General features: G+C 36.5%; 2 protein-coding genes and 1 non-coding gene across 3 annotated transcripts; 1 reads left to right on the top strand and 2 right to left on the bottom strand.

Moving 5' to 3' along the window:
• Positions 1 to 3,284: 3,284 nt before the first annotated feature.
• On the bottom strand, positions 3,285 to 13,310 carry LOC127878680 (uncharacterized). The gene is made up of 11 exons (XM_052425208.1): positions 13,227 to 13,310; positions 12,382 to 12,497; positions 11,822 to 11,968; positions 11,393 to 11,559; positions 10,714 to 10,877; positions 8,491 to 8,592; positions 6,386 to 6,499; positions 5,946 to 6,061; positions 5,039 to 5,185; positions 4,063 to 4,229; positions 3,285 to 3,678 (listed from the first exon to the last, which is right to left on the bottom strand). Exons 1-11 carry the CDS (start codon positions 13,232 to 13,234, stop codon positions 3,478 to 3,480), a joined length of 1,449 nt encoding a protein of 482 aa, XP_052281168.1. The 5' UTR covers positions 13,235 to 13,310; the 3' UTR covers positions 3,285 to 3,477.
• A 1,617-nt stretch (positions 13,311 to 14,927) lies between these two features.
• Positions 14,928 to 22,895, bottom strand: LOC127878678 (uncharacterized). Its single transcript, XM_052425207.1, has 5 exons — positions 22,711 to 22,895; positions 19,752 to 19,867; positions 19,162 to 19,308; positions 18,264 to 18,430; positions 14,928 to 17,719 (listed from the first exon to the last, which is right to left on the bottom strand). The coding sequence occupies exons 1-5, from the start codon at positions 22,893 to 22,895 to the stop codon at positions 17,537 to 17,539; spliced, it is 798 nt and encodes a 265-aa protein (XP_052281167.1). The 3' UTR covers positions 14,928 to 17,536.
• On the top strand, positions 16,335 to 16,406 carry Trnat-ugu (transfer RNA threonine (anticodon UGU)). The gene has a single exon. It is a non-coding gene; the product is annotated as a tRNA-Thr (tRNA).
• Positions 22,896 to 60,948: the final 38,053 nt, after the last annotated feature.

The raw sequence follows: 60,948 nt of genomic DNA, 5'->3' as shown, positions 1-60,948 counted from the left end.
CAGTTGGTCTCTGATTTTATGAAGACATGACTGTCCAAAGGATAGAGGGTTCAGTGAAGTGAAAACAGATTGAAATTTATGGTTAAGAATGTTTGCTTTTTTAATGTCACTATATTTCAGTGTGCCACTGGATTTGTCAAGAAGAGGTGCAATACCTTGATTGTCCTGTCGAGCATTCTTAATTAGTGAAAATAATTTTTTTGTTGAAAAAGATCTTAGATCCGGGTTGGCGTAATCAATGCCTAAGATGCTCTCCAAATAATTTGTATGGATATTTTGATTTCTTGCCTTATTAAATGTTTTAAGACTATGTGTTTTTTTAGCCAAATGATGTATTGCAGCGTGTTCGACAGTCTGAATAATTTGTCTCTTTTTCTAATGAGACTTTTTATGTTTATGGTTATCCATGGCAAAGATCTTTTCTCTCTTATAATGTTTGTTGGAATGAAATAAGAGATACCTTCTTCAATGAGATTTTTAAGACTGATCCAAATGTCCTCAACACTCTTAGTTTCATATCCATTTAGTAATCTATTACTCTCCTGTTCAACATAACTTTTAAAGTTTGGTCAATCTGCTTGTTTTGTATAGGTGTATTTGTCTTGGTTTTTGTTTATTTATTTTAGCTTTTGCATCAGAATTTATTTCTACAATGTCATGGTCTGCGATTCCAGTAAGAGAACGAATAATATTTGTGAGTGTATGATTTGATGTTAAGAATAAGTCAAGTGTGTTATCTAGTCTAGTGTTGTCTGTGTCTATTTGAACCAGATTAAAATCATCAAAAAGATTTATAAAGTCTTCATATACAGCCAGGTTTGATATTTGGGGTATGATCTTCATCCCAAAAAAGATGTGGGTAATTAAAATCGCCTAGCATCCAGATGTTACCTTTTAATAATCTAGTCTTTTCTAAGGACAATCTAAACTGTTCTTCTCCATAAACATCAGACTCCCTCGGACGATAAAAAGCAGCAATGTAAACTGGTCTACTGTGGGACATTTCTAATTTAACCCTTAGTAATTCACAATCCGTGAAAGGTCAGGCTGTTCCGTAGCAGTTAATGTTTGCTTGACTAAAATAAAGACACTCCCACATTTAGACCCGGATCTATCCCTTCTAAAAGGTGTGTAGCCCATGGACTGGAGAAAGATTACAGCAGTTGAGTGTTCCTGAGTCAACCATGACTCTGTACCCACGATAACGTCTGGTTTGTGTTCATCAATCAGAGCATATAAGTTTTTATTGACAATTGATTGACAATTAATGTTAAAAAAAAGACTGACTGCCAGATATTGTAGCATGTTTTATTCTTTTTTGGTGAGGAACCTCCAGAGATGACTAGTGATCTTATCTCTGTTCATATCCTCGAGGACAGAGAAACTGTTTTCAGATACAAGTGAATCTATGTTATTTGCAAATGAGGAATAATTTTGTTCGTCACAATTAGTACAAGACCAGGAGAAAGACATGTCACACTCCACAAGGTTATTGTATGCAGTAGGACTCATATTTTGACAATTTATATGGTACCAACATGAACAACCATAACATTATATTGCCTCGTCAGTATCCAAGACCTCCTCGCCACAATAGCCGCAGGGGTATTGAGGTCCTGGATTTGTCTCTACATCATGAGATAACGACAACAGTTATATGCACAGATATGCTAATGCGGATACTCTGCAATTTCGGATGGGCACTCTAAGTTTCATTGTTTTCATGAGACAAGCACAAGATATTATACGGCTACGTTCGTACCTGTTTGGCTGATTTTGGGGTCTGGGTATCTGTTTTTGTTAGTTGGGAATGTATGTCGGGTATGTTAAACAACATAACACTAGTTAAAACTAACAATAATGCCAAGAAAATACCTGTAAACATGGTCAACAACTTGTTATACAAGTACTTTCGTTTCAAAAGTTAAGAAGAAGGTCAACAGCAGGAATTTTTTTCGGTAAAAAATCACAAAATGCTCGAATAAAATTTATAAAGCAAAATGTGGCTTAAATTGATAACCCAAAATACCAATATGCCAGTTTTGCCATGTCAAGCTGTCAAGATCCAGAAAGTCCTTCATTCACATCGAATATATCCTTCGAATTCCATCCATTTTTGTAATTAGCGGAGATTTAGTGAATAAATAACTCATATATCCTAAATGACTGTTTCTAAATAGCCAAACAAGCCGATGTATGCTGTAATAAAGTTTTGACACTAGTGTCTACATTTTCTCATGGGCGCGGCCATGTTGGTAACACGTGGGCGGACTACTTCCAACCCGTACTTTCCCCGATTCGATTATTGATAATCTGCGAGGGGTACCGAATGAGTTTGGCGCGTGTACTGAAGCACGTGCATTCCACTCGTGCTGTAAGCAGGGTGTCACGTGGTACACAGCCAGGAATTACAATCAGGAATGTAATTCTCAATTAAGTTATTGGGGTACTGGTTATATTTATGTGATATTGATTATATATATTTTAATTAATATGGTTCATGTTTAATTAATATATGACCAGTTAAAACAGATCGTTTACATGAACATTGATTATGTTTTAACGTTTCTGATAAAATATTCCAATTAAAAACCCCTATTATACTACAAATATTTAAGTGAGTATGTGAGTCTGACAAACGAAAATGTAATGTCAAGTGTTAAGTGGTTTGAGCACAACATGACAATTCAAGGATAAAATCATAAATTTAACAGCCTAAACTTACACGGGAGTAAAGTCGTAAATCACAGTTGAACGAATTGAATTGCAGACTGGTTTAAGTATGACGTCGACAATATCTTATAAGTATGAACGCACATGGTACAATCTAAAGTGATAGATGAACGAGAACGGGAACAAGAAGTAAGTTTAAGTTGGTTACATTAGCTAAGAGGTTATAAATAAATAAAATAAAAAGTTCTTTGCTAATTTATGCCTTTTGTGAAGTTTCACAGGGTCATTAAATCGCTTTTCTTTCTTTGAGGCTAATTACAGTCACTCGGTTATTGTAAAGCCTTTAGTTTTACAAGATATTATACGGAATAACATAACACTATAAATATCTAAACAAAACACACATAATGATACTCGATGACATACATGTCCTGTCAGTTTCGTCCATATGATAAATGTCTCATTTCCTCATTTTTTGACAATTATAAATGGTAGTTGTTCATTAAAAACTACATTTAAATGGTAATTAAATTGAAAAGCACATGTGTGGACTGTGGTCAATTCGAATCTTGACATATTAATACAATATCTTTATAAAACAACAATATTAGTTCAATGCAAATCTAATTTGGACAATAACTTTATTTATAGCATAACACATATAAGTGCTGTGGCGTATTAAGAACTTGACATTCAATATTTAAATGACACAAAGCCATATATGTAAAACGAGTTTCAATAATTGCATACAATAGAAGAAAACATGAACAGTTTAAACATGCCTTATGCATTATGGTATTCAATTTAAAATCCACCCATCTTCCTGTGTTTGTCGTAGGGCAGATACTGGAACACGGGTGCTCCCTTTGGTCCCTGTGTTTCAATCACGGGCCTCGCTTCGTCCCTGTAATCCGCAGCCTGAATCCCGGCTCCAGTCACGCCTCCCGCTGACATCGACTTCCGGTCTTCTTGCTCCACCTCAATGTTGTCGTAGTATCCACCACCCTGTAAACCAAATTACACAAATCTCACTTTTTACAACAACGATTTAACAGCTAAACTGTAAGCAAACTTGTATAAGAAATAAATGATAGTGATAACATATGTTACAAACAATAACCGAATAACCTATTATTGAAACCGGTTATTAGCCGGTTTACTGAAAACATATAAATGTTTAAGTATAATTGAAAAAAATCATATTGCATAAGCGACCATATCAGTTTCTAGATGCAAAATTTATTTGAATAGATTTGTTAATGTATGTTTGATATTGTATATACGTATCCTGCGTAATAAATAAAATAATGGTATTACCGAGACGTTTTTGTTGCACATGCGCATTTTACTACATACACAGAAAACTACTACCCGGTACATAAATTCTACCTCCAGCAAATCTTTGTAGTCGTATTGCCGGACATCGGGGATAAGTATGGCGGCAACAGTGAAGTTGAGAGTTATGGCGAAAACGGTGAGACCGAACGACCAGCCCGGGTAGTGGTGGGTGGGGCTTTGGACGACCCACACTGCCTTACTGGCCACGCCCACAAGTGCTGAATGGTAACAGAATTGAACTATGAATAGCGCCTCACTTTTTTTTTTTGGGGGGGGGGGGAATAGTTGCGACCAGTGCGTTTGTTATTTAAAGTACATGAAACTTTATGAACACAACATATGCTTGTATGAAACATGTATGTGTGTAGAAAACGTAAATGATTTAATAAATGTAAACGATGTGAAGGAATTGATAAACGATTGTCAGCATTTCGAGAACTAATATTCTACATACTTTACATTCTATTAATATTATATCCATGGCTATTCTATGGAGTTCAAGCATGAAATAAAGATTACGAGGGACTTATTTACAGATGTTTGCTTTTCTTGAAGAATATCATTGCATTTTTTAATAATTTAACTATACTATTTGTAGTATTACAATTACTAAATCTAGACAAAGGTGAATACAATTCTTCTAACAGGGAATCGAACCCGGGACCATAAGGAAAACAAAATAACGCGCTTCAAAAGCACCACTCAGACTTTTCAAATCAACAGTAATTTTTTCACGCTGTATTCATAACACACGTGTTTTCCCTCTTAACATGAAGAGCGCTTCTCATTCGTTATAATTTACCGCGTTCGATTGATGATTTTCGATATACGAATGGATATGTTAAAAATTATTCAAACTTATAAGTGTTATTTTGCATTTTGAATAATATTCATACAAACATTTGGGAATCTAGGGCATTTCCTATTTTTAAATTGTCATTTAACCAAACAATGAACAAGTCCATTTAATTAAAAGTATTGTAAGTATATAATTTATATTACTACTAATGGTAACATGGGCGTTTACCTGCGAGAACGAATATTGTCATGACCGCAGTGACCATCCCTCTGGTACGAGATTTCCGTCGGGCTACGAAGAGTGCGAGACAGATAGCGCACGCAATTATAAGCGCCAAAACGACGGTCTCCATGACACGCACTGCAGTCACCTTCGCTAAAATTCAAGTGCAATCCTTATTTATAAACACATAAGCCTCGTTCTGGGGAAACTGTGCTTAACGCGTTTGCGAAAAGTATCGTCCTCGATTAAAGTGTACAGTCCTCACATGCTTATCAGGGACGACAAGTTCCGCCTTCACTGGAATTTCGCTTAGAAGAGACTTTTCATAAAATCGTAAACATATTTCTTATGTATTATATAATGTAATACATTAATATTGCGAACTGTACAGCCTACTTTGGGTCGGCACTTTACGAACATGTATTAAGTTCCATTTTCCCAGAACGAGGCGCACATATGTACACTAATACATGTGCAAGCATGATGCATGATTTAAAGCAGGCCTGTGACAGGCATATTTAGAGAGAACCAGTAGATAACTATTATTGAATTCATGCTCATTAAATTAAATTGAAAATTTTAACGAACAATGAAATTGTTAAATAACAAAATATGTCATTTAAACGTTACAAATTCAAGTATTAAAAAAACGTGCATTTATATGAGCCTTGTTCTGAAAAAAAACTGGGCTTAATTCATGTGCAATCCGCCCAGGCTAATCAGGGACGACACTTTCCGCTTAAACTTGATTTTCGGTAAGGAGGGACTTCCTTGAAACTAAAAATACCATAAAAAGGGGAAAGTGTCGTCCATGATTAGCCTGTGCGGACAGCACATGCTAATCTGGGACAACACCTATGCACATGCATTATGCTCAGTTTTCTCAGAACGCGGCTCATATAATAATTCATACTGTTTAAATAATTTGCTGGGAGCCCCGACTGTGCACACGTGGTGGTGTTATATCCAGAACAGTTGGACATTCTCCATAAGCCGAACCCAACGTCCAAGTCTTCACGAGCAGTATATCTGAAACGTACGAACATGTACTTGTCAAGTTACGATTTGATATACCAGATAAAGAAATCTTGCCCTTTTGCCTTTCAGCTGCATAAAGTATAAGCTAACTGAAAAGAAGTTTTAGGGGTTGTGCCCTCATTAGTTTGATTAGACAAACCAAACTAAAATGTTCTATTATGATCATACAAGCGCAACATCATGTAAACAATTCATTATACGTTTGTGCAACTACATAATTGTATGCCTGTATTAAATTATATCTAGACACACCGGATTACAGTTATTTATAAAATATTAAGCCCAACGGTGAAGTAATAAATACAAACACATTACCGGATCATCCAGTAGTTAGTTGCATAGCCAGAGGTGTGTAAAATCAGAATGACGAAGGACAACACCATCGCAACTTTTGACAATGTTGACGCCGGTCCGCAAAACGGCATTTCACTAGATGGAAACAAAAACACGGCTCTGTCTTTGTAAATTTTATTTATAATTAAATACTCTTGAAAACTAATCCTTTACGTATACCATTCTGTAATAAATTCAGTCCAGTATGTCTAAGAAACCTTATACTACAGGGAGTTACTCATGCAATAATGAATGCTAATTGTCTTCGGTTTATGTTTAAGATAGTTGTTATGTTGATAGCATTGTGTGAACATTTCAATAGTATATTTCACTTTTTTAAAATTCACTCTTCATGACTATAAAAATTGCAATTTGTGTTGAGCAGACACCATGTACAATGCTAGTATACCGATCCTATTAAGACTTAACACTATGAAGGTACACTTTTAGAAATGTACATTGATATTTTATTTGATAATGGTTAACAATTAAGCATTATGCGTACATGAAATGGTATATCTAGCCATGACGCGATGTTGAAGGTAGTTTACATAGCGTGATGCTTACATGTAACGGTATATCTAGCCATGACGCGATGTTGAAGGTAGTGTCCATGACTTGATTTTGAAGGTAGTGTGCAAAGCGTGATGCGTACATGTACCGGTATATCTAGCCATGACGTAATTTTGAAGGTTGTGTATTTAGCGTGATGCGTACATGTACCGGTATATCTAGCCATGACGTTATGTTGAAGGTAGTGTACATAGCGTGATGCGTACATGTACCGGTATATCTAGCCATGACTTGTGTTTGAAGGTAGTGTACATAGCGTGATGCGTACATGTACCGGTATATCTAGCCATGACGCGATGTTGAAGGTAGTGTACATAGCGTGATGCGTACATGTACCGGTATATCTAGCCATGACGCGATGTTGAAAGTAGTGAACATAGTGTTATTCGTACAAGTACCGGTATATCTAGCCATAACGTGATGTTGAAGATAGTGTACATAGCGTGATGCGTACATGTACCGGTATATCTAGCCATGCCGCGATGTTGAAGGTAGTGTACATAGCGTGATTCGTACATGTACCGGTATATCTAGCCATGACGTAACTTTGAAGGTTGTGTATTTAGCGTGATGCGTGCATGTACCTGTATATCTAGCCATGACGCGATGCTGAAGGTAGTGTACATAGCGTGATGCGTACATGTACCGGTATATCTTGCCATGACTTGTGTTTGAAGGTAGTGTACATAGCGTGATGCGTACATGTACCGGTATATCTAGCCATGACGTGAGTTTGAAGGTAGTGTACATAGCGTGATGCTGACATGTACCGGTATATCTAGCCATGACGTAATGTTGAAGGTAGTGAACATTGTGATGCGTACATGTACCTGTATATCTAGCCATGAAGTGATGTTGAAGGTAGTGTACATAACATGATGCGTACATGTACATGTATATCTAGCCATGAGGCGATGTTGCAGGTAGTGAACATAGCGTGATGCGTACATGTACCGGTATATCTTGCCATTACGTGATGTTGAAGGTAGTGTACATAGCGTGATGCGTACATGTACCGGTTTATCTAGCCATGACTCGATGTTGAAGGTAGTGTACATAGCGTGATGCGTACATGTACCGGTATATCTAGCCATGACGTGATGTTGAAGGTAGTGAACATAGCGTGATGCGTATATGTACCGATACATCTAACCATGACGCGATGTCGATGGTGGTATACATATCAAGTGAAAACATATGCTTCGAAAGTCAAACATCACCACACACACACATGTTCGCCAACGAAGAAATACTAGATACCATCGCCTACATATTCTACAACAAATCCATGTTACCCGTGCATGTGTTTTCATCTACCGTGTCAGATGCATTTATTTTGCTGAAAATGTTGTGTTTACATCCATTAATACTCTTGTGCTAGACATCACATTAAAAGCTTGTCATTCTGTGAACATTTAAATGTAATTGTAGTTTTGTTGAAAAACGCAACTCAACAACGCACTCCCTAAAAATAAAATACAATAAATAAATGAAATGATATTTATGTTACTCACCATGTTAGATCAGAAAAATTAATGCGCATGTAAACGAATACCTCACATACAAAATATATGAGCCTCGTTTGGAAAAACGGGGCTAAATGCATGTGCGTTAAGTGTCGTTAGAAATTAACCTTAGTAGTCATCACATGCTAATTAGGAACGACCCTTTCCGCCTAGAAAGGATTTTCGCTTAGAAGAGACGTTTTAAACGCAATTACCATAAAAAATTGTAAAGTGTCGTGCCTAATTTGCCTGTTCGGACTGCACAGGCTAATTGGGAACGACACTTTACGCACATGTATTAAGCCCCATCTTCCAAGAGCGATTCTCATATAAATAGAACAGTAAATGTAAATATTTGGCAAACAAGAGCTGTGACTTTGCCATCTGTTCAAGGGATCACACAAATTCATGCATGCAACTATAAATATCGCATAATTTACCGGTATGGTAAACAGCATTGGGCATCGTTATCATATTTTGAACGCATGATTTAATTATTTTAAAAGCTGTCGTGTTTCTTGAAAATCATAGGAATCACAGTGTTTTATTATCGTTAGCTATGTGCTTACTATTTTTTAATAGCCATGAACATTTTTACTATTATGATAAATACATTGTGCTATTGAAATGAACATGTTTTGTTCTGAATTAATGTTTGACACATACATTGTCTTTCTGTCAAAGAGGATTTCTTATAACACATAAGGTTTCGTCTCAGCGACAGACATTTCAATGTCATTGAAATAAGCTATGGATACGGTGGCACAGAGGAGACAACATTCACTCCTCTTTTTTAATATTTAAAAATTGCACTCATTTTTTCTAGGGAACGACTTACTAATTAGTGGGAACGAGTTAGCTATGTCGTGTAAACGACTTACTTAAGACGATATATAAAAAAGGTGCAAAACGAAATAAAAGAGCGTTTAAGTAAATTATTTTGTTTTCTCAAGCTTTAAAAAATCTCGACTTTCATATTTTGTTTGCTCGACTTTTATTATTTATTTTCTTGACTTATCTCGACACTATTTTGTTTTCTCCTCTTTTAAAATTCAAATGAACGGATAATGCAAATATTAAAATATTTGAAGGGAAAAACTTAAAATATCAACGGTTGCGTAAAAGTGACATTCGCTCCTCTTTTTTAATTTTTTAAATTGCACTCCTTTTTTATACCTCGTTCCCACGATGATCTAACTCGAGAGAAAGACTTACTTACTCGTGGGAACGAGTAATCTATGTCGTGTGAACGACATACTAAGTCGAGGGAACGAGATAAAAAAGAGGAGTGCAAAACTAAATAAAGAGGAGTGCAATGAAGAAAAGAGTGGTGCAATAAATAAAGTAGGGGTACATTAAAAAAAAAGATTATTTTAGCTAACTCGAGGGAATGACTTACTAATTCGTGTAAACAAGATTGAAAAAGATGATGAGTGCATAACTAAATACTAGTAAAAGATAGTTGCAGTAAACTATTTTGTTTTCTCGACACCTATATACTGTTTACTCGACTTTTATATTTCATTTTCTCGACTTTTATAATTGGTTTTGTCCTCTTTTATAATCCAAATGAACGAACAATTCAAATATTCAAATATTTGGAGCGAAAACATTCAAATCTCATTGGGTAACCGATCAGAATCTTGTAAGTTTAGCACTCATCTTTTTGTCCATCTCATTCCCTTGACACTCAGTAAGTCGTTCCCCTAGAAGTGAATGTCACCTCTATGCCACCGAACATTGACCTTACTGGTGCTTCTGATACTGAACTTGTATCATAGTAACACAATCACACAACACCGTTTGATCATGTTTTCCATTTATTGAAATGGTCGTGAATGGTTTTATCTCATTTATATCCGCAACCTACATTTTGGGCGATTTTTACATTAAACAATGTACACGTATATCAATTTATATATACTTGAATTCATTTCAAATACAGCCTATCATATTGCAACCGTTTGAAAATCTGTCCTTGAATAAGGTACTAAGTAGTATTGACAATCGTGCAATGTTTAATCGTGCATTCGTTTGTGTAAAAGCATATCATGATATAAATCATGCTGATTAATATAGCAAAACAAAAACAAAAAAACCTAGTCAGTAACATAAAAGTATGAAAAAAGCGATAACGCGAAAAATAATAACACAATAACAACACCAATTACAAGGAAGGATCTGCAAATCATAGTATAGGCAGATAAGACTTTTGTTTAAAATCCATCTTGCTTCTTTCGTTTATCATAGTTCAGATACTGAAACATGGGTGCTCCCTTTGGCCCCTGTGATTCAATAATCGGCTTTACGTCGTCGCGGAAATCCCCGGCTCCACCCGCCGTCATTGGTTTGCCTTCCTCTGACGTCACAGCCAGGTTGTCATAGTGACCACCAACCTGCAGACGACATGAATACATATAAAGCATTCCGCGTCTGGGAAAACCGGCCTTAGTGCATGGTCGTAAAGTGTCGCCTCAGATTAGCTTGTGCAGTGCGCACAGGCTAATCATGTACGACACTTTGCGTTTTTATGGTATTATTCCTGTAAAGAAAATCTAGTTCACGCGTAAACTGTCGTCCGAGAATAGCCTTGCGTACTACCAAGGATTATCTTGGGCGACACTTCCAGTTTAACCAAAATGAGGTTATTTTTTTCTACAAGATGTTCTAGGCATATACTAAATCAGAAATTAGTTGTAAAATACGTGTCACCGAATATGATTCAACCTGGAGGTGGGTTATAGCGGTCAAGGAATGGGTGATCAATTATTTATCATGCGGGTGTCTTTAATAACCATTGCTCTTCAGTTGTAATGAACGTATAATACAAATCTATCTATGGTCTGAATAGTACCGTCCCTTTAAGGGACCGTAAACATTACACGGGTTTCGAATTATTTACTTAATATACCTTCAACAAGTCTCTGTAGTTGTTTTCTATGATATCTGGAATCAGTGTAACAGCAGCAGTGATGATTAACGTGATGGCAACCACGGTTAGACCGAACGACCAGCTGGGATAGTGAAACTCTGGGATTTGTACTACCCAAACAGCCATACCGGCTATACCTAAGGCAGCTGAAACGCCAAATTGCGTTTTATGAGATGTGAAACGCTAAACAAGAATACATTGTATTTACCAAAGCATGGAACATGCATGTTAAACAAATAGTTCGCGTCAGTGGTGAAAAAAACAAGTCGTAAATTAAGCATATGAGAATCCAGAATAAATAAAATAACACTTCATAAAATGCATTTTTTAACACGCATGCACACAATACATTTTGTCATTTCGTGGAAATGATATGAATTCCATTACTTTAAAAAAAAATAAACCCACCAGTGATGAAAAGCATAATAATCAAGGTCACGGCCATGCCGAAAGTCCGGGAACGGCGGGAGCCAACGTAGAAAATCAGACAAACTGCGCAGATAAATATCAGGGCCAATGTGATGGCCTCTAAGGCTCGAACTATAGTCACCGTATCTACAATGTGTAAATTAAAATGGATGCACGTGCATCTTAGTATAACAATGAAAGCTGGTACCAACGTATACACGAAAACTACGTCTACTTCTGGTAGGCCTCTAATAATATCAATATAATGGTGTATCAATGAATTCAAATGAATTATTTTAATACAGTTCACTCGTATTAACCTTTCCACCTCAGGAGCGTAGTTAAATGGTTATTTGCAACCAGCATAAAACCAGAACAGCCTGTGAGTAACTCGCAGTCTGTTCAGGTTTTAAGCTGTTTGCTGCTCATCGGTATCTTAAGGTTGGAAATGAAGCCTTGAGCACTTGAATCTCTTTAGAAAGGTCTTAAATTCACTTTGACTTTCTAAGGGACAACACACAGGTCAAAATGAGTATTTGCGTTACAATAAATAATCCTACTGTTCAGGTAATTGGTAGGAATATCCGAGTCTGTACACGGAGCGTTATAGGACCCGGAACAGTCAGTCATTTTCCACAACCCTACGCCAATGTTCACCTTGTCGCGCACTGTATATCTAAAAGTATGGAGTCAGTTAAAAATGTTTGTACACTGAAAATGTGGATTTAACAATACATTAAAGAAGTCTGAAAGGTTACCGAAAATACAAGATATAAACCTAACTTACAATAATTACCCCGGAAGATACGACACAACATTATAGAGATATACTGGAGAAAAATATGCAAACGATTACGGTACTTATAACTTGATGTATGTCAGTGCGTTTAACCCATTTATGCCTAGCGTCTAGAAAAAAGGTCTCATCAGGTTCTGCGCTGTTTGCTTAAAGGAATTTCCGTAAGAAATATTCTAAATATAGAAATAAATATACTAGACATCCCTTGTTTTGGAAATAAATTGATCCGATTTAGAAGGATGGGAGAGTTCACTAGGCATAAATGGGTTAAATATACACCCAATCTCGATAATAATATTTGTATTGTTTTCGCTTCAAACGGCCGTCATTTAATACTTCACTTGAAGGTAATTTGTATTTTAAAACATTGTTTCTCGCATTAGCGTTTTTTTTTACTTAATCAAGAAAATGTTTGCATTAGAAACCACATCATACATCACCAGTTAAGAAGTAGGAACCATTAGAACGATGGTAGTTATTTGACAAAGAGTTAAGATAGACGTCAACCAGTTGTTTTTAAGTACTTTTATTAGTAACCACAACATTCATGAACAACCACTAAGTTAAGTTATACTATACAAATGGTTTAAAAAACAAAGAAATTACCTCGCCATCCAGTAATTTGTTCCATAACCGACTGCTTGCAAAGCAAGTGCAGCGATAGACAAAAAAGCCGCTGCCTTCGCCCAAGTGGAAGCAAGTCCAAAAAACGGCATATTGTGTGTTTCACGAACAACCGAAAACACATAAATATAAGAACTGTGATTATTATAAACACAGTGAAGTAATACTTGAAAATAGTTTACCCCTTCACTTAGTCGATGACACCTTATACTTAAGGAAACATGTCATTCGTTTCAATGCTTTCATTGTCTAAATGTTCGACATGCTTAATGAGTACAAGCAAAGTATATTGTACCCATTAAAAGATTGCGCAATCTTTTGCTTATCATAATGAAAAAGAGGCCTTTAATGGTTCTTTATTGCTCATATTAATCAACTTCAATATTTGTATTAACCCTTTCAGTGCGGGAACCGAATTTTAAAGGCCTTTGCAAACAGTTTGGATCCAGATGAGACGCCACAGAACGTGGCGTCTCATCAGGATCCAAACTGTTTGCTATTCTGATAGTATTCTTTGAAAAAATCGATGAAAATGCTAATTTTAGAAATTCAACAGACGACATTTAAGCAGACGACAAATTTCCCAGCATGCAAAGTGTTAAGCTACAGTTTTCTTCATTTGTCAATGGCTGTAAATTGTATTTATTTTTGACAAATTACGCAACGCGTTGGCAACTTTATTTCTTGGTATAATTGTTTTCATTTCAATTTTTCTCTATATTACCAAAGCTTACGAAAGACGAACTGTTTTTCTCACAGTATTGTTTAAAAGCTTGAAAGCATTTCCATCACCTGTTTGAATAAATTTCAAAAAGTATGACTGAAAAATGACCAAAGGCATGCAATAATGTCATAAATGAGAAATTATTGTCATGTGATGAATGGATTTCATGCGTTTTGTACCGTCTTTGTAAATGCAGACCTCTATTTTAGAATCAATTAGACTGCTATATTTTTAGTTTATGTCGTATTCCCGGTGTATGAGTTAAACAAAAAATTTCACGTCTGTTCAAAGATAACGATTTTGGGAAAAGATGCAATAATTGGGCTTGTTAGTCATCAATAACCGACAACACCAACATATGGATCGCGCTCTGTGAAAAGGGGGTTTCGTGCACATGCTTAAAGTGTCATCCCAGATTAGCATGTGCAGTCAGCACATGCTAATCATGGACGACAATATCCGCCGCTTGTATTTTTCGTTTAAAGGTAGACAGTTCTTGATGAAAATCCAGTTTAGGCGGAAAATGTCGTCCCTGATTAGCGTATGCGGACTGCAAAAAAGTGTTAAATAGTTAATGTATATGTTATTATATGAAATATAACAAGAATCAATTCATGAAAATGTATGTAAATCCATGTTAAGTATTTCTATAACACATGCAAGTTAAATATTAAAAGAACATCATAAAGAAAAAAGTGATTGTTCATTTTCAGTAACAAAGTAACAATGCACCTGAATAATTGAATTTCATAATATAAAATGTACAAGATAAGTATTGATGCAAAGCATCAAAGGGCGTCGGGAATTTCAGTGTAATAGGCACTCAATGAAGTTACATGGAACGATTTTTTTCTACTGTAAATATTAATATATTGGCCGATTATTTTAAACAAAATAGAAAAAGATCCTGGTATAACCATTATCTATGATTTTGTGTTATAACCCCCAAATAACCATTATCTATGATGTTGTGTTATAACCCCCAAATAACCATTATCTATGATTTTGTGTTGTAACCCCAAATAGTTCATAGTTCATTTTATTTACATTGGTTTCCTTTTTTTACTGGCATCCGTGTGCAGTTTTCATTAATGGAACAGAACTGTGTAGGTTTTAAAACATCTGCTTCATCTTGTAAGCGTAATTTCATATTTTTCTCAACTTCAAGGAGAGATGATTCTGAACTTATTCTTACGTTGCTCATTTACGATAGGGATTGAGTACTCATTGATATGAAAACAATGTAAAAGTTTTAATGTGTTTACGAATCCCCCACCCTCTCACACATATATTTCATGGGCATAATAAAAAAAAATGGTTACAATAAAACAGCATATTTATTTAAACTAAAATGTCTACATCAAAACAAAAAGTTAACATAGAACACAAATAAAATAATTTGATTCTACCGGGGCTCGAACCTGGGCCTCTCACATGTGAAGCGAGCGTGTAACCACTACACTACGGAACCGCTTGAAAAATCACCTTCTAGCTAAGATATAAATAAGCTATTAATAGTCGGTTTAAATGTAAACCCGGAAGTTTAAACGCTGGATAGTGAGCGGGGTTAAAGGTCCATACCAAAGGGTCCATACCACTGGCAAGATACGGGTCAGGCCTGCGGCCTTCTATTTGTGGTTCTTAAAATAACCCTGTAGGAGGACTTGATAGTAATGAGACTAGGGTGCTGTGATGGTGCTCCTCATTGATAAGCGGCTGCTTCCTTTATCAAGACTCATTATTACAATTAATAATACGTGTCGCGCTTCGCGCTCTATAGCGCCTTTATTAGTGACTAGGGGGTTGCTAGGATAGTGGAACAAAGAAGTTTTGTTTTTATACAAAACCAGAAAGTTTCACCGGTTCGCGTATTTGCCCAGTCCCTGTGATCTTTTATTATTGCCCAGTCCCTGTGATCAGTTATTAATTAAAAGAATTAGCTTTGCATTTTTGGCAATAAATGTTGTAGTAAATGTAATAGGCACAAATGCAGTACTTTTTTACACTAATTTACACAAAATATCACCACTATACAAGATATTCTGACAACAAAAATATATACATTGATCCGTAAAATAACTTCTCCCATAAGCGAAAAAAAACGTATTACATACTAGTCGCCGCACTTCAGTGCGACGCCAATGAGCCAATCGAAATGTAGTGGACACGTGGAAAGGATGTAACAAGAATAGATAAACTGATACCAATACTACGGCATGCTATCACAAAATATCACGAATCACTAAAAAATATATGTTAATAATGTGGACAACGCGCGTGAGTTGCAAAACATATGAGCCTTGCTCTGTGAAAAAGAAGTTTAATGCATGTGTGTACAGTGACATCCCAGATTCGCCTTTACATAAGCCTCCATAGCTCAGTGGCAGAGCACTGGTCTTGTAAACCAGGGGTCGTGAGATCGATCCTCACTGGGGGCAGTGGTAGGAATGATTTTATGTTCGAAAATTACAATTATTTTTACTGAATTATTCCGCACAGGCTAATCAGGGACGACACTTTCCGCCTGAAATTGATTTTGGCTAAGAAGAGACTTTCTGAACAGAAAATATCATAAAAGCGGAAAATGTAGTCACTGATTAGCCTGTGCGGACTGCACAGGATTATCTGGGACGACACTTTACGCACATGTATTAAAATCATTGTTCACAGAGCACGGCCCAATTATCTGTAGTGGGACATTCGATAACAATCGTGATAAAGAATTAAGTCGAAAGTACTCAAACTAATGAAATTTCAAGAATCAAGTATTTTTAGTGTTCAAAACCTATTTTACAGTCATGAATAACACTTAGCGATTAAAAACACACAAAGACACATTACCCCAACACATATACTACGAGTACTGTCTACCACTGGGTACCATCTACCAATATAATCACAAACATGCCATATGTCTGCTCTTTTAATTCTTTTGTTTGGTTCAAGTGTTTACCAATAGTTTCTCACTGCATATTCTGTACAAAAGATCTTCAAATGGCCTTCATAATGATAGTATGGTAAGATTATTTATACAAAATATGATCTTATGGTCAATATATACACTAATTTTAATATGTTATTCAAGGTTTTAGTATGACATAAGGCGGTTGGTAAATTATGATTAAATACATGAAATAAAATTAAAACACAAATATTTTGTCTATGTAACATGCACTCTTCTCTGTTAAGCTTAAGTCAAAACTGAGGTTTATTTTAGCAACCATCCATATCGGTAATAATTAATCAATTGGAAGAAGGTACCATCGAAACAAATAAAATGAATGCTGACCAAGTGTAGTATGCAGCATATATCTGAGCAAAAACATCAGCAAATCTATCAAAATATTTATTTATGCATGAAAAGGGTACATTTAAGCCAATCTGATGTAGTTTCATTGATTTAAAAAAATGTATATTTAAGGACAAAAGCTTTATACACTGGTAGACGGCATTACCAGGCTACTGTGTAAGTTAATTAGTTTAATTCACGTAATGATAAATTTCTGTAGACCAGTTTGGGAATCGTTTTCTCAACATTTGTGTAGTATGTATAGAGATCTCCATTTTTTTAGAATCCATCTCTCTTCTTTCGTTTATCGTAGTTCAAATACTGGAACACGGGTGCGCCCTTCGGTCCCTGCGTTTCAATGATCGGCCTCACGTCGTCTCTATAGTCTGACGGCTGGGCCCCTCCTCCGTCCGACATTGCTTGGCCTTCCTCCTGAGCCAAGTTGTCATAGTGGCCCTCGTGCTGTTGACGAACATACAAGAAGAAATTCGTGATAGATCGACTTTCTCCGGAGTCCTCCGTAAGATTGAATGAGTTTGCTTTTAAATGAGTTTTAATTGGTCGTTGTCGGATCATGTACTACTTAAAAGTACAAAGAGTACTCCTTAGTATTCTACAATCTAACTCATGTGCGGAAAATACGCGTAAAGACACACGGTTATACTCCGGGTGTACTTGTAAGTATATTTTGCGTATCCCCGGGTACTAAGTAGTACATTTGTATACATAATAGTACCCGGTATACATATAAGTAGTTCAAGAGCCGACAATAACCAATCGAGCTTAAATAAGCCGTTTTGTAAATTAGTTACAATTCTTGCATCTTGTCATCTTGCTTTTCAAAATGTTATTGCACTTCTTGAAAAATACGAACATTTATTGAAACGGTCTCCATTTATCAAGCATAAACAAAAGTTAGTAATTAACGTCGGGACTTTTGTTTAATAATATTTTTTGAAAGTAATACCATCAGACATTAAATGGTACTACAAGTAGTATTAAATACCTGCAAAACGGTTTTGTAGTCGTATTCTGCGAGATCGGGAATGAGTAACACACCAGCAGCGATGTTAAATGTAATGGCAACCACCGTGAGTCCGAACGACCAGCCGGGATAGTGAAGTTCTGGAATCTGGTTGACCCAAACAGCCATACCGGCTATACCCATTATAGCTGAAACGTAAAATGAATTGTACAATGTACGAAAAACTAAATACACCTGTTGGTATATATAATACAACTGATTTGATTAAAAACGATTTTTAAGATTAAAATAACGTAGAGGCATATGTAATATTATTAACAGTATTCAGCTTGAAACTAAAAGAATATCAGATAATTTGAGCCTTGTTCTGAGAAAACTGGGCATAATGCATGTGCGTAAAGTGTCATCCCAGATTAGCAAGTGCAGTCCGAAAAGGCTAATCAGGGACGACACTTTCCGCCTTAACTTGATTTTCGGTTAGGATGGACTCCCTTGAAACTAAAAATACCATAAACGCGGAAAGTGTCGTCTCTGATTAGCCTGTGCGGACTGCACAGGCTAATCTGGGACGAAACTTTACGCACATGCATTAAGCCCAGCTTTCTCAGAACGCGGCTCATTTTATTGACTACTTTAATGGTCTTCTCTGGATACAATGCGTTCTGTTACTGGGCTTAATACATGCGCGTAAAGTGTCGTCCCACATTAGCCTGTGCATTACACACAGGTTAATATGTGACGACACTTTCCACCTAATCAAAATTTTCGCTAAGGAAACACTTCCTTTAAACGTAAAATATCATAGAAGTGGCATTGTCGTCCCTGTTTAGTCTAAGCGGACTGCATAGGTTAATCTGGTACGTTACTTTACGCACGTGCATTAAGCACAGTTTTCACAGAACGAGGCTAAACAACTTACCAGCGAGAAAGAGCATCGTCATCGCAAGACAAGCCACGGCGAGACGTCTGCAGGTCCGTGAGCCCACATAGAGGATCAGACAGACGGCGCATAGAAACATGAGGGCCAGGGCGACACACTCTAGAGCTCGCACTGCAGTCACCTTATCTAAAATAAAAGATGAAAAGTATTTTTAGATAAACTCTATGACAACTTGTTCGTTTTGCTCACTAATCGTTTAATGAGTGACTATTCGTCTGGTTTGTGTAGTCCGGTATTCTGTTTATATACACCACCATGTATTTAACAACAAAACACACACCTTTATTCATGTTTATGTAGAAAGTACTCGATATTCTTGTGGATGTCACATACAATATAATTCATTTACATATACAAAGTACTTTATATTATTATATACGAGCCCATATATTTGGAATATTTCACATATAATATTGCCAATAGACATTAATCGCACTCGAGATTGTATATTCACGTATCTTTGCTCCTGACCGTGGGTGTTTCGACAACACAAATTGATACGGTATTATTTTTAAAATACATATGTATAATTATATCACATTACACGGTGCAATAACGGAAACTCCTACCGTTCTGATAACTTGCCGGAACCTCCGATACCGTGCACGGAGCTTTATAATTTCCAGAACAGTTGGTCACCTTCCACAGCCCTACGACAAAGTGTAACTTGTCCCTGAATGTGTATCTGAAAAACAGCAAATCACTCGATGAAAATTATTACATTTCCACATATAAACCATAAGAATTTAATATTCAAGTGACAGGAAGGCATAAAACCCGTTTTGTCTCCGTTGTCTTTGAACACCTAAGAAATCATGTGGATAAATCGCGAAGCGTAAAACTGTTGATACGATAAGTGACATCACATTTTATCAAAACAGCCGTTAACACAGTTTAATTATTGAAAGGTTTCATTACCTCGACATCCAATAGTTGGTTGCAGAGCCGGCTGATTGTAGGGCAAGAGCCACGATGGATAAAAACGCCGAAACTTTCGCCCACGTGGATGCAAGTCCGCAGAAAGGCATCGTTATTCCGTCAGTAATACTGGATTAACGTTGATGTTCAACCGAAACAAAATAATATTACAATACAATACTCTTATGAATAAAGTCCTGTTTTAATTAATATTTACTAAAGGTACTTCGACCCGTTTAAGAAATCTTATACTACAGAAAATCGATCTTCCGTTAACTACTTTGTGATTGTTTTAACAGTAATTGAACAAAGTAGAGTTGTCGTGTTTACGTTTGTATAAACATAATTAAGTCGCGTTCTGAAAAAACGGGACTAAATGCATGTGCGTAAAGTGTCATCCCAGATTAGCAGGTGCAGTCCGCACAGGCTGATCAGGGACAACACATTCCGCCTTAACTGGATTTTCGTTTAAAAGAGACTTCCTTTAAACAAAAATACCATAAAAGCGGAAAGTGTCGTCATTGATTAGCCTGTGCGGTCTGCACAGGCTAATCTGGGACGACACTTTACGCACATGCATAATGCCCAGTTTTCTCAGAACGCGACTCTATTATCTGTTTTGTGATTATGGCATTTGATTTATTCAGACTTAATGTTTGCATGATTTTATTACACAACTTTTGCTCCTGTTAAGGCGACTGTTCAAATTAAGTTTGACCAATCATTAATATAGCATGATCATTATGTCTGATAAGTTCACTTATAGAAACACAGAATAATCAAAGTACTGACAGTACTGGTGTGACGATGCTTTTGAAGAGGATGGATATAAAAGCATCAATTTAAGTTTATCTACATCACCAAAATTGTGTATGTGGGTACGAACATTTTGGGTCGAAAAAAAATAGGTACGAAATAAAAATGGGTACGAAAATTTTGGGTACAAAAATTATGGGTACAAAAATTATGCCAAAAAAATTATGGGTACGACAAATTTTGAGTACGAAAAAATTGTTTAGGGGTACGGGGAAGTAGTACCCGTGGGGATCTTGACCCATTCAGCGAAACTGGGAGGCGGATTACATTCTCGATCAAATATAACAAAAAATATCTTTAAAAAGATATTTGACGTGTATTTTCTGTACCAATTATCTTAAAAAAACGTTCCGTTACAGTAAAACTTTTGTGGGTTATAACATTACTTTACGTAGCAGGTATATTCAAAACTTGACATGCTCTTTAAACAGCAGCAACAACAACAACAACAGCAGCAGTAGTAGTAGTAGTAATAGTAGTACTAATAGTAGTATGTTATGTTATATCAGAGCCTTGCCTGCTTTTACCAGCTATATATATGCGTACGGAATATTTACACATGTTACGCAAAATTTGATTGGCTGACTAACTCGGGATCTCGAGATAGCGAAAATTCTCTCCTCTTTAAGTCTTTTGTTTAATGCACTCTGCCTTTATTTACTGCACCGCTCTTTTTTTAATTGTACGCCGCTTTTATTTAGTTTGCACTCCTCTTTGTTTCTATCTCGTGGCCACGACATAGCTTACTCGTTGCCACAAGATAGAAAAAAGAGGAGAGCAATTTAAAAAAAGAGAAGTGAATCTCATCTCTATGCCATAGTACCTCCATTCTATACATAGATGGTGACGTCACTACGTTATTGTCAGTAAGACCGGTGTGTACACAATGATAGTACCTGTGTGTGTGTGTATCTGAGATTTATTTACAGGTCGTCCAGCGTCTTCGCGACTACAGATGTATCGACCTGCCCCTGTGACCCTTCAGGGGAGAAAATACATACATATTATACATCAGAGCACGATGGCCAATGAGACCTTAATGTGACTAGATGCTGTTTTGTTTTGTTTTTTAATGGATTATGTAGTGGTTTGCCTTTTATCGAAACGGATTTTGCAGTATTCCTATTATCTCTAGATTAGAATTATCCTTATTGGCATTAATGTTTATTCCTTATAGTTAGTGTGTGGTTTTTGTGCCCTCCGCCCCAAGAGGTGTTATTGGGGGTTCGAGTGGGATACAGAGGGCGCCCCGATTCCAGAGGCGCCCCTAGTTCTTTTAAGTGCTCGGTGTACAGCACCGATACACTGCACCCCCGTTTAACGTCCCTCGCGGAGGACTAGTTAGTACATAAACAGAGATTAGGTACAGATAGTACTCTACTGCCCTGTGTCTTGGTGTAAATGCACATGGGCTCTCACTGTTGTGCTATTGGGATATTGTCAGGGGTTTTAATGTGTTTGCAAGGGTCAGGACTAGTTTGAAGGTAATATAGTTAATATAGTAGAAAAAGGGGCTGCGTTTGTGTGGTGTGGACCGAGATGACTGGTTGGTGGGGGTACAGGGAGGACAATTTCAGGGTTCTACACTTTCTTGCTTGGGGAGACCAATTTTCAACGCGAACTTTATATTGGTTTTTTTTTGAGAGAGAGAGAGAGAGAGAAGAGATGAGAGAGAGGAGGAGAGAGATGGAGAGAGAGAGAGAGAGAGAGAGAGAGAGACAGAGAGCGCGAGCTCGCGCTCTATCTCTCGTCTGCTCTGTCTATCTCGCACGACCAGCGAACCCGCATACGCACCTCGCTACTCTCTCCTCTATCGCTGATCTCGTCATTCTACTCCTCTCTGCTCTATCTCTCTCTCGCCTCGTCTCCTTCTGCTCTCTCCTCTCTCTCTCTCTCTCATCTCTCTCGCTGCTCTCTCGCTCGTCTCTCTCTCTCGCTCTCTGTCGCTCTCTCTCTCCCTCTCTCGCGATCTCCTCCATCGAATTACGAGACATACTCAGATATCTACGCGACTAGATCGATCAGCTATCCTAGACGAGCGCAGCATCTCTCTCTGCTCTCTCATCGCTCTCTCTCTATCGCTCTCTCTCTCTCGCTCGCTCTCTCTCTCTCTCTCCTTCTTCCTCCTCATCTCTCCTAGAGAGAGAGAGAGACGAGCGCGCACGTTCTTCTTCCTGTTCATACTGCTAATGGTTACACAGATGGTAATTATATGTATTAGTGCATTTTGGTCAGGAGGGAATAGAGGGTTAATGCTGACCATCCCTCTAATTCGATCTGACCCTCATAGTGACAAGGGTAATACGTGCAGGTTAGCAATACAAAGGTTACAATTCAACGTCTAACGTAACAAGTCACAGGCATGCAAGGAAAAAACTTACACTACACTACAAGAAAACATCACCTACGCTACAGTAGGGGAAACAACAACAACAAATACCGTCACCATTCCCTTTTTTTTTGTCATGTTGGGTATGTCATGTCAACGGAGCCAGAGTGCACGGGAGAGAGATATCTCTTCAGGCGCGCCCTCTAGCCCAGCCGACAAGCTCTACTCAACATGTTTAAGTCTTGTACATATGGGAAAAAATGTTTACTAATCACATTTAATTACAACAATATTTACACCTATAGGGGTTGCACTGTGGGTAAATTTGACCACGTGCGCACTTACTGCGTCTTCCGATCCTGCGTGGAAGTATGTTGTCTGTGTGCTTTCCCCCTACCTTCGTCGTCGTTGCTGATTACAGCTTAAGAGAAGGAAAACGAGGGTCTCGCGGAACCCTGGGTTTTGTTACCTAGAGCGCTATTTGGTTGTAAAAGAAGGATTAGAGCTTATCCATAGTGGTCGAAAGGGGCCAAGTGACATATGTATGTGGGGGGGGGGGGGGAGACGTACCCTTCCGTCGTTTTAGTATTATTAGTCTTTATCTATTTATTTATTGGTGTAATTTTCCTATATATCTTAAAGCGCAGACGAGGAAACCGCGAACGTTCGTTATAGACAGCTCTCTCATCTTTGCCTTGTTTATAGTATTGTTTATTTACTTTTGATGTATTGACGTCAACAAGGTGTTATTGGACACTGCACTGTAATGTACTACCAATCCAAAGTCAATTAGGACCACAAATACAAATATAGGTTCTCGGCGTGCACATTACATGCAGTGTTTCTATATCTATTTATTTGTTGATGCAATTTTCCTCTTGTCATAAGTACATAAGATAGTCATTATTAATTGGAATCTTTAAAATTACATATATCATGAATTGTTTTACGGTACAGTTTTAGAACCAAATTAATTAATATTAGTATATTAATTCGAGCCGGGCCCAGACGAGTGGCCATATGGACAACACCGAAGTGACCATCGTCCGAGACCTGCCCGTCATTAGTACATTAAGTTGCCATTATTAGTTTGAATAAATGAAGCAATATATAACTGACGATATGTGTTGTTATTTCTATCTACCGCTAATAGTCCAACGGAATATTATATTTTATCTAAGTAGCCCGTGTCGCGCAAAAATTTAAACACGTGCAGTCGCACAACAGGAGCGATTCCGCTTCGAGGCATCAACAGTGAGTCGCGATTAATGATAATTGGGTTTTTGTAGGCCGCTATTACCCCTGCACTTAGTTCTAGTCTCTGTTCAGCGTGTTTAGGGCATATAAAGAAAAGATGTTCAAACGTGTTATGAATGTTGCACTGGGGGCAGAGGACAGTTTTGTAATAGTCGCCGTGCAATCTAGTCACCCTTAGGCGCATGCGCAAGTAAGCCCTGTCCTCCCTTTTAATGGGACTATTGATGTTAATCTTATGGCTAGGGTTGGTTAATAGCGGTAAATTATGATTTGCGCAGTACATTGACCATTTGTGATCCTGTTCATTATACGCTTTTTGGTTAATGATTGCAATTAGTTCGCGCGCGCTAGGCTTTAAATCAGAGAGTAGACCTTCATGGGAACCTATTCTGGCAAGTTGGGCAGCGTGTTCGTTACCCGGAATGCCTACGTGACTCGGGATCCATACGAATTGGAGAGTGATATTGTTGTTTGCTAGTTTTGTGATTCCCTTTGATGTTGCACATATTAGGTCGGGACGCGTTTTCGACGATCCTGCATTAAGTGCTTGTAAGGCGCTGAGAGAATCGGTTCATATCGCGTAGTTTGAGCGTTCGTGAGTTTCAAGTTCGTTATGCCACTTTATGGCGCTGTTTATTATATCTTGTTCGCAAGCAAATATAGACAGTTCTTTATTGTATTTTACCTTGCACTGATGTATAATGACATTTTTGGGTTGATACACTACAAAAGCCGCGCCTGCTATTTCAAGGTCCTCATTTTTGCTACCGTCAGTGAAAATCTGGGTGTAATCCCCATATTTATCTGTTACATAGTTTTGAGCTATAGAGCCACTGTTTGGGTCGTTGTCGGATTTTTTGATTAAAGTTGTTAGATGTAAGTCAATATTTGGTTTTGATAGATTTCTTAAGCTAAAGTATGTAGGTTCTTGTGTTTTAATGTCAATAGTCTCATAATATTTGCCTAGCTCGAACACGTTCTGCGCGTACGGGAGACCACTCTTCTTTTTCCTTTTTTGGTAGGCCGGGTCTAAAGTAACACTAAGATTAATTGGGAGGTGTGGTCCCATAGATAGCGTGCGCGCGGTATTTTAGTTGGTTAATTTGCCTTTGTTGACCCAGTTCTATCATTCCACATTCAACGTGCAGCAGAACGGTGCTTGTAGATTTACGTGTACCAGTTATAATTTTAAGTGCCGTATTTTGGATTACTTGTAATTTATTGAGTAATGTTTCACTGGCTGAATTGTACGCAATGCTTCCGTAATTTATTTTTGCCCAGATAGTGGCTTTATAGATACGCATAAGGGCTTTTTTATCCGTACCCCAGTTGTTTCTTTGGATGCATTTTAGAAAGTTGAGGTCCTTTTGGCAGCGTACAACTAGTTTAAGGATGTGGTCTTTCCATGTTAAATATTTGTCAAATGTCATACCCAAAAAAGTAATGTTGTCAAGAAGCGGAAGAGGAGCACCACATAGAGTAAGTTGTGGGGGGTCGGGGGTTTTCTTAGATCGAGTTGCTTTACGTGCATTGGCCGCTACTTTTTGTGCACTGGCAGGGAATAAGATTGCTTGGGTTTTTGTGGGATTTATTTGGAAGCCATACGATGCGCTCCAGTTTACTATTGCAGTTAGGGCTTTTTGGATTTTAGTAATTGTAGCATTCGCTATTTTGACGGCGGGAACCAGGCTCTGCGAGGTGGGAACCAGATGAGACGAGACGGGGATCTTTTCGGGGCCGTTTTGACTGAAAACCGGCTCGATTTTTGGCTCGGCGGAAATACGGGCAGTTGCAGATTGGCTTCAACGAGGTAAAGACGCCATTTGTTTCTAAGAAGCTATTTTCAGAAATATACAGGTTGTAAGTCCCCTAACCAGTGGTAAAAGGTGGCCCAATACCTTACTATTCGACCATAATGGCGCTGCGAGCACTTTCTTTTTAAATTGTTGCGGAATTCTTGGTGGAAAATAGGGGATGTTGCCCCAGGTGGATTGAATTGAATTTCTGCACAAATAAGAAAGGTGGTACTTGCCTGAGCGGTGGGTAGTTGGTGTAATGGTTTAAGTAGGAGGTATATTCTGTGAATACCACTGGTGTATTTCATCAGTTAGGGCGACTTGACAGCTGTTTTAGAGCCAAGGTTGAGTAAATTTGAGGGTGGAAAACTGGAATAGTTTTTCAAGCTGTTTTTACAAACAGAAACAGCAGAAATAACAGCAGCAGTAACATCATCGATAGCAGTAACAACAGCAGTAGCGGAAGTAACAACAGCAGCAGCGGAAGTAACAACAGCAGCAGCACTAACAGAAGCAGCACTAACAGCAGCAGCAGTAATAGCAGCAGCAGTTACAGCATCAGAAGCAATAACAACAACAACAACAGCAGTAATAACAGCAACAGCAGCAGTGATAGCAGCAACAGCCGCAGTAACAGCAGCAACATCAACAGTGGTTAAAAACAACAACAGCAGATGTTCTTTTTCTGAAAATCCAAGTATTTCTTGGAATAAATCCTGCAAAACACATAGAAAGCTGAAAGAACAATCAATGATGGCAAATATTAGAAAAATACAGTGAAACTTTCTCTGTATTTTACACAGATAGGCAAATTACCAGAAATAGAGTGAACTATTTTTTGATGAGTAGAATTTCAAATAAAATTTAGAATTGATTTGTGGCAAAAATAGGCAGTGCTTGCATGCAGTAAGTAAATTGGCAATACATTTAAGTGATTTTCCATCACATTTAAAGAAATTGTTGGGAATATAAATTTTTTGAGTGTGTTTGTTTTGTTTGCAAAAGTAGTAAAGGTGACACTTTGGGGTTACATGGTACCCTATAGTTATTGAAAAAAAAAAGAAAAGGTGTTGTTGTTTCATTAATCATGAGATAAATTGTTTGAAGCCATATTATCAGTGAATGTACATTGTTTGAAATATTTTGTAGTTGTTTTTCATGCACATGGAGTTTAATATGGAAATCGTGCATTGAATTGATACTTTAATGATAAAGTGCTTTATGAATAACAGTGACATTTATTTTAGTGTAACAGAAATTGTGTGATTTGATTTAAATTAAGAGACACTTATTAAGTGCAGTTTGTATATTTTAATAGTTAGAGACTCAATTTAAGTGTTAATACTAGTTTCATAGTGTGACAATTATATAGTGAAGTGTTTTGAATTAAAACAAGATGAGTGATACACCTGAACCAAGATTGACAAATTTTATGATAAAGTTAAAGGGATCACAAACTGATCCGGTTGCGGCTGCAGCAAAGGGAGTATCAGGTGGCACGATGACTACCTATGACAAAGGTAGCAGTATTTCTGCTACCGCAAAAGGTGGTGTCTTGGTTGGCGGCAAACTGAAAGTGAATTTTGTCCCGGTGCAACAACTGAAGGAGATTGTGGGCATAGGAGATAAAATCTCAAAAAGAATGCACATGTTACGTCTGTCTCAAGGAAATTTGAATGCGACAAAGTTGAAGGAGGAATTTGGAAGGAAGATGACAGCGGCCATGCTTAGTCAGATGGATTTTGAAATGAATGATATGTTAATTCCAAAGCTTAAGCCAAAGAAGTTGGAAGATGACTTCAGTTCAGGGTCAGATACTGAAGAGGAGCTTAAAGCTGGTAAAAAGTCTGGAAGTAAAGCCAATATGAAGAAAGTGGAGGAAAAGCCAGAAGACGAAACTGAGGTGTCAGAGTCAGATGAGGGTAGTGCACCTGCAGCTGTAGCTAGAAAAAGGGTTTCGCACAGGAGAAGGAATAAACATCCCACAACAGAAGAGTCAGAAGATGAAATTATAAAGCCAAAGAACAAATCTGGAGGTTAGAAATCCGTGAATAAGGTGAAAAGAAGGTCCAAGAAAGGGTCAGTGCCTGTGGACACTACCGATACATCTGGAACTGAGACTTCGGACTCTTCGGATGAGGATGTGTCTTTGCGGAGGTTTCCGAGAGGCTTTGATAGGCATTTGCGTTTTGCTGGGTCCATGGATGAAAAAGGAGATGATTTTGACTCTTTTAAATTGAAGTTTACAAGTTATGCAAGAGCATTCAAGTGGACTGAAGATGAATGTAGGTTTTGTTTGTGTTGGAGCCTACAAGGAGACGCCGCGAAGTATCATACTTTGATATCTTCCGGAACTGGTCCTCTCACTTACAAGCAGCTCATGAAGAAGTTGGAGAAAAGGTTTGGAGGAAAGGAGTTGGTGGAGGCAGCGCAAACCAGGTTCAACCAACCGTGTCAAGAGCCAAACGAATCCCTTGAGAAGTGGGCCGATAGGGTTCAGATGCTATCTCTAAGAGCATTTAGGAAGATATCTGAAAAATATGCTGCATTGCAGGCAGTCAACCGTTTCTGCCTAGGACTAGAAAACATAGAAGCATCAAAAGACGTTTGTCTTAAACGTTTCAAAACCATGGACGAAGCTAAGGATTACGTACATTACTATTTGCACATCAGTAATACAAATGTACATCCAAAAGGCTCGAGGCGTACTTCCCAGCGAGATGATCCAGAGGAGTTTGTTAATGTTTTTGAAACAAGCATAAACAGGATGCAAGAAATTGATGAGAGATTAAAGCAGATGCAAAGCCTATTTGACAAACACATGGCATACAACAGGAGTGAAGGTGCTGGTGGTAGAGCCAATAGTGGTTATAGGCGTGGTACCAGTGGGTTCATCCAGATGGACAATACGCCAAATAGTGGTGGATATGGTCGTAGTGGAGGCTTTCAACCATGGAATAGTAACCGAAATCAAGCCGGTTATAGCGAAGGTGGTGGTTATAGAGGTCAAGGTGGTCCAGGTCGTCCAACAGAAAGAGGTGAAAGAAATAATGGTTGGGGAGGTCAACAAGAAACTGGTGAGAGACAGCCAGGCATCTATGATTGTTTCTTTTGTGGAGAGACCGGTCATATGAGATCAGATTGCGAGAAGTGGAAAGCGACACAAAAATGCTACGCATGCCTGGAAATGTGGCATCGCAGACCAGAGTGTCCTTATCGACAATCGGTAGGGCGTGCACCAAGAGGTTATAACGAGCGGGAGTCGGGCAAAGGGGCCACTCCCGACTCATAGATGATGGCCCACAAACTATCAGAAAAGAGGGGGGAAGTATTTCTTCCTCCAGGTGTGAGGATTCAAAGATAGGGTATGAGGAGAATGTCGATAGTTATGGAAAAGAGAGGCATACTTTGTCTTTGAAAACTGTGGATAGAGGTGGAGGGCGAAATATATCTGTAGGACAGACGGGATCAGGATCTCGTGGGAGTAGATCGGTTTGGCCGGTGCAATCGGGAGGAAGAGACGTGCGTTTCGTGAATGCGGCAACACAAACAGATGACAGGTCATCAGAGAGCTTGAGTAAGGCAAAGAGGATTGTTATGTCCCAAGTTGCTGAGTTGGAAGAGAAAAATATTGAAGTTAACCAACTGTCATCGGTATCAAAGTACAAAATGCCAATTGAAATAAATGGTAAACCAGTGGAGACCGTGGTGGACACAGGCGCCGATGTGACAATCATCTCAGAAGAGCCAGGGAGGAGACATGTAAATGCAGATACCGTATCGCGGCCGCCTATGCCGGATGTGGTATGAAGCCATTATGTGATGGGAGCAAAACTTGAAGATTTGCCATGCTTCAAAACAAATTGCCATTATTGTAAGAAAGCCCATGAAAACTGGGCAAGATTCACGGAGGAGGTGGATGAAGCAGTACCGTTGGGAGTTGGTATGCATTGTTCGAGGATCGCAGGAGGAGGTGGTAGCACCAAAATTTATTGGGATAAGGAGGATAACACCAAGGTGGAAACAAATGGGTGCTCGTCTGAGGACGTATCCCTGGTGGAAATAAATAGGTGTTTGTCTGAGGACGTATCCCTGGTGGTATTAAAGGGTGTTCCGGAGGGATCCAAGTGTGGTTCGGAATCATCCAAGGTGAGTTCAACTTCTGATCAAGAAAGGCCTTTCTTGATACGAGATTCACCGGTGCAGATATCTGATGGTGGTGGTTTTTCAGGGTCTGGAGAAAGTGGACCCGTAAATTTAAATATTGGAGTCGCTGCGCGTGACTCCGGGTGGTACAAAATTAACAAAATAAATCCATCAGGCGATCCAGAATTGCAGGAGGTTGCTAAAGATGTACTGTTGGAGGAGGCAATGGAAGCACATATTGAACCAGTAATGGCAGGGGAGTATGAGATGTTAGGCATTGATGCGAATGATACAAGTGGTCCAAGTTGTTGGGGGTTATCAATTGAAGATCAGGTGGTAGCTCAAGACAAAGATCCTGATCTGGAGACACTTGTTAAATGGAGGAGGAGGAGGATGTTGATGTGGAGGAGGTTCAGCCAATGGAAGAGGAGGAGGAGGAGAATGTTGATGCGGAGGAGGTACAGCCAATGGAATAAGAGGAGGAGGAGGATGTTGATGGGGAGGAGGTACAGCCAATGGAAGAGGAGGAGGAAGGGGATGGAACATTGTATGATATGAGAAAGGTCGCAGGAGGTATCCCGGCCACATGTATTTCATGTGTTGATTGAAGAGGCATTGAAGTGGTAATGGTGGACATGATACCGCACGCATGTATTTCGTGACATTGGGTGCCGGTCAATTACATTTACGGAAGGAAGACATGTAATTCATGTTGATGAGATTATCCCGGAGGAGGTCCACCATATTTTGTATTTATGTTTGTTTATTTTTAATCATTTTTTGTTTGAGAGTATGTTACCGCCTTACAAGATAAAGTAGGGGGGAGTGTAGCATTCGCTATTTTGACGGCGGGAACCAGGCTCTGCGAGGTGGGAACCAGATGAGACGGGACGAGGATCTTTTCGGGGCCGTTTTGACTGAAAACCGGCTCGATTTTTGGCTCGGCGGAAATACGGGCAGTTGCAGATTGGCTTCAACAAGGTAAAGACGCCATTTGTTTCTAAGAAGCTATTTTCAGAAATATACAGGTTGTGAGTCCCCTAACCAGTGGTAAAAGGTGGCCCAATACCTTACTATTCGACCATATAATTGCTAGATTCGGCGATTTTGATGTGGTCCATATTGCACCATCGTCTACAAAAAGTGATAAATTGATTAGATCAGTGTTATTTTGTGAATTATGTGCGATATGCGGATTTATTGAATGCATCGTCTGCTGATCCAGAGTGTCCTTTCACAAGCGTCTGCGTGATGTGTCAAAATGATCGTTTTGACAGATGATAATGTAAACGGAGTACGTCAATATATTGTGGAAATTATGCGTTTTCTAGAAACTTACAGTTGGTTAACAGGAGCCTATGTATCGGTAGTATATACATGTAAATTATTTGAGACACGAACGATATACTGGAATAGGAATAAGTTAGAAGTCATATGTTTTCGCGGCAATTACCAACTGAGATAGTTTCTAAAGAATTAAATTATACATTTGATCATGCTCATTTATAATAAACTAGTTATCCGATAATAGATCATAAATAATGACCTTCACCTATTTTTATTAATGATTATCAAAAGTTTTGCAGAAAACATTTACTTGACAATAATTCATTGTTATAATTTATTATTAGTCTTACAATGGCAGAAGCATGTGTATCCTCTTGATAAATACACCTGTACATTTTAAGTAAACAGATTTTAAAATAGACATGGGTTCTTTAGGTGTCAGCCTGTAGTTAAACCCCTATTTTGGACATGCAAACAAAAAAATGTATATGTACATTGGCAATTGTTTACCAAATTACTACCAGCGATTTTGTTTTCCCATTTGGAAAAAGTACCTGTACTAGCCAAATAGAGAAAAATATGCACGAAAACCCCTGAAATTGGGAAAATTTGCATTGTGAAATCTTCATATTGGGAAATCGGTGTATTTAATCGTTTGCTCCCAAATACTTTTAAATTGATAACTAAGTGCTGTCAAATTGTCAATACTATATTTACTTAGGTTCAAATCATAGAGCTGCATAGTGAAACTAACTGAATGTTATTTAAAAAAAATAATATGGAAACCTTCAATTGGGAATTTCCTAATTGGTAAAGTGCCGTTTTCCGGTACTTTATACAGAAGGAAAAAAATCGCTGACTACTGATATTCAAATACACGTATTTTAAGATTTTTCTTACAAAAAAGTGACTTATTACAGATTTGTTAAACCTCCTAATAAACCCTTAGAACACACACAACATTATGTTATTTTTTTTATGAATTATGTGATTTAAATAATCATAACACCTACTTTCCAGTGTAAACTGGAAATAATATGAATGATGATTGTAGCAATCGTTTATAAACAGCGAATAAATGTAAACTTCTTAAAATAAATTAAAAATCCCAGCACTTCTCAATGTTTATTTATAGTAGACCCAATAAACTCAAGGAATGTTGGTAAGATCTGGACCAATGTCAACCACGGAAACCAGTTAAATCTTGAAATTAAATTTTCAGGACTTCTTCTTCAAAGACTATTGGAGTAAAGTTCCACAAGGTTGGCAGCGGTCTTTATGCCTGATACAAACATATAGTTTAGCAGATCTTCTAACTCATAAACAGATAAACTCTAGCAGGTACCTTGATTACTTTATTTATTGTTTTCATACAGTCTCTTCCAGGATTCCACCTTACAAAAGTAGATCGCCCATGCATACTTTGTAGTGGCCCCAACTAGAAGGTCTACTCAAGTCTACTGTACCAAGAAATGATTTTTCACCAAAAATATTGCAAGTATCAAGCTGTTTTAATGTTTTGTTGGGTTTTACACACTATAAATTTTAATAATACCCCAACACACCCACTCAAATTTACAACAGATTGGGCGAGTACAACTGAAATCATATTGTCAGGGAGCAAAATTTTAGTGGCCAATTCTAGGCGGTTCTTGCAAGGATACTGAAATTGTCCAAATAATTAGACGTTATCTACCAATTATATCAACCTCATATTAAAGGAGTAGGTTACTGCACTGATTACATACAGGTTAAGTTGTTTTTCCTTGAATGTTTTACCACAATATTTTTATTCCTATTTAAAGGCATAGTCATGTTAAAAACATAGGTCAAATAGATAATCCATATATGATGGCTCATTTTTTGTCCAAATAATATTTATGCCCCCTTCGAAGAAGAGGGGGTATATTGGTTTGCTCATGTCGGTCGGTCTGTCGGTCGGTCTGTCGGTCTGTCGGTCCGTCCACCAGGTGGTTGTCAGATGATAACTCAAGAACCCTTGGGCCTAGGAGCATGAAACTTCATAGGTACATTGATCATGACTCGTAGATGACCCCTATTGATTTTGAGGTCACTAGGTCAAAGGTCACAGGTGAAGGTCACAGTTACTGGAAATAGGCATTTTAAGGATGCCACCACCACCACCACCACCATCACCACCACCACCACCACCACCACCACCACCACCACCACCACCACCACCACCACCACCACCACCACCACCACCACCACCACCACCACCACCACCACCACCACCACCACCGTTGACAAAAAACGTATTCACACAATGGCTGCTACTACAACTTATAGCCCATATAGGGGGCATGCATGTTTTACAAACAGCCCTTGTTTAAATATTATCTATGATTTTGCTTTAAGTAGTATACAGCATTTTTTTTCACCTGTTTGGGAACAGGTCCTGTCCCCTAGAAATTGGGAATTTTTGAGTCGCGAAATCCTTCAAATTGGGAATTTTCGCGTCGTGAAATCCATCAAATTGGGAAATATCAAAAACCATACAAATACATCAACTGGAATCTATTTTATGAAGTAAACAATGCTTTTATACACTATCAATGGCATTCTGGGATAGGGTAGATCATAAGTCTGTATAACAAATACCAGTTTATTTAAAAAAAAATAAGAACTGGTTTTCAAGATAGAATTAATGGGTATTGCCGCAATATAACTGAAAATTGTTTAAAATGGCATAAAGCCCAATTAAACAATTACTTTGTGTGGCAATTTGAGATAACTTGTCTAAATTAAAAGGACCAGCAGATGACCATTGTTATAATGGAAAACAGAAATTTAGGTGGAAACATTGTGTCAAAGGGTGACGTGCTTATTACAAGCAATTTCACCATTTGTCAGTCTCAATGGTTTCCAATGGTTTCTTGAAAATTCTTGAAGGGTACCATCATCGGACCTCACGGAGAATTTAATTTTTTTTGGTTCAGAACGAAACCCAAAGTCTTCAAGACTTTTATGCTTGGCTGATTTCGTTTTGTTCACTTTCTTCAAGTAGTATATGTGAAGTGTGACTCATTTTCTGGCTATTTATATAAAAACCACGATGCGAGTGTGCAAAATCGTCGGAAGTAGTTGACTATTTAACTTCGCCGCGAGTATTTGAAGAGTAAAACGAGATTTCGTATTTCCATATTTGGGTTTGTTTACTACGTAAAGACGTCGCTACGAATAAAACCAAAACCCGGAAAAATATTTTGTCAAAGTCGGCATTTCGAAATATCTATCATTTTTTCGGATAAGTTTTTTTTTGTATATTGAATCTGTATTTAACGAGAACGTTCAATAAACAACTGTCACGAACATGTGAAACATGTCAACTTGGTAACTAGTTGGCACCACCTATCGGAAGTTGCGTCGGCCTCATTCTAAAAGAACAACAACAACTACAACAACAACCGTTTCCTTTTCATACCTGTTTACTAACTTCTGAAGTCGTTTTGAGACAAAAAAGATTTTATTTGGGATTTTCGAATCGATACGAGGCCGTTTTTATATAAACTATTTGGGATAAGACCGTTTTCTAAATTGGGAAGGGTCCGTCGTCGATTTTGGGACCAAGTCCAGTCCCGATTGGGAACAGGGCCGTTTACCGGACCCGTTCAAAGAAGGAAAAAAAAACGCTGGTATACCACCATTGTCCCTACTGTGTTTTCAAGCCTGTTGCCAAAAGCTCTCCCTGGATAGACACCAAGAAACAGATGTTCAAGATGCCATAGGGAAACATAAAGGTATTTCTATATTGCTGAGTGTTGTGAATACCTCATAAAAGACATTCTTGGTCATGTATTTATAAAGTTGTCAATACAAATTTTCATGGTTGAATTTCCTTCATTTTTTAGATAAATTGATATGTATTTAGTTTGCTATTAATTCATGTGCATTGTAGATGCTGCATGCAGTATCAATCAGGGGATTGAATCAGATGCTGCTACTATGCAACCAACAGGTTTGTAATCTTACAAATACAGAAGAATAACTACAAATCCTGATAATACTCAATAATGAAGTACCACAATCAACTTCTGTTGTACCATCATTTTGCCTTATAAAGGAATAAAATCATTAAATCTTGTTCATAAATAATAACTGTTGTATAAATATTTATGTTCGACTTAATGTAATCAGTATCTTTTTTTTTAATTTGTAGACACTTAACTCCTTTAGTACAGTTATGAGCCCAACTGTAAAGCAATTCCAAAATTATAGAACAATATTAGAAATATGTAAAATATGATTATGTCTATATTGTTTTTTATCACATGCCATACCCTGTTTCCCATGTAATATAACCATTACATATTTTTTTATTACACATGTTTACATGTAATACAACATTTTAAAGCGTTTTCATTGGTTTAGTTTTCGTTTATTGACCAATCGCATTTTGTTATTTTGCTGAAACGACGTTGCAACGTCAAATGACGTCACGAAATGTAAACAATATTCGGGATTTATCATTATGTTTGCGTAAATATTTATTTAACTTGCTCATTCAAAAGCATGTGATAAAAAAGATCTGACACTCGTTGTCATATCATACCATAGTTTATTAAACTCGTCCAGGAAATTCGTTAGTAAGCTCGCCAAAGACTCCCTTACTAACAAAATTCCTGAACTTGTTTAATAAAATATGGTACGATATGACAACTCGTGCCAGATCCTATATATATACAAATAATTGCAGTGGATCTTTAACAACTTTAACAATTGTGATTAAACTTAAATTAAGCAGCGCTCTGAGAAAACTGGGCTTAATGCATGTGCGTAAAGTGTCGTCCCCGATTAGCCTGTGCAGTCCGCACATGCATTAAGCCCAGTTTTCTCAGAACCAGGCTCAATTGTTTTTTGTTGATAACAGTAGTCTTCAATGTTTGATTTTTTCATAAAATAAATATGTTGTGGAACATTTATCAAAAAGTTATATTTGTGTACATGTGTATGCTCTATGTAACATAATGTCTATGGTCACTTTCAGATGTGTCAGGTCAACTCCATGCCTACTTTCGAAAGCATGTGAAACTAAAGAAGCAACATGAGATAACAAATCTTGGCAAGGTGTGTTCTGTATATTCACTATATTGGCATCTTTATGAACCAATCAATCTAAGCATATTAACAACATCCTGAGTAAACAATAGCGATTTTATAGTTTATCTTTTTTTACTGAATAATGATAATGCAATTTTGGTCATGTTGATAATTTACAGAAGATATAAAATAAAGTTGAATATTGTATCAACAGTATTTACTGAAAAACTTTATTGACCGCTTCATAAATATAGAATTTTGACATAATAAAAGACATATGGATGAAACTCAAATTTTTTCGTCACAAGTAATATATTTTTGAAATGCTATCAATGAACTATAAAACATCAAAAACACTTTGGCATATGCTATATCTCATGAATAAACATACCTCAAGAAAAAATATACAAAAGACATCAATATTGTTATGGCAATTTTACTTATTATTCTCGCATTGTAAGTTTTTCTCCGCTAAAAACTACAAGTTTTGCCTCCAATTGTTTATACTACCTGTTTTCTTTTCCCCGGCTTTAAGGTGAATAAGCCATTGACTTGTTAACTACAATAACTTTTTCCAAACACGAATTTGGTGAACATAACCCTTCTATATTTTATTTGAAATGCGCTCACAAAAAATCTTGTATTGGAAATGCAGAAATGACAGCAAATGGCTCACTGATGAGTGATTTGTGATAAATCTTATTGAATTAAGAAATATTTTGTCTAATAGATTGTTAACATCAACAAATGTTTATGGCCTTATTATAATTTAATTTCTCCAAGTAAGTGTTTAGAAAATAAGAGATTAAGAAATTAAATAAGTTTTTTAGTGTTAAATGAGAGGGGCCCAGATAATATTTGAACACAATTAATAATGCAAAACAAGAATTGCAACAGTTCCTTTATTGGAGTAAGTATTCATTTTAAGATCCATGATATGCTGAAATAAGCCATCACCTTTCTGTCTGTGATTCAAGAAAACTGTTAATAATGTTTTGGTCCAGTTTTATCCACTCGTCCTTAAGATACGGGGTTTAAGGATTCTCCATATACAAAAGTCAATTGCAGCAGAATCTGGTAACTTGTTCATCTATTTGTCATGGTCAATAAAGTTCACTTTCTCCTTCTTCAGTAACTGGAGTTTTGTTTAGATGTGTGACTTGAGACACTGTCCTTATGGAATGCCATGGACTTCCAACCTTCTGGATACAGTTTCGTAACGTCATTTCAAAGAAATGGCTTCAATACCTTATTGATATGAAACTTGATATTTATTTTAGTTCGTGTGTTGATCAAGCAAATGTCGTTATTTTACTGTATAAGAGACACAAGCCCATGCAATGAAACCCTTTGCAAAAGTGACCAAGCTTCAGGAAATAAGTTAATCGCTAAGTCTTTCGCCTTTGCTCATGTAACAAACTTTGTGACACCTGTACAAACCACCTTAATAGAACATTGTGTCATCGGAAGTAACAAAGTTTTTCTATCTTTCAAGTTTTAAAGACCATGATCTTGCCCTCCCCTTCTTTATTTTTGCCCATGTTTAGCTGATGAACCTTGCATTTTTTTCTAAGTTAAGCTTCAAATATTTTGGTAATAATGTTATAAAACACATTTCAACAATATCTAAACTTTGGCATAGGAAGGCCAGCATTGATATTTTGGCATTGATGTTGAACATTTTCATGGATGTACTTGATGGAGCCCAAGGATATCAACTTTCCAATTGCTTTCAACTCATTTTGAATACGTCTATATGTATGTTTAATCTTCATCTATCCTTTCCACTTAATCACTATTTTTTGACGCACCATGCTATTAATGACATATAGCGATCTTGAACCCTCAAGAGTATGATTGTACATGATAGAGAAAAAGCAATTAGGGTGGGTTTTCACGCGGTACTATCTTAATGTGTATACAGATTTTGTTCAAATAAGATCTGGCCACCTCTCTTATCGCATAGTAAGAAGGCAGATTCATTAAAAATGTCTTTTTGTGATAGTGGGAAGGAATTTCGGACCGTGCACATATTTGACATACTTTATGGTACCTATTTAACATTGAACACCAATATAAAATGCATCCGATTCCTTCGGGTTTTATGATTTTTTTTAGCTTTTTCACTAAGAATGTTATGGTGACCGATATTTTTAGTATGTAGTATGGCGCAAAATAAAAAAAATATAACAGTTCTTAGCACCTTTTTTTAAAGGGACCATTTCATGCTTTTGGTGAATTCACAAAATTAAAAACAAATTGTTTCAGATTCGCACATTTTCTTTGTAGTTATGATATTTGCTAGGAAACAGTAATACTGAACATTTACCATGCTCTTAAATATGTATTATATGCATCTTTTCATAATTAAAATACCTGAAAACTATGAAGCGTTACAAACGCGAAAAGACTCGATAAATTGGATAGTTCTGTTGTATGTTATAATTGTGACACTACGAGAATTTCTCATATAAACTATAAAATACATCTCTGACTGTATGAGCACAGATGCCTGTTGGTTAAATGCTAGACTTTCACTCCAAGTGTCAGTGGTTTGAGTCCAGTTGAGGATTACTTCTTTTTCTTTCTTTAATAGTATTCTTGTTTTTTTTTCTGGAGCTATTTAGTTCTGATGTTTACATTTATCAATAGAGCATTTAAGACAAACTTCAATACATGCCAACATCTGTAAAAGGTCCCTTTAAATCACCCTCACATAAAACCTTTGCTATAGGAGAATTTGTTTCAAGTGTTGCTGACTGCAGGTGATCTGGCACCTGTCTAAAGCCAGATCGTGTGATAGGGTGGTGGATGTGGGGTCAGGACTGGGTCACCTCACCAGACTGCTGGCATTCGGACATGGCCTTCATGTGACCTCCATAGAAGCCTCTGAATCACATGCTCCCAAGGCCAGTAAATATGACAGGTTGTTAAAATATTGGTCATGAAGATCCATTGATTATTGCATGTAAAACCTATACTGTAAAATTGTGAATGCTGCAGTAATTTTAGTAGTTTTACAGTTCATTCAGCAACATGTATTGCTAACAAGATTTTTAAATATTTTAGTTAAATTTCATCATTTTTAGCTCTTGGAGTGTAGAAAAGGAAGAGCATCATGGTCAGTTAGGGAAAGTGAATTTATATTTTGTTTATTTTTTTGCAGAGAAATTGACAGAGAAATCAAGAAGAAAATGGAGGTATGTTTAAGTGAGTTTCCCCGCTTAGCTATAAAGTAATCAATTTTATTGTTGAGACTGTTGTGGAACGCTCGGTATAGAGTCAGATTGGTTGAGTGTGTGTGTTTGTGGGTATGAACAATCTCATTGATAATGTGATTTAAAAATATTGCACCACAAATGACCACTATGAAGTGTCGCATGTTTCATGCAACACCTGTCTTACCTCAAAGGTCAAGGTCACAAGAATAGGTCAAAAGTCAAATTTGAACACAAAACAGCTTGTCAGAACTATAACTGTGTCATTCATCATTAATATAGATAATGCAACACACATGTCAGTCATGAAAAGAGGATTATTCGCATGTAATCTATGTGTGCCTACATAAAAGGTTAAGGTCGCACTTAAAGATCAAAGTTTACATTTGGCAAAAAAACAATATTTCCGGACTGTAATTTCATCATGGACCATACAATTACATGTACATGTGTATGCAATAATTTATCACAAATGCTCAGCATAAGGAGAGGTTTGATGCATTTGTGGTCTCTTAGAAAATCAAATAAAATTTAAGACCTTTCCCAATAGATTCAAGTTTAAATGACCTCATTTCAGTCTTAAGATACTAATCAGCAGCAAACAGCATAAAACCTTAACAGTTTGCAACTAACTGGTAGGCTGTTTTGTTTTTATGCTGGTTGAATATAGCCATGCATGTTCACCTATCTTTTGACCGGGAATGGTCAAATGTTGTATGAAGAATATTGCACACTCATTGAAGAAGTTGGGGTAATTTAGATTGCTGATGTTTGTTTCTCTGTAGACCATTTTTCCTTTCTGATTTCCTATTAAAATCAAAGTCCTATTGTTCTCACCTGATAATCATCTTTAAAATGTTCCATAATAAGCAAAATTGCCCCATGATTTGTTAAGTAATGGCCCATAAATAATCATACAAAATAATGTTCATTTGGCCTTTCAGCCGTTTCATTTCTTGATGTACTCATTTTCAGTTGTAACCCAATCATCCCGAAACTTAATAAAGATAATTTATTAAGCTTCTCTCTGGGAACATTGGGCCAAATGCATGTGCATAAAATGTCATCCCAGAATAGCCTGTGCAGTCTGCACATACTTATCAGGGACGACACTGCACTGTTTAAAGTCTCTTCTAAATGATAATCTACTTTAGGCGTAAAGTGTCTTTTCTGGTTAGCCTGTGCAGACTGCATGGGCTAATCTGGAATTACATTTTACGCAAAAGAATTAAGCCCTATTTTCCCATGGAAAGGCATATTTATTATTTTCCATTATCAGCATACCTCGTCTGTTAGACGTGGTCTTAGGGGCCGCCGTGTCATTTCCAAGGATTGTCGCATGTCTGGCAAACTGTTTTCTCAAAATATCTACGACTTTTGGCAAGTGTGTGAGCCAATAGCTTTTATTTTTTTTCAATTTTAGTCATGAAATAAATTCCAAATAAATTAATATTCAATGTTAAAACAACAAAACAAAGTTGAATCTTATCAATGTCATCAATAAAATTCCAAAGATTGTACTGTGTAACTTCATTATATATGTGACAAAACGTGTATATGTTACTGTGGCAACTCTTGTATTCCTTGTGAAATTAATTCCAATGTGATTTGGTTCACAAATTTGATAACAACTTGAAATGATGTTAAAAGTAAAAATCAGTGTATTAAATGTTTCAGATCAAGCCCAGATTCATATATGTCCTGATGATGGAAGAAGACCACATAGGTAGGCTCTCTGCTGAAATGTACAGCAATGTACCAATCATACCTTGTTTAAAGTCCTCCTTGTGTTCTCATCTCCTCTTATATTGTAGCTTCAGTTGCAGGAGGACATTTTAAACATCAAAATACATAAATGCGCCATGCTCTGTGAAAAAGGGATTTAATGTATGTGTAAAAGTGCCGTCCCTGATTAGCCTGTGCAGTCCGCACAGGCTAATCAGGGAAAGCACTTTCTGCTTTTATGATATTTTTCGTTTAAAGATGTCTGTTCTTATTAAAAATCCAGTTTAGGCGGAAAGTGTCGTCCCTGATTAGCCTGTGCAGACCCTTTTTCAGAGAACATGATCCAATTGTTTCACGGTAAGACACCTGATATTCTCTGTTACAGATCCTAAAAGCAGCTTTACCTCCAACTCCACGCTTTTCACCACATGTGTGGTACCAGTCTATGCAAAGGGAGTGCTCAGTGCCTTTAACACGGTAACTACATTTGTACTTTGCTATTGTTATGCCTCCAAAGGAGGGCATACATTAACATTATCAATACATTGTGGGTGGGTGTATTGTTTGGTGGACATAATGAATGTTTTAATTACAATTCAATTGAATTTAACAAATGAATTTAAAAACTTACTGTTACTTTAAATGCATTTTTTTTAGATTTGCATTCCCCGTGACCAGACAATATGTTGCAAACTATACATAAACGGTCTATACAAGGCTAAATGATATTGACTTCATTTTCATTCTGTAATTTTCAATGACTCGGCGGATATTTATATCACTTGGATTATTGATACAATGATGACCATTAGACGTGTGATGCACAATACTTACGAATCTAGTTGTTACAATTCAAGGTCAAAGCTCATCAATTTGCATTTCTGCTTTTTATTTTGACTGATTAATCTTTATACCGTTCTTTTTTCATTTATTAATGTTCTGGCCTTATGAAAATTATATAATTTTTAGGTTTGTGTCACATTCACTGGCACTCTTTGTTTCCACACCTTGTTTCCAGTTCAGACAATATATTCAGTATATGTAGTCTAGAATTAGCTTTGGCAACGCATCCTTGAACTGTATCAAAACATTGATCAACTAGACATTTGTTCCTGGAATAGTAATAGTTGTTAAAACGGTTAACTGCTGCGGCATGAATAGAAAGTACTATGGTAACTTGTATCTCGTTTGTTGAGTCTATATTATGTTGGCGTTGTTGTCTTTCCATGAGTTTTTACTGCCGATATACAAGAACAGTAAGTACTTAAATAATTCAACACTGCAGAATTTTCTTGGCCCTTGACAAATTACAATGTTAATCCTTGTTTCGTTCTAGATAAACAATATTTTGTTGGAGTTTTTTTAACTGTTTATCATGCACATTTTCGAAATTTTGTGACAAGTTGAAACCAAATTACTAATTAGTTATTTTTTAGCTCACATAAACACAAAGTGTTCAAGATGAGCTATTGTGATTACCCGTTGTATTGTATTGTGTGGTGCGCATTGTAAGCTTTTAGCTTGTTACTACATTAGAGGCCACATTTTTCATCCAATCTGTATAAAACTTTGATAGAATGTTTATTTGGAAAATACCTAGGTCAAGTGTGAATCTGGGTCAGGTACATGCAAAAACAATGTCACCAGGTCAAATCTTACAAAAACCTTTTTCCTACTCGTGCAGCAACATCTAAGATGCCATTTTTATAAAACTTAGTCATATCTAGGTTTTGAAACTGTGTTAAGTTCCTATAAACACTGAGTCAGCTGGTTAAACTCTTAAACAAAATGTTAGCATGCTAAAGGCCACATTTATGATTTAATCTTGATGAAACTTGGTTAGAATGTTTATCTTGACAAGTTGAAAACTAGATCGGAATGTTCAAAAGTGAGGTCACCAGGTCAAACCTTAAAAAACCTTGTTACCACTCTAGAGAAAACATTTACAGCTTAATCTTGATGAGAATGTTGATCTTTACAATATTTAGGCTGACTTAGAATCTGGGTTGTACTTGTCCAAAAACTAGTTGACCTGGTAAAATCTTAGAAAATCTTGGTGCCACTCTAGAGGCACCATTTATGACTCAATGTTAATAAAACTTGGTCAGAATGTTTATCTTAACAATATCTAGATAAAGTCAGAATCTGGGTCATGTGCATCTAGAAATTAGGTCACCAGGTCAAATCTTAAACAAGGGACAAAATTGTCACAAAAGCAGGTTTTCATTGTTAAAAAAAATCTGATAAAGGGAGACAACTCAAACTGAACTTTTGAAATGAACAAACAAAATTAACTCCCTTTGTAAGTTTGTTTTAAAATAAATCTATTTTTAGTCGTGGCGACCTTGACATTGGAGATATTGACGTGATTCTTTCGTTCGACACACCGTCCCATGATGGTGAACAAATGTGCTAAATGATTTTAAAATCTCATAATGAATGACATAGTTTTAGCCCAGACAAGCTCATTTATGGCTATTTTTTACCTTTGAACTCAAAGTGTGACCTTGACCTTGGAGATATTGACGTAATTTTTTCGCGCGACACACCGTCTAATGATGGTTAACAAATGTGCCAAATGATTTTAAAATCTCACAATGAACGGCAAAGTTATGGCCTGGACAAGCTTGTTCCGCCCGCCCGCCAGCCGCCAGCCAGCCAGCCAGCCAGCCAGCCAGCCAGCCAGCCCGCCCGCATTCGCCAATCTAATAACCAGTTTTTTCCTTCGGAAAACCTGGTTAAAAAAATATAGGGGCCACATCTTAAACAAATTATAGGGGCCACATTTATGAATAATACCTTATTGAACTAAAGTCGGTAGGTTAATCTTGAGAATAGCTATCACAAGTTTGAATTTAGGTTAAATGGGTTTATAAACTAGATCACCAGATAAAGTCTTAAGCAATTGGTGTCTGTCAGTGAGGTGAGCACTAAAGTGCCATTAATTTACTTATTGTTTAAATATGTTTACATTTTGAAGTGAAAATAAAAAACATTTTATGAACAACAACAAAGTGTTTGTTATTTACATTTCAAAAGAAATTGAGTTGGCAAAACAATCAGGTCTGATGGCTGTCTGCCATGATGTTAACAAGATGTTGCAAGTAATTCCCCAGCGGGAAAAATTCAATACAGAAATTATTTCTTCGGTAGTGGTGTATTCTTAAGCTATTGATGTTATTGCTTGTAGAATCACAGTTATTCCTGTATCGGCAAAAGGGTAATTATATTAAAATAATGAAAAAACAAGATATATATATATTCATTTTTTGCACCCAATGTGAGTTTGAAATATGCAATATCACTATTCTTTCCCTTGAGAAAACTTCAAACACTTTTCCTGTTTGTTTGGTATTGATGCTGGCTATAAGGTTTGTTGAAATTTGGTTTGAATAATGGACGAGATAAGCTCAAATGTTTGTTATTTAACTTTATCTTTATTGCAAATGATAATAATTTATGTTGTTTTGTTTCTATTTGTACTGGTTGATAATTATTAGGCTGTTTATAACTTTACTTATTCTAACAAGATCAGGGTAGTGACCATGACATCAAACCTTCTTTGATTCTTGAGAATGATAAAACCTTTAGGTACTATTTTGCTTCATTTAATAAAGGTCATTAATTATGTTTTATGTTAACTGCAAGGTATAGTATATGAATACAATTATCTTTAGTCATTATTTTGGCTGAATGTTTTCATCATCATCATCATCATCATCATCATTCATCGTCATCATCATCGTCATCATCATCATCATCATCATCATCATCATCATCATCATCATCATCATCATCATCATCATCATCATCATCATCATCATCATCATCATCATCATCATCATCATCATCATCATCATCATCCACACCATCAACTTGGCATGATTCTGAGAGTTAGTTAATATGCCAGAAATCGCATTCAAATTACTGGGTGATGAACCATCAAGGGAGGCATGTGCAATTGCTGGAGTCTAGCGAATTCCAGGCATTTGTTTATAGAACAAAGAATCAATTTTAATAGCACTGAATGGAGCAATGAAATAGTTATTGCTTAGTTATGCATTTGATTTCATATACATTCGAAACATAAGACCAGTTGCCAAGGGAGATACAAAATCATTTGTAATATTTCATCTTTCATAGAATCACATCTTTCAGGTTTTAGAGCATTGTGTTCAGTATTCCATCATACTCGTGTGTCATGAAACATCTTGTACAAGTTTTTATTGGATTGTTTAGTGTGAATATATAAAATAGATAAACAATGAGTGTTTTGTCTTTATTTTTATTTCTTATTTAAATAATTTTAAAATAACATATACAACAAACAGATAAGTACAATTATACGAAATACACAGTTCTTCTATTGTTAATTCATAGCTTATTACAGTATATGTATTTGTTGTTTGACACTGTTTGAAATAAGCTATTACAATCAATCAAGTGCCAATTAGTCTGGTCTTCTCTATAGGATGGGAAAACTCTTCAAAACTACCGGTTGATATCCTTAATTGGTAATTGAAAAAAGGAACCAAACTGTACATTTTGTTTAACCACATTTTTTGTTCAAACATTTGTTAGATCTCATCTTTCTTTACTTAAATATTTAAAGCAATCAAATGGGACTGGCAACTTACACTTTTTCTAATGCGTCATTTAAAATATCTGTAATATAAGAAATTTGAACATGATGGACATCAGTGAAAAACGTTTGTAGAATATTTTCCTAAAAGCGTATTCCGATTAACCATGTATGGTTAGCCTAATTTTTTTATTTATTAAAGTGGTCAAAAGGTCACTTGCACTGGAAACTCATTTACTATAAATATGTTTTAAAATAATATGGCTCAAATGTTGTTCATCATAAGACGATGTGTGGCATGTTTCTTGTTTCCTTACCACAAAGGTCAGGGTCACACTGAGAGGTCAGATGTCAAATTTGGGCAGACAACAGCTCTACCAGGCTGAAATGTTTTCATTCATCATTCAATTTAAAGATAACTTGCTACAAATGAGTGCCATGAGGGACTGAGTGTCATGTCATCAAATCAAGGTCACAATCAAGAGGTTAAGTCTCAATTGACCATTAAAAGTGTGTGTTTGACATAAGCGTTTTATTTTACAAAAGTAGAATGCACGGTCATCATGGACACATTTCTTGTTCATTTAGGTCTATCCTAATTTTCTCTGCCTTAGTTCGTACCTTCTATTAGGTCAAGGCTTCAACAATTGATGTCTATCAACTCTTAAGGGCCATCATGGTCTTCTTGTATTAATGCATCTGTTCCGAGTGTTTTGTACAAAAATTCAGATCCACCAGAGAGCTTTTATTATTTGATTGGAAAAATAGTAGCTAAAGAAACTTCAGCGTACAGTTTATACAGTATTGACATACCTGTACGCTGAAGCCAACCCTGTATCGAAAGTCGACCAGAGTCGTAACATATTTATTTCAAGCTATAAATCAAAGAAAGCTCATTTTCTTGGACACATTTCTACATATATCGATGAATGAATATAAATTACTGCATCAGGGAATATTTTAAGGTTCAAATGTTTCAAATGCATGTTACAATAGATGAAAATAACTCTCATCAGTCTGAAATTCACAGTTTTGACGCCATTTCGCTTCGTCACATGACGAGTTTTCATTTGGATACTTTCGGATCGACCTTGACATTTTTTGCTGAAATTGTAAATATTACTTTCGTTTTCTGAAATCTATTATTTGTTATTAACAACTTACGTCTGGTGGATTATAAGACTGATTTCAGTGTGAATCAGGTAGTTTTAAATAATATTTACTTTGAGTTTGTATTTACACTACAATTTGTTTACAAAACAAGCCAGAATAATCTTAAATACCGGGAAATGTCATTCTGAATTTGAAAGCACTTGAGCACATGGTATGTTACTAAAAATATAAATAACGTCATATGACCGTGAAATCTCGGGAGATTCGCATTTCAAGAAAGTCTGTCAAATCGCTGTTTTTCTCGATGTGTAAGAGCAGAATAGATAAATTTTAAATGTTTAAGATAGTATTTTGTGAAAGAATATATCAGTTAAATGTCAAACATGTCAATCTTTCCGATCAAGTGGTTGATTTGGGCGAATAACTACATTTTAAAGCTGTTTGGACCGGTCTTTGTTAACTGTCAACTTTTCGGGAATTTCTGGTTGACTTTTTTAATGGGGTCAGTCCATAACTATAAAGTCGCGCCAGTCAAAAATCATAAAAAGCGACATTTAAAGTTATGATAGCCAGAACTAGAAAAATAGATGTCAGTGGCATATATTTTCACCACACTAAAATGTAAGCCTAAAGAAGTTTAATTGTCAAAGACATACTTCAAAACTTATTGTAATTTTTTATTAAAATCCAGAGTATTGTTCTCTCAAAGCATAAGTTGCACATTATAATGACTCCAACAGGCTTGCAAAGGCTCACATACAAAAACGTCGCACATGCCAAACATTATTTGTTATGATAAAAAAGTATACATGAAAACACATTTAGCCCTCAATGCTTACAAAATAGATAACAAAATATGAAAATATATACCAGTAAATAATCAATATTAATACATCTTAATAATGACTGAACATTAAACATGACATACAGGCAGACTTAAGAACTGAATGAAATTAACAGTATAGATACCGTATTTTACCATGTATAGTGCGCTCCCATGTATAACGCGCATGCGATTTCTTAAAAGCCAAAATGGAGAAAAAAAAAGAATTCAAGACCAAAAACCTGAAAATTGGGCCGAAAATGGCCGCCATTCTTATATTATTCATTTAATCTGAGTTTTTTGGGCGCTTAATTTTTTGTTTTAAAAGTAGGGAGCGTTTATACGATCAGGAGCATGGGTTGCATAGCACTATATTTTCGACAATTTTTAAGGTTATTCTCTTAGGATACCATATATGTCCTTATTGCCGCGCACTGCGCGTTTTTTTTCAAGACCCCTGCGCGTTAAATTCGAACCACTATTACCTATTCCTCACATTTGAACAGTGTAACATTTTCATTACCTGCCGCTTACAACATCGTATGACATAGTCTTCTGCAGACCCGCAACATTGCAATGTCCAATTTTACGCAAATCTTCCGTGGATCCCATTTTATTTTTCATCGACTTAAATATTTCCCTATTAAGAGGCGCTCACCATTAAATCCAGTTTGACCCGGTATTTCGCGCCGTCACTGTGTCTAGTTGATAAGTATTTTTAGTGAGACAAACAAAACACCCGAACGCTCAATACCATACAGTTGGCGTTTTCGGCGTAAAGCCATTAGACAAATATCATTTGTTTGTCTCTATTGAAAGAAAATAAAACATGTCTATATCTCTATTGTTGGTTTGTAACCTACGTAGTATACTCGCACAGTAGCATATTAACGCAGAGATCGGAAAATCATTGATAAATGTATTCCTCGTTTCAATGCCTAGGGCTGAGTAATTTCGGCAAATCGGAACTCAACTTACGTAAAACACTTGCTCAAGTAACTGTTAAACTCAACCTCCGTTCTCTGCAAAAGGTTCGAAGGTGGAGCTTTGCATGTGCTATTATTTAATTGGACAATTCCCATTTAGGAACAAACACACGATTGGTTCGATATGTTGATTGCTAGACAAAGGAAGCCAATATTGTTTGCGAGAAACTTGTCGCTTTATTGCTTCAGACAGGAAGCGGCTTTCCTTTGATGACGTCAAACTGTCAATTCACATAGAGTGCAAATTTTTGGACTGTTTATACTTCCAGTAAAATAACAACACTTGCTAACATTAAAATTTGGATTAAGTTATCAAAATAAAGCAAAAGTTGAGAAATATGATTAAAATAATAAGACGTTTTGCATTGTAAATCAACTAGTTTACATAACGACAAAAACTTTAACAAACAATACCGCAACGATGTGGGGATCGATATACCTCGATTTTTTTCCTTGAACAATCAATGAAGAAGTGTGAAAACACCAACAAAGACATTTTTTTCATCTTTTAATTTTTGTCAAAACTGTAACTACCCCGTTCATTCCTACCCTTTCTCGCTATTTGTTGTTTTGACAACGGCCCTTCAGTCTATAACATTATAGGGTGTAGTTTTCTGTAAAAAAAAAATGGCGGCAATTGTGAAGATTTACGATTACGTAATGGATTTTTTTTGCAATTTAGCAACCAGGAAAGCGTTGTGTCAATGTATTACGCGCATCGAATTTTTATTTGAAATTTGAAGGTAAAAAAAACTGGGCGCTATACAAGGGAAAATACGGTAGTGGTCATTCAATCTTGTTTTTAAAGGTGCAATCATGAGCATTAAAAAATTACTCATTTTGAAAATTACGTTTAATTTCTTGTTAGTAGCAAAGGATAAAATACATAATTTTTGTCACCTAGACATGGGCTGCTTTTTCTTAACAGACCAATTCAAAAGAAAAATGGAAATGACATTTGAAGTGCTATTGCAAGTCCATATCAACGATTTTACTGTTGTTTTGTCCCACAATGATCTGGTGAATGTTGGTGTTGTAGTAGACAGACACTGGTTGGCTCAGGCCATCCTTCTGTGAAGCAAGAGTAGCCAGTTTCTTACTTCCCTCACGATCCAGCTGTACAACGGTATTAGAGATGAATCCGCAGACTAGCACTTGGCCAGCAGGTGTAACGTGTACACCACATGGGCTTTGTAGTTCAGGGTGATCAAAGGTGGATATCAGCGTCCCATCAGTACCCAGAGTGAGGAGCTTTTGCTGGGAGAAGTTGGTGACATAGATCCGGTCCCCAGCAGGACTCACTGCACATCTTAACACTGCAACACATTATTCATATTGTATAAAAGTATAGCAGCATTATAATAATTTGATTTACTTTATTGTTCCTTTGTTAAATTGTTGCATAACAACAATCACTTAATTCTACATTAGTGTTAAAAATATCAACAATAGAGATCTTCTTTTATTTGTATTTATGAACAAATACATTTACCTCTATAAGAGGCCCCTGCATCCTCATGCAACTTTTTAACCAGAGTTCCAGTCAGAGTGTAATGGTACAGGGCAGTGCCAGAGGTGATATACAATGCTCCTTGATGGTGGGCAATACCGCAGGCATTGTGCTGTAGAGATAACTTCCTCCCATTCACCAGCTGCCCATTGGTCACAGAGATGAACTGAACATCTTTATTAAAACTTACAGCCACCTCACTAGATGTAATGTGGCAAATATTACGTGGAGAACCAGACACATCACAGTGACTGGACACATTGTAATGCTGGTCCAATAGCTTCACTGTTTTATTATGGAAATCTGCAACTATGACCTTGCCAGTAGGCAGGCAACAAATGCTTGTGATGAGGTAACTTTGACTTGTGTCACTTGGTATTGCCATATTATACTCCATTGTTCTCCTCACAATGAAAGTCTCGTTTGGATTCATCTTGAGTTTGAGAAACTGCATACTGTCTACAATCCACCCTAGACTAGACTGTTTAGACAGGTACTGCTCAATGTCTGTGTTTGCCTGGAATATTATTGAACTCTGCACCTTTTTAATGTTCTCCTTTAAATATGACTCAACCTTTTGTATTTTGTCCAGACATTTTCTGTTGGCTATAAACTTAATATCTTTCTCGCTCTTATAACAAAGGCTATTTACAGCTTCACTGAGTGTTTGCAAGTCATCCTTCAGTCTGCTGCAGTTGTCAACATCTTTCTTGAGAGAGGTTTTTATTCTGGTCCGAATGTCAGCCATTTCTGTCAAGGCTGTATTTTCTAGTGCATCCAAAGATGCGTTTAATTTCTTTCGCAGGTCTCGTATTTCTTGCAGTTTTCCACTGCATGATACCTCCACTGACTGAATGCTGGCCTCTCTTGTATTCTTTAACTTATTTAGTTCATCAATAATTGTTTGAAGATCCTTTGATAACTGTTGCATGTCCAAAGATAGGTTTTTGACTGACTCAGAAATTAGAGACACATTTGTGCATTGTCTGAAAAAGCAGCAAAAGTAATAATTTCAAAAATTATTATGTATACATATGAAATATGTAACTGATAATACTACACATTATCAGATTTATATTATTTAAAGCAGGGTTTTTCTTGGCAAACAGTTCGACTCTATTTGTAAAAACTAGTCATTTAAATATAAAATAACCTAAGTGTTCTACACAGTGCTTATTTTTATTAACAATAACTTACAGACAATAAACTTACCCCAGAGTGTGCTAGACTTTGGAAACAACCACTAATATCAAGGTTAAAACAATAGCTGACCCTATTTGTGTACGAATGGTTGATTTATTAAAATACTAAAGATTGACAGGGTGTGTGATTTGGAAAGGGCTTTAAATGGGCCCGCTTTGTTAATACCAGCTGAGATTGATCCATGTTTCCCATCACTGTCTGTAACTTACCTGTGATTCAGTAAAACACAACCAGTGCAACACAGCTGGCTGTGGTCCTGACAAAACATTTTCAGTTTCTCTTCCTTGTGGACATCACATTTCAGAAGCAAATCCTCGATTTTCTTTGTAAGAGGCCATTTATTTGTTTGTCCTCTTCCATATTTGGAATGGTTTCCATACATTTGATGATGAGGATCAATGCATTTTCCACACAAAAACTTCATACATTTTGCACAGAAATAATCTGCACTTTGTTCAATACTTCTACTTTCGCAAGCGTCACACACATAGTCCACTAAGTCTAATGTTATGAACAGAGCCAACAGAAGTTGCCATTTTGCTGCAGATAACTATTATGATTTGCCCTCTGTTTGAAATGTTGTGTATTCACTATAATTATTATTACTTCCTTATGCACAGAAAGAGTATTAATGAAGACACACACACACTTTTTAGTGAATATATTTACTCATGTCCCTCACTTCAACCTTACAAATAGGTGCATTTTTTTTACCTTCTTAGGTCCACAGCCGACTTAAAATTCACAATGAAGTACAAAGTCCAAATTTATGTTTCACATCGATAAACCGTTTTCAAAAAACAGAGTGAAACATTATATTCATGATAACAAGCACAGGTCTGATATTGGTAGTTTATACAAATCGTCTGTTTAACTTTTGTATATTGCACAGTTCTCACTTGTATATTGACCAACTGATCTGTTCAGAAGTGATTTTTACAAACATCAAAACATAAAACTCCTGAAATGGCACTTAATTTAAGATATGTGTTCACTTCAGAAATAAATCTGTCTTAAATCAGGAAGTCAAAGCACACCATTGATTTTTATCTAGTTCTTTTTAAACCAAATTCAATACTCCACCTGCTTTTCTGGTTTTGTTGTCAATATGAATTTAGAAATAAGAAGTTTACATTGAATTTCAATTAAGTATTTTTGAAGACATAATTAACCCTTGTATTTGAAACCAACAGTTTGCTAAATATAGATACACGTACTGCTGATACTTACATATGTAGATAATACACATACATATCAACACTCCCAATTCTTAATGTAGATTGAAACAGATGTATATTTTCAATAGTTTTTATGCCCCACTTCTAAGAAGAGGGGGTATATTGTTTTGCTAGATGTTGGTTGGTAGGTCGGTAGGTCTGTCTACAGGTCGGTCTGTCTGTCGGTAGACAAGTTTGTTTTTTATCAATAACTCATGAACGAATTGACCGATTGGCTTGATACTTCCCATGTGCATTAGCCTTGGGCATTAGATAACCCCTATTGAAATTGAGGTCACTTTATCAAAGGTCAAGGTCACTGTTACATTAACTGTTAAATTGGTTTCTGTTCAATATATCATTAAAAGATTGAATTATCGGTGTCAAAGCCCTGTTTGGGTGGGCATTTGTCTCCGACCGCAGAGCTCTTGTTTTGTTAGTGTCATTGTTCATTCATGCATTTCAACTCCTGTTTAGAAGGGCAAGAACATAAGAATTTTTTTGAAGGATCAAAGTAATGCTGCAAGGAGGTAATATAAGATGCAGGATTGCAAAACATTCTAACAATGTCTTATTAAGGAATCACAGCATGTTTTTATGTTACTGCCCTTATGTGCTCACCCGAGCGCAAGATGCGGTGACATAGGTCGTCGTCTTTTGTCTGTTGTTTGTAGTGCGTCATCAATCGTCTTTTTGTGTGCGTCAACTTTTGAGTTATTAATACTCTAAATGCCAGATGTATCATCCGATTTTCATGAAACTTGGTCAGAAGATTTGTCTCAATTATATTTTGGCCAAGTTTGAAACAAGGTCATATGAGGTCAAAATCTAGTTCAATGGGTCAAATTTAAGAAACAGCTTATTTACACTGAAGAATAATATAAATATCAAACTTTATGAAACTTGGTCAGAACATGTATTCTAATTATATTTCAGCTCAGTTTAGATGGTTCAAGTTCGTTAAAAAACATGGCTGCCAGGGGACCGGGCAGTTATCCTTACATGGCTATAGTTTAACCTTGTTACAACACTAGAAGTCACATTTTTATTCTAATCTTCATGAAACTGGGTTTTAAAATTAGTTCTAATGATATCTTAGCTGAGTTTGAAAATGGTTCAGCATCATTGATAAACATGGTGGGTCAGTTTTCCTTACATGGCTATAGTAAAACCTTGTTCACACTCAGTGCTTCCATTATCTTTCAAACGTTGGAAGTCTTGACTTCCAAGCCTTACATTTTGGACATCGAAGACATGAAATTGGAAGTAAAATTTGTGAATCAGTATTTTAGTAAACCCTACTGATGTGTTGATCACTGGATACATACATGTTCCAACTCTATCCATTACCCGATAAGCCAGTATTACAATTCCTTAATAATGATTGAACACATGCAAAAAATATACTTCATTTACAACATCACATCATTTTTCCTTGGGGTAAACATGGGCTTCAATATTCAATTGTTTAATAAAAAGTTCACAGGAAAAAGGACCCAGACATGTTTACTTTTAATTAAAAAAATGTTAGTGCATTAAATAAAGTGGGCATTTTTTTGTCTAAATTAAAAAGTAGTCGTTAACGCTGTATCTACATGGCTAAAGTAGTTGAGATAGGTCAGTAATGATCTATTACATGTACAGTAATTGTTTACCCCTTCATACTGGTGTGTTCGACTGATAAGCTGATACGATTACCTAGAAGAATGTGATTGACAAATGGCAGAAATGTATTGCTTGTGGGCCGATCTGACACTATCAATGACATTTTACTGTTAAGATTTGTATTAGAAAACAGTGTAGCTGCAGATGATCAGACTTTCATATGTATCATAATCTTTCTCTTCACCGCTATCATCATCAACATCATGGCATGATTCTCAGATTGAGTTAAATATGCAATAAATCATGTTCACATTGCTGGGGGATTAACCATCAAGGGAGGCATTTTCTATGCTGGAGTCTGGGCTCATTCCAAGAATCTGTATATAGAACGTAGAATCAATTTCAAGAGCACTTAATGGAGCCATGAAATAGTTTTTGGTTAGTACTGCATTTGATTCCATATACAGCCACAACGTAAGACCAGTTGCCAAGGGAGATACAGAATCATTTGTAATATCACATCTTTCATAGAATCACATCTTTCAGATGTTAGGTCGTTATGTTCAGCATTCCACCTTACTCGTGTGTCATGAAACATTTGATGCATGTTTTATTGGATTTTTATGCCTCCAGATCGATAGATTGGGTTTTTATTGTTTTTGTCCTGTCTGTCTGTCATTCTGTCCAAAACTTTAACCTTGGTTTAACTTTTGCAATATTGAGCATACCAACTTGATATTTACCATGCATGTGCATCTCATGGAGCTGCTCATTTTGAGTGGTGAAAAGTCAAGGTCAAGGTCATCCTTCAAGGTCAAAGGTCATATATAATTGTATTTTTTATGCCCCCTTCAAAGAAGAGGGGGTATATTGTTTTGCTCATGTCGGTCGGTCGGTCCGCCCGTCAGTCTGTCCACCAGATGGTCTCCGGATGATAACTCAAGAACTCTTAGGCCTAGGATCATGAAACTTCATAGGTACATTGATCATGACTGGCAGATGACCTCTATTGATTTTCAGTTCACTAGGTCAAAGGTCAAGGTCACAGTGACTCGAAATAGTAAAATGGTTTCCGGATGATAACTCAAGAATGCTTACGCCTAGGATCATGAAACTTCAGAGGTACATTGATCATGACTAACAGATGACCCCTATTGATTTTCAGGTCACTAGGTCAAAGGTCAAGGTAACAGTGACTCGAAACAGTAAAATGGTTTCCGGATGATAACTCAAGAATGCTTACGCCTAGGATCATGAAACTTCATAGGAACAGTGATCAAGGCTGGTAGATGACCCTATTGATTTTCAGGTCACTAGGTGAAAGGTCAAGGTCACAGTGACTCGAAATAGTAAAATGATTTCCGGATGATAACTCAAGAATGCTTACGCCTAGGATCATGAAACTTCATAGGTACATTGATTATGACTGGCAGATGACCCCTATTGATTTTCATGTCACTAGGTCAAAGGTCAAGGTCACAGTGACTCAAAACTTTAAAATGGTTTCCTGATAATAACTCAAGAATAATTAGGCCTAGGATCATGAAGCTTCATAGGTACATTGATCATGACTGACAGATGACCCCTATTGATTTTCAGGTCACTAGGTCTAAGGTTAAGGTCACAGTGACAAAAAACGTATTCACACAATGGCTGCCACTACAACTGACAGCCCATATGGGGGGCATGCATGCTTAACAAACAGTCCATGTTTTCCGAAAACTTTAACCTTCGTTAAAGTTTTATCATAACTTTATTAATATTGAACACAGCAACTCCATATTTGGCATGCATGTGTATCACGTGGAGCTGCACATTTTGAGTGGTGAAAGGTCAAGGTCAAGGTCATCCTTCAAGGTCAAAGGTCAAAAATAAAAAAAATAAAAAAATAATATCTCCATTCAATCTCTTACTTACTTCTCGTGGAGCTGCACATTTGAGTGGTGAAAGGTCAAGGTCAATCTTTAAGGTCAAAGGTCAAAATATAAAAAACATAAATTTCATATCTTTTTTAAATATTGAACACAGCAACTTAATATTTGGCATGCATGTTTATCTCATGGAGCTGCACATTTTGAGTGGTGAAAGGTTAAGGTCAAGGTCATCCTTCAAGGTCAAAGGTAAAAAAATAATTCATTGCTCCATTCAATCTCTTACTTACTTCTCGTGGAGCTGCACAATTTGAGTGGTGAAAGGTCAAGGTCAACCTTCAAAGTCAAAGGTCAAAAAATAGAAAAAAAAACTTAAATGTTCATAATTGTCATTCTATCATTCTGTCATTAAACTTTAACCTGACAGTAAAGTTTTGCAATAACTTTTGAAATATTGAACATAGCAACTTGATATTTGGCCGGCATGTGTATCTCATGGAGCTGCACATTTCGAGTGGTGAAAGGTCAAGGTCATTCTTCAAGGTCAAACGTCCAAAAAAAGAGCGGCGCATTAGGGGGCATGGTGTTTCTGACAAACACATCTCTTGTTTATTGTGAACATACAAAGCAGACAAACAATGAGTATTTAATCTATATTTTTATTTCTTATTTAAATCGTTTTAACACATGTACTAAATACAATTCTTTAGATCAAATATACAACCAAAATTGAGAATAGCGTTCAATCAAGGGAAATGGCTGAAGTGGCCTTTGTCCACAAGTGACCGCTGTGTTCCGATCAACACTTTTTAGATGGTCGGTCAGTTGGTAGTATTGCTACCTCGTTACCCCACTCGGTTTTTTGCACACATGTAAGACAAAGGCTCATTGCCAATAACTTAGCATAATAACATAAATAACTTTTATTCGATATCCAATAAATTCATCCAATCGGCATCCTTCATATGTACCACGTGACCGTCCAATATATTCCGGTATTGCATCCAAAAAGTCTGTATTTTTTCCATATTGGACAGTTGAGTACAAGTTCACTAAGCAATTGTTTTATAACGATAAAAGCCGTTACCGAGAAAAAGTATCCGAATGTACTATAATCGATTCACACAGGCGATATTTTGCTTGTATGTCTCTTTTTAATACTTTCCTATTGAACATATGAGAGGAAATAAAAAAACGAATCGAGAATGTGATATTTAATTAATTTTTATTGTTAGAAAAAAAAAAAAATGCAATGTTATTGCTAGAAATGGAAAACAAATATGCAACAGAAAAACAAAAAATCAATTTTATTAACCTCAATGACAACTTTTATCCAATGCTAGCCTAATAACAACTAAGTTACAATGATATGCATTTCCATTTTCCATTTTCTGTTCTTCCATCCATTTATCGAAATGTATTTTAAACCACAGTATTTGTTGATAGCGTTTGTACACATGCTCACCATTCTGACCCAAAGGCCAAACACACAATTTACGAATTCGTTATCCTGTCGGAGCGAGTTGTTTTATTCCTATCGAAGTTAACAATTATGCATGACAAACACACAATCCGAAATACGTTTTGCCTTTTGGATTCGTTCAATGCTATCAAAATGGTATAATTTGCTACTAGATTTATTAAACACTACCACCTCCATATTGTTGTCCCTAAAATGCAGAGTCTTGCTTATACTAGTATGTTTCGTCAGAGAAATGACGTCACACGAGATACGTCATAAAGTGCGTAATCAATGAATGAAAATAAAAATACGGAAAGCTGGTTTGGTAATGAGGATATAGAATAAAAAGTTTATTAGACGTTTAAACTGTACAATACGTGATATATTTGGACTCGCACACAGTTTGAAGTCATATTGGACTCGCCTAACGGCTCGTCCAATATGACTTCAAACTGTGTGCTCGTCCAAATATATCTCCGTATTGTACAGTGAAACGTCTAATAACCTATAAATATTGAACAATACAGAATAATATCTTATAAATTGTTTTAATTTATATTTTTACACTAAATCTATGCATTTATCAATGATAGTATGATTACTCATGTATCTCATTCATCAAGTAAATAGAGGTTGCCACATGTCTTTTTTTTACGTCCGAACAAGTATAAAAAGAAGATTCGCTGTCATAAGCAGAAAACATCAAGAAAACAGCATTTTAATTTAAAAAACTCATACAAAATACAAACATACGTTCATTCTTTATCAAAAAGCATAGCACATCATGCACAAAAAACTTTAAACTAAATAAATCAAAACAAGATAACACATCATGCAAAAAACTTCTAACCACACAAAATGATTCTCACTCACAACAACTCACAACAACCTAAAAAATGTTAAAAAAATCCATACTCAAGGTTGTAAGTACAAAGTACTATTTAGCAGTCATTAAATTAGCGATAACTACTTTAAATGTATACCATACTCTAACATTTTATTTTAAAGATACCCCCATAATTATACCAGGAAAACAAACCTTATCAACACCCTATTATTTGTTTTCTTGCAGCGGGCAGTTTTTATCATATGAAAGACACTAACCACTATCAGATTCTTTACCAACAAAATAGACGCACAAATGGTGCTTTGGGTTTTGACTTTTCTCTACTTGTAACGACTGACATTTGACTGTTGTTTTCAGTTCTAACATGACTTTTGGAGTGAAATATCCTGGCCGTTTGCCCTTATGGGCGAATGACCATTAATCTCAAGTGCAATATAGAGTGATTTTCGTCAGGGGAAATACAGACTGACCGTTGTCTGCAAATGACCATTATTTAAGAAATAGAAAACCTCACTGAGGGCCCTATGGCAGAATAGTGACCAGCCAGGCAGCCCCAAATATTATATGGGCTGACTGGCTGGTCTGTATTCTGCCATTGGACCTGGAGTGAGGTTTTCTATTTCTTGTATTATACCGAACATTTTTGTGCAGATAAATGTCAATAGAAATATATAACACAATATAAATTCCATCAATGTTTATCAGTTACTATTAATAATATGTAAATCTGCCACCACTAGAAGACATTTTTGTAAACAAAGGAAACAGTACTCGAAAGATCTTTGTGTTGTAAAACTTGCGCAAATGTTACAAATAACTTACATTCTAGTGGGCCCTATTAGATGCGCGCGCATCTAGTCAGTGGGCTCTATACTGTGTAGCGCCCGCTGACTAGATGTGCGCGCATCTTTACCGGGCACTATTGAAAATAACGGACCTGTCTAGTTTATATTCTCAAAAAAGAAACAAATTTATGTGAGGTATAATATTCTCCATAAGTGACTGTTTTAACGGTATACAGCAATCGAACGGGACTGGCAACTTTAACTTGTTCTTTTGCATCATTTTAAATATCTTTAATATAAGAAAGTAGAACATGATGGAGATTAGTCCTAGCCGTTTGCAGAATGTTTTGCTAAATGCATACTCCAAATAACCATGTATGGGTAACCTATTTATTTGACAATATATTTTTATGTCTATAGTGGGGGACATATTGTTTTTGCCCTGTCTGTTTATTGGTTTGTTTGTTGGTTTATTGGTTTGTTTGCGTCAAACTTTAACATTTGCCATTACTTTTGCAATATTCAAGATATCAACTTAATATTTGGCATGCATTTGTATCTCATGGAGCTGCACATTTTGAGTGGTGAAAGGTCAAGGTCATCCTTCAAGGTCAAAGGTCAAATATATGGGGGGAGGAGGACATAGTGTTTCACAAACACATCTTGTTTTAAATTTAAGTGGTTAAAAGGACACTTAAGGGACAGACTTAAAAGTTAAAGGTCAAATTTGGTCAGCAAACAGCTTGTATTTTTCCACCTGTTCTGATTCACTGTCTTAAAGATTTTCAAGGATGATTACAATTTACAGAAATTAGTGAATGTTTTGTGCAACAAGTCAGTGGCCCGTTTCATTTACGATCGTACGACAATTTTAACTTACAAGAGAATTTTGCAATCTAAATATGTACTTGTATTTGCTCGCCATGCTCATCAAATATATACGTGGCTAGAGATGCTAATAAAATTAATTAAGTACTGAAAATATATAATCATATAATATGGACTTTAACAATAATGCATCTTCGAAATATGTATGGTGTCGTAAAAGTGTACGACGAAGTTAATTGAAACGGTCCCCTGATCCACCAGAGAGCTTACGCTATTTAAGTGGTAAAATTAACATCAGTATGGTACAATTTTATCACACTGAAAATGTAAGACTAAAGTAGTATAATTGTCAAAGAAACGCTTCAAACTTGTTTTGACATT

Source organism: Dreissena polymorpha, chromosome 4 (genome assembly GCF_020536995.1).
Source record: "Dreissena polymorpha isolate Duluth1 chromosome 4, UMN_Dpol_1.0, whole genome shotgun sequence".
Classification (NCBI taxonomy): Eukaryota; Metazoa; Mollusca; class Bivalvia; order Myida; family Dreissenidae; genus Dreissena; species Dreissena polymorpha.
Note: the sequence above shows the minus strand (reverse complement) of the source record. Positions and strands in the feature narration are given on the sequence as shown.

Excerpts from the sequence above, each read along its gene's own strand:
- LOC127878680 (XM_052425208.1), bottom strand. Across the intron at positions 6,500-8,490 it reads AATTTTTCTGATCTAACATG|TGAAATGCCGTTTTGCGGAC; the intron begins GTGAGTAACATA and ends GTTTCCATCTAG. Across the intron at positions 3,679-4,062 it reads ACTACAAAGATTTGCTGGAG|GGTGGTGGATACTACGACAA; the intron begins GTAGAATTTATG and ends TTTGGTTTACAG.
- LOC127878678 (XM_052425207.1), bottom strand. The coding sequence starts at position 22,895 with ATGGAGGAGATCGCGAGAGAGGGAGAGAGAGAGCGACAGAGAGCGAGA. Across the intron at positions 19,868-22,710 it reads ATAGAGGAGAGAGTAGCGAG|ATACACATTCAGGGACAAGT; the intron begins GTGCGTATGCGG and ends GCTGTTTTTCAG. Across the intron at positions 17,720-18,263 it reads ACTACAAAACCGTTTTGCAG|CACGAGGGCCACTATGACAA; the intron begins GTATTTAATACT and ends GTTCGTCAACAG.